The sequence below is a fragment of the Procambarus clarkii genome, chromosome 49, assembly GCF_040958095.1.
Source record: "Procambarus clarkii isolate CNS0578487 chromosome 49, FALCON_Pclarkii_2.0, whole genome shotgun sequence".
Classification (NCBI taxonomy): Eukaryota; Metazoa; Arthropoda; class Malacostraca; order Decapoda; family Cambaridae; genus Procambarus; species Procambarus clarkii.
In genome coordinates, this window is record NC_091198.1 from 35,759,995 (window position 1) to 35,832,083 (window position 72,089).

Consider the following 72,089-nt stretch of genomic DNA (forward strand, 5'->3'; position numbering starts at 1 on the left):
CACTGTCACACACCACTCTCCACCACTGTCACACACCACTCTCCACCACTGCCACACACCACTCTCCACCACTGTCACACACCACTCTCCACCACTGCCACACACCACACTCCACCACTGTCACACACCACTCTCCACCACTGTCACCCACCACTCTCCACCACTGTCACCCACCACTCTCCACCACTGTCACCCACCACTCTCCACCACTATCACTCACCACTCTCCACGACTGTCACACACCACTCTCCACCACTATCACTCACCACTCTCCACCACTGTCACACACCACTCTCCACCACTGTCACACACCACTCTCCTCCACTGTCACACACCACTCTCCACCACTATCACTCACCACTCTCCACCACTGTCACACACCACTCTCCACCACTGTCACACACCACTCTCCACCACTGCTCCTCACCACTCTCCACCACTGTAACACACCACTCTCCACCACTGTCACACACCACTCTCCACCACTGTTCCTCACCACTCTCCACCACTGTCACACACCACTCTCCACCACTGCTCCTCACCACTCTCCACCACTGTCACACACCACTCTCCACCACTGTCACACACCACTCTCCACCACTGTCACACACCACTCTCCACCACTGTCACACACCACTCTCCACCACTGTCACACACCACTCTCCACCACTGTCACACACCACTCTCCACCACTGCTCCTCACCACTCTCCACCACGGTCACACACCACTCTTCACTACTGCCACACACCACTCTCCACCACTGTCACACACCACTCTCCACCATTATCACACACCACTCTCCACCACTGTCACACACCACTCTCCACCACTGCCGTTCACCACTCTCCACCACTGTCACACACCACTCTTCACCACTGCCACTCACCACTCTCCACTACTGTCACACACCACTCTCCACCACGGTCACACACCACTCACCACTTCTGTCACACACCACTCTCCACCACTGTCACACACCACTCTCCACCACTGTCACACACCACTCACCACCACTGTCACACACCACTCTTCACCACTGCCACTCACCACTCTCCACCACTGTCACACACCACTCTCCACCACTATCACTCACCACTGGTTGATACCTGGTTGATACCTGGTTGAAGGGGTTCTGGGAGTTCTTCTACTCCCCAAGCCCGGCCCGAGGCCAGGCTCGACTTGTGAGAGTTTGGTCCACCAGGCTGTTGCTTGGAGCGGCCCGCAGGCCCACATACCCACCACAGCCCGGTTGGTCCGGCACTCCTTGGAGGAATAAATCTAGTTTCCTCTTGAAAATGTCCACGGTTGTTCCGGCAATATTTCTTATGCTTGCTGGGAGGACGTTGAACAACCGCGGACCTCTGATGTTTATACTCTCTCCACCACTGTCACACACCACTCTCCACCACTGTCACACACCACTCTCCACCACTGTCATACACCACTCTCCACCACTGTCACCCACCACTCTGCACCAGTGTCACACACCACTCTCCACCACTATCACTCACCACTCTCCACCACTGTCACACACCACTCTCCACCACTATCACTCACCACTCTCCACCACTGTCACACACCACTCTCCACCACTGTCACACACCACTCTCCACCACTGCCACACACCACTCTCCACCACTGTCACGCACCACTCTCCACCACTGTCACACACCACTCTCCACCACTGTCACACACCACTCTCCACCACTGTCACGCACCACTCTCCACCACTGTCACACACCTCTCTCCACCACTGTCACACACCACTCTCCACCACTGCCACACACCACTCTCCACCACTGCCACACACCACTCTCCACCACTGCCACACACCACTCTCCACCACTGCCACACACCACTCTCCATCACTGCCACACACCACTCTCCACCACCGTCACACACCACTCTCCACCACTGCCACACACCACTTTCCACCACTGTCACACACCACTCTCCACCACTGTCACACACCACTCTCCACCACTGTCACACACCACTCTCCACCACTGCCACACACAACTCTCCACCACTGCCACACACCACTCTCCACAACTGTCACTCACCACTCTCCACCACTGCCACACACCACTCTCCACCACTGTCACACACCACTCTCCACCACTGCCACACACCACTCTCCACCACTGTCACTCACCACTCTCCGCCACTGTCACTCACCACTCTCCACCATTGCCACACACCACTCTCCACCACTGTCACCCACCACTCTCCATCACTGTCACACACCACTCTCCACCACTATCACTCACCACTCTCCACCACTGTCACACACCACTTTCCACCACTGTCACACACCACTCTCCACCACTGTCACCCACCACTCTCCACCACTGTCACACACCACTCTCCACCACTATCACTCACCACTCTCCACCACTGTCACACACCACTCTCCACCACTATCACTCACCACTCTCCACCACTGTCACACACCACTCTCCACCACTGTCACACACCACTCTCCTCCACTGTCACACACCACTCTCCACCACTATCACTCACCACTCTCCACCACTGTCACACACCACTCTCCACCACTGTCACACACCACTCTCCACCAATTTCACACACCACTCTACACCACTGTCACACACCACTCTCCACCACTGCCACACACCACTCTCCACCACTGCCACACACCACTCTCCATCACTGTCACACACCACTCTCCACCAATGTCACACACCACTCTCCACTACTGTCACACACCACTCTCCACCACTGCCACACACCACTCTCCACCACTGTCACGCACCACTCTCCACCACTGTCACACACCACTCTCCACCACTGTCACACACCACTCTCCACCACTGTCACGCACCGCTCTCCACCACTGTCACACACCACTCTCCATCACTGCCACACACCACTCTCCACCACCGTCACACACAACTCTCCACCACTGCCACACACCACTTTCCATCACTGCCACACACCACTCTCCACAACTGTCACTCTCCAATCTCCACCACTGTCACACACCACTCTCCACCACTGTAACACACCACTCTCCACCACTGTCACACACCACTCTCCACCACTGTCACACACCACTCTCCACTACTGCCACACACCACTCTCCACCACTGTCACACACCACTCTCCACCACTGTCACTCACCACTCTCCGCCACTGTCACTCACCACTCTCCACTACTGCCACACACCACTCTCCACCGTTGTCACCCACCATTCTCCACCACTGTCACACACCACTCTCCACCACTATCACTCACCACTTTCCACCACTGTCACACACCACTTTCCACCACTGTCACACACCACTCTCCACCACTGTCACCCACCACTCTCCACCACTATCACTCACCACTCTCCACGACTGTCACACACCACTCTCCACCACTATCACTCACCACTCTCTACCACTGTCACACACCACTCTCCACCACTGTCACACACCACTCTCCTCCACTGTCACACACCACTCTCCACCACTATCACTCACCACTCTCCACCATTGTCACACACCACTCTCCACCACTGTCACACACCACTCTCCACCACTGTCACACACCACTCTCCACCACTGCTCCTCACCAGTCTCCACCACTGTAACACACCACTCTCCACCACTGTCACACACCACTCTCCACCACTGTTCCTCACCACTCTCCACCACTGTCACACACCACTCTTCACCACTGCTCCTCACCACTCTCCACCACTGTCACACACCACTCTCCACCACTGTCACACACCACTCTCCACCACTGTCACACACCACTCTCCACCACTGTCACACACCACTCTCCACCACTGTCACACACCACTCTCCACCACTGTCACACACCACTCTCCACCACTGCTCCTCACCACTCTCCACCACGGTCACACACCACTCTTCACTACTGCCACTCCCCACTCTCCACCACTGTCACACACCACTCTCCACCATTATCACACACCACTCTCCACCACTGTCACACACCACTCTCCTCCACTGCCGTTCACCACTCTCCACCACTGTCACACACCACTCTTCACCACTGCCACTCACCACTCTCCACTACTGTCACACACCACTCTCCACCACGGTCACACACCACTCACCACTTCTGTCACACACCACTCTCCACCACTGTCACACACCACTCTCCACCACTGTCACACACCACTCACCACCACTGTCACACACCACTCTTCACCACTGCCACTCACCACTCTCCACCACTGTCACACACCACTCTCCACCACTATCACTCACCACTGGTTGATACCTGGTTGATACCTGGTTGATGGGGTTCTGGGAGTTCTTCTACTCCCCAAGCCCGGCCCGAGGCCAGGCTCGACTTGTGAGAGTTTGGTCCACCAGGCTGTTGCTTGGAGCGGCCCGCAGGCCCACATACCCACCACAGCCCGGTTGGTCCGGCACTCCTTGGAGGAATAAATCTAGTTTCCTCTTGAAAATGTCCACGGTTGTTCCGGCAATATTTCTTATGCTTGCTGGGAGGACGTTGAACAACCGCGGACCTCTGATGTTTATACTCTCTCCACCACTGTCACACACCACTCTCCACCACTGTCACACACCACTCTCCACCACTGTAATACACCACTCTCCACCACTGTCACCCACCAATCTGCACCAGTGTCACACACCACTCTCCACCACTATCACTCACCACTCTCCACCACTGTCACACACCACTCTCCACCAATATCACTCACCACTCTCCACCACTGTCACACACCACTCTCCACCACTGTCACACACCACTCTCCACCACTGCCACACACCACTCTCCACTACTGTCACACACCACTCTCCACCACTGCTCCTCACCACTCTCCACCACTGTAAAACACCACTCTCCACCACTGTCACACACCACTCTCCACCACTGTTCCTCACCACTCTCCACCACTGTCACACACCACTCTCCACCACTGCTCCTCACCACTCTCCACCACTGTAAAACACCACTCTCCACTACTGTCACACACCACTCTCCACCACTGTCACACACCACTTACCACCACTGTCACACACCACTCTCCACCACTGTCACACACCACTCTCCACCACTGTCACACACCACTCTCCACCACTGTCACACACCACTCTACACCACTGTCACACACCACTCTCCACCACTGCCACACACCACTCTCCACCACTGCCACACACCACTCTCCATCACTGTCACACACCACTCTCCACCACTGTCACACACCACTCTCCACCACTGTCACACACCACTCTACACCACTGTCACACACCACTCTCCACCACTGCCACACACCACTCTCCACCACTCTCACATACCACTCTCAACCACTGTCACACACCACTCTCCACCACTCTCACATACCACTCTCCACCACTGTCACACACCACTCTCCACCACTGTCACACACCACTCTCCACCACTGCCACACACCACTCTCCACCACTGTCACACACCACTCTCCACCACCGTCACACACCACTCTCCACCACTGTCACACACCACTCTCAACCACTGTCACACACCACTCTCCACCACTGTCACACACCACTCTCCACCACTGTCACACACCACTCTCCACCACTGCCACACACAACTCTCCACCACTGCCACACACCACTCTCCACCACTGCCACACACCACTCTCCACCACCGTCACACACCACTCTCCACCACTGTCACACACCACTCTCCACCACTGTCACACACCACTCTCCACCACTGCCATACACCACTTTCCACCACTGCCACACACCACTCTCCACTCTCCACCACTGCCACACACCATTCTCCACCACTGTCACACACCACTCTCCTCCACTGTCACACACCACTCTCCACCACTATCACTCACCACTGTCACACACCACTCTCCACCACTGTCACACACCACTCTCCACCACTGCCACACACCACTCTCCACTATTGTCACACACCACTTCCACCACTGCTCCTCACCACTCTCCACCACTGTAACACACCACTCTCCACCACTGTCACACACCACTCTCCACCACTGTTCCTCACCACTCTCCACCACTGTCACACACCACTCTCCACCACTGCTCCTCACCACTCTCCACCACTGTCACACACCACTCTCCACCACTGTCACACACCACTCTCCACCACTGTCACACACCACTCTTCACCACTGTCACACACCACTCTCCACCACTGTCACACACCACTCTCCACCACTGTCACACACCACTCTCCACCACTGTCACACACCACTCTCCACCACTGTCACACACCACTCTCCACCACTGTCACACACCACTCTCCACCACTGTCACACACCACTCTCCACCACTGTCACACACCACTCTCCACCACTGTCACACACCACTCTCCACCACTGCTCCTCACCACTCTCCACCACTGTCACACACCACTCTCCACCACTGTCACACACCACTCTCCACCACTGTCACACACCACTCTCCACCACTGTCACACACCACTCTCCACCACTGCTCCTCACCACTCTCCACCACGGTCACACACCACTCTTCACTACTGCCACTCCCCACTCTCCACCACTGTCACACACCACTCTCCACCATTATCACACACCACTCTCCACCACTGTCACACACCACTCTCCTCCACTGCCGTTCACCACTCTCCACCACTGTCACACACCACTCTTCACCACTGCCACTCACCACTCTCCACTACTGTCACACACCACTCTCCACCACGGTCACACACCACTCACCACTTCTGTCACACACCACTCTCCACCACTGTCACACACCACTCTCCACCACTGTCACACACCACTCACCACCACTGTCACACACCACTCTTCACCACTGCCACTCACCACTCTCCACCACTGTCACACACCACTCTCCACCACTATCACTCACCACTGGTTGATACCTGGTTGATACCTGGTTGATGGGGTTCTGGGAGTTCTTCTACTCCCCAAGCCCGGCCCGAGGCCAGGCTCGACTTGTGAGAGTTTGGTCCACCAGGCTGTTGCTTGGAGCGGCCCGCAGGCCCACATACCCACCACAGCCCGGTTGGTCCGGCACTCCTTGGAGGAATAAATCTAGTTTCCTCTTGAAAATGTCCACGGTTGTTCCGGCAATATTTCTTATGCTTGCTGGGAGGACGTTGAACAACCGCGGACCTCTGATGTTTATACTCTCTCCACCACTGTCACACACCACTCTCCACCACTGTCACACACCACTCTCCACCACTGTCATACACCACTCTCCACCACTGTCACCCACCAATCTGCACCAGTGTCACACACCACTCTCCACCACTATCACTCACCACTCTCCACCACTGTCACACACCACTCTCCACCAATATCACTCACCACTCTCCACCACTGTCACACACCACTCTCCACCACTGTCACACACCACTCTCCACCACTGCCACACACCACTCTCCACTACTGTCACACACCACTCTCCACCACTGCTCCTCACCACTCTCCACCACTGTAAAACACCACTCTCCACCACTGTCACACACCACTCTCCACCACTGTTCCTCACCACTCTCCACCACTGTCACACACCACTCTCCACCACTGCTCCTCACCACTCTCCACCACTGTAAAACACCACTCTCCACTACTGTCACACACCACTCTCCACCACTGTCACACACCACTTACCACCACTGTCACACACCACTCTCCACCACTGTCACACACCACTCTCCACCACTGTCACACACCACTCTCCACCACTGTCACACACCACTCTACACCACTGTCACACACCACTCTCCACCACTGCCACACACCACTCTCCACCACTGCCACACACCACTCTCCATCACTGTCACACACCACTCTCCACCACTGTCACACACCACTCTCCACCACTGTCACACACCACTCTACACCACTGTCACACACCACTCTCCACCACTGCCACACACCACTCTCCACCACTCTCACATACCACTCTCAACCACTGTCACACACCACTCTCCACCACTCTCACATACCACTCTCCACCACTGTCACACACCACTCTCCACCACTGTCACACACCACTCTCCACCACTGCCACACACCACTCTCCACCACTGTCACACACCACTCTCCACCACCGTCACACACCACTCTCCACCACTGTCACACACCACTCTCCACCACTGTCACACACCACTCTCCACCACTGTCACACACCACTCTCCACCACTGTCACACACCACTCTCCACCACTGCCACACACAACTCTCCACCACTGCCACACACCACTCTCCACCACTGCCACACACCACTCTCCACCACCGTCACACACCACTCTCCACCACTGTCACACACCACTCTCCACCACTGCCACACACCACTCTCCACCACCGTCACACACCACTCTCCACCACTGTCACACACCGCTCTCCACCACTGTCACACACCACTCTCCACCACTGCCATACACCACTTTCCACCACTGCCACACACCACTCTCCACTCTCCACCACTGCCACACACCATTCTCCACCACCGTCACACACCACTCTCCACCACTGTCACACACCACTCTCCACCACTGTCACACACCACTCTCCACCACTGCCACACACCACTCTCCACTATTGTCACACACCACTTCCACCACTGCTCCTCACCACTCTCCACCACTGTAACACACCACTCTCCACCACTGTCACACACCACTCTCCACCACTGTTCCTCACCACTCTCCACCACTGTCACACACCACTCTCCACCACTGCTCCTCACCACTCTCCACCACTGTCACACACCACTCTCCACCACTGTCACACACCACTCTCCACCACTGTCACACACCACTCTTCACCACTGTCACACACCACTCTCCACCACTGTCACACACCACTCTCCACCACTGTCACACACCACTCTCCACCACTGTCACACACCACTCTCCACCACTGTCACACACCACTCTCCACCACTGTCACACACCACTCTCCACCACTGTCACACACCACTCTCCACCACTGTCACACACCACTCTCCACCACTGTCACACACCACTCTCCACCACTGCTCCTCACCACTCTCCACCACTGTCACACACCACTCTCCACCACTGTCACACACCACTCTCCACCACTGTCACACACCACTCTCCACCACTGTCACACACCACTCTCCACCACTGTCACACACCACTCTCCACCACTGTCACACACCACTCTCCGCCACTGCCGTTCACCACTCTCCATCACTGTCACACACCACTCTTCACCACTGCCACTCACCACTCTCCACCACTGTCACACACCACTCTCCACCACTGTCACACACCACTCACCACTACTGTCACACACCACTCTCCACCACTGTCACACACCACTCTCCACCAATATCACTCACCACTCTCCACCACTGTCACACACCACTCTCCACCACTGTCACACACCACTCTCCACCACTGCCACACACCACTCTCCACTACTGTCACACACCACTCTCCACCACTGCTCCTCACCACTCTCCACCACTGTAAAACACCACTCTCCACCACTGTCACACACCACACTCCACCACTGTTCCTCACCACTCTCCACCACTGTCACACACCACTCTCCACCACTGCTCCTCACCACTCTCCACCACTGTCACACACCACTCTCCACCACTGTCACACACCACTCTCCACCACTGTCACACACCACTCTCCACCACTGTCACACACCACTCTCCACCACTGTCACACACCACTCTCCACCACTGTCACACACCACTCTCCACCACTGCCAAACACCACTCTCCACCACTGCCACACACCACTCTACACCACTGCCACACACCACTCTCCACCACTGTCACACACCACTCTCCACCGCTGTCACACACCACTCTCCACCACTGCCACACACCACTCTCCACCACTGTCACACACCACTCTCCACCACTGCCACACACCACTCTCCACCACTGCCACACACCACTCTCCACCACTGCCACACACCACTCTCCACTACTGCCGTTCACCACTCTCCACCACTGTTACACACCACTCTCCACCACTGTCACACACCACTCTCCACCACTGTCACACACCACTCTCCACCAATTTCACACACCACTCTACACCACTGTCACACACCACTCTCCACCACTGTCACACCCCACTCTCCACCACTGTCACACACCACTCTACACCACTGTCACACACCACTCTCCACCACTGCCACACACCACTCTCCACCACTGCCACACACCACTCTCCATCACTGTCACACAACACTCTCCACCACTGTCACACACCACTCTCCACCACTGTCACACACCACTCTACACCACTGTCACACACCACTCTCCACCACTGCCACACACCACTCTCCACCACTCTCACATACCACTCTCAACCACTGTCACACACCACTCTCCACCACTCTCACATACCACTCTCCACCACTGTCACACACCACTCTCCACCACTGTCACACACCACTCTCCACCACTGCCACACACCACTCTCCACCACTGTCACACACCACTCTCCACCACCGTCACACACCACTCTCCACCACTGTCACACACCACTCTCCACCACTGTCACACACCACTCTCCACCACTGTCACACACCACTCTCCACCACTGTCACACACCACTCTCCACCACTGCCACACACAACTCTCCACCACTGCCACACACCACTCTCCACCACTGCCACACACCACTCTCCACCACCGTCACACACCACTCTCCACCACTGTCACACACCACTCTCCACCACTGTCACACACCACTCTCCACCACTGCCACACACCACTTTCCACCACTGCCACACACCACTCTCCACAACTGTCACTCTCCACTCTCCACCACTGCCACACACCATTCTCCACCACTGTCACACACAACTCTCCTCCACTGTCACACACCACTCTCCACCACTATCACTCACCACTGTCACACACCACTCTCCACCACTGTCACACACCACTCTCCACCACTGCCACACACCACTCTCCACTACTGTCACACACCACTCTCCACTACTGTCACACACCACTCTCCACCACTGCTCCTCACCACTCTCCACCACTGTAACACACCACTCTCCACCACTGTCACACACCACTCTCCACCACTGTTCCTCACCACTCTCCACCACTGTCACACACCACTCTCCACCACTGCTCCTCACCACTCTCCACCACTGTCACACACCACTCTCCACCACTGTCACACACCACTCTCCACCACTGTCACACACCACTCTTCACCACTGTCACACACCACTCTCCACCACTGTCACACACCACTCTCCACCACTGTCACACACCACTCTCCACCACTGTCACACACCACTCTCCACCACTGTCACACACCACTCTCCACCACTGCCACACACCACTCTCCACCACTCTCACACACCACTCTCCACCACTGCCACACACCACTCTCCACCACTCTCACATACCACTCTCCACCACTGTCATACACCACTCTCCACCACTGTCACATACCACTCTCCACCACTGTCACACACCACTATCCACCACTGTCACACACCACTCTCCACCACTGTCACACACCACTCTCCACCACTGTCACACACCACTCTCCACCACTGTCACACACCACTCTCCACCACTGTCACACACCACTCTCCACCACTGCCACACACCACTCTCCACCACTCTCACACACCACTCTCCACCACTGCCACACACCACTCTCCACCACTGTCACACACCACTCTCCACCACTGTCACATACCACTCTCCACCACTGTCACACACCACTCTTTACCACTGTCACACACCACTATCCACCACTGTCACACACCACTCTCCACCACTGTCACACACCACTCTCCACCACTGTCACACACCACTCTCCACCACTGTCACACACCACTCTCCACCACTCTCACACACCACTCTCCACCACTGCCACACACCACTCTCCACCACTCTCACATACCACTCTCCACCACTGTCATACACCACTCTCCACCACTGTCACATACCACTCTCCACCACTGTCACACACCACTATCCACCACTGTCACACACCACTCTCCACCACTGTCACACACCACTCTCCACCACTGTCACACACCACTCTCCACCACTGTCACACACCACTCTCCACCACTGTCACACACCACTCTCCACCACTGCCACACACCACTCTCCACCACTCTCACACACCACTCTCCACCACTGCCACACACCACTCTCCACCACTGTCACACACCACTCTCCACCACTGTCACATACCACTCTCCACCACTGTCACACACCACTCTTTACCACTGTCACACACCACTATCCACCACTGTCACACACCACTCTCCACCACTGTCACACACCACTCTCCACCACTGTCACACACCACTCTCCACCACTGTCACACACCACTCTCCACCACTGTCACACACCACTCTCCACCACTGCCACACACCACTCTCCACCACTCTCACACACCACTCTCCACCACTGCCACACACCACTCTCCACCACTCTCACATACCACTCTCCACCACTGTCATACACCACTCTCCACCACTCTCACATACCACTCTCCACCACTGTCACACACCACTCTCCACCACTGTCACACACCACTCTCCACCACTGTCACATACCACTCTCCACCACTGTCACACACCACTCTTTACCACTGTCACACACCACTATCCACCACTGTCACACACCACTCTCCACCACTGTCACACACCACTCTCCACCACTGTCACACACCACTCTTCACCACTGTCACACACCACTCTCCACCACTGTCACACACCACTCTCCACCACTGTCACACACCACTCTCCACCACTGTCACACACCACTCTCCACCACTGTCACATACCACTCTCCACCACTGTCACACACCACTCTCCACCACTGCCACACACCACTCTCCACCACTGCCACACACCACTCTCCACCACTGCCACACATCACTCTCCACCACTGTCACACACCACTCTCCACCACTGTCACACACCACTCTCCACCACTGTCACATACCACTCTCCACCACTGTCACACACCACTCCACCACTGCTACACACCACTCTCCACCACTGTCACATACCACTCTCCACCACTGTCACACACCACTCTCCAACACTGTCACATACCACTCTCCATCACTGCCACACACCACTCTCCACCACTGTCACACACCACTCTCCACCACTGTCACATACCACTCTCCACCACTGTCACACACCACTCTCCACCACTGTCACACACCACTCTCCACCACTCCACCTTCCGTAATCTTCCTACTCCTACCTTAAACTTCCTTCTCGTTCCTGCCTTCCTTATTTTTCCTAATCCTTCTATGTTCTTCAACCATCAATATCCACTAACAACAACCAACAGCCACCACCAACACCTTCTCCTCCTCGACCTTCTCATTCTTCCTCCTCGACCTTCACCTCTTTCTTCCTTGACCTTCTCCTTCCTCCTCGACCTTCTCCTTCCTCCTCGACCTTCTCCTTCCTCCTCGATCTTCTCCTTCCACCTCGACCTTCTCCTTCCTCCTCGACCTTCTCCTTCCTCCTCGATCTTCTCCTTCCTCCTCGACCTTCTCCTTCCTCCTCGACCTTCTCCTTCCTCCTCGACCTTCTCCTTCCTCCTCGACCTTCTCCTTCCTCCTCGACCTTCTCCTTCCTCCTCGACCTTCTCCTTCCTCCTCGACCTTCTCCTTCCACCTCGATCTTCTCCTTCCTCCTCGACCTTCTCCTTCCTCCTCGACCTTCTCCTTCGTCCTCGACCTTCTCCCTCCTCCTCAACCTTCTCCTTCCTCCTCGACCTTCTCCTTCCTCCTCGACCTCCTCCTACCTCCTCTTTCTCCTCCTTACTCCTCTTCCTTCCACCTCGACCTCCTCCTCTAACTACAACAACCAACCACCATTACTATCAGTGCTCAACTGCAGGCCATTCTGGCGTGTTTGGAGGAAGTACGTCATGACGACCTTAAACAGTCGAAATCCAGTCTTCATGTCCATAGTTGAGGATTGTAAGAAAAGGATAACTGAGATACAGCTGAAAGGTCACAGTGTGATATTCGTGTGGATTCCATCTCATGTTGGAATAGTGCTCAACGAGGTGGCGGATGACTTGGCCAAACGTGCCACATTAAAACCACAAGTTGACATCGAATGTGAATTCAAAATGAGACAAATAAGAAGCAATATCAGAAATATACAGGCACAGGCAGAAGTGGCGAGGAGAGGTATAATGTATGAGGGAAGCCAAACCATGCAACACTACATGTGTGTGAGTCAAAACACCCATTTCACTTACGGTAAAAGGAGAAATGCTTGGAGTGACTGTGTACATGCGGCTCAGGCTTGGGTACAAATATTACTGGGAATATGGGATAGGTGTTCATGATAATGACACGAAGTGTCCACTCATCCCTTTGTGTGTATTTTACCTCAATAAATTTATTTCAATTTCAATTTCAACTACTATCAATAACCATAACCATCAACCTAAACAATCATCAACCACCTCAATCATCAACAACCACAACAATCAACCACCACTACTATCAACAACAACCATAAACAGACACCAACCACAACAATCAACCACCCCTACCACCAACAACAATCAAACACCACTACTGCCAAATATAATCAACTACCAATGCCACAAAATACAACAAAACAACCACCAATATCACGAACCTCAACAACTACCAGTACAGTCAACTACAAACGATCAACCATCAACCACCAAAACCATCAACCAACACTACCATCAACCACCACAACTATAGACAAACACTACCATCAACCACAACTTCCATCAACAAACACTACCATCAACCACCACTACCATCAACAAACACTACCATCAACCACCACTACCATCAACCACCACAACCATCAACAAACACTACCATCAACCACAACAACAATCAACAAACACTACCATCAACCACCACAACCATCAACCACCACAACCATCAACAAACACTACCATCAACCACCACAACCATCAACAAACACTACCATCAACCACCACAACCATCAACCACCACAACCATCAACCACCACAACCATCAACCACCACAACCATCAACAAACACTACCATCAACCACCACAACCATCAACCACCACAACCATCAACCACCACAACCATCAACCACCACAACCATCAACAAACACTACCATCAACCACCACAACCATCAACCACCACAACCATCAACAAACACTACCATCAACCACCACTACCATCAACAAACACTACCATCAACCACCACAACCATCAACAAACACTACCGTCAACCACCACAACCATCAACAAACACTACCATCAACCACCACAATCATCAACCACCACAACCATCAACCACCACAACCATCAACCACCACAACCATCAACCACCACAACCATCAACCACCACAACCATCAACAAACACTACCATCAACCACCACAACCATCAACAAACACTACCATCAACCAACACAACCATCAACAAACACTACCGTCAACCACCACAACCATCAACAAACACTACCATCAACCACCACAACCATTAACTACCACCACCATTAACTACCACAACCTCAACCATCATTAACATTAACCACCACTACCACTAATCACAACCATCAGCCACCACAATTACCAACCACAGCAATCAACCACCACCACCACCAACCACAACTATTAACCACCACTAGAACCAACCACTACCACCAACAATAAACATCACCCACCACTGCCACCAATCACAACCTACCACCACAGCCACCAACCACAACCCAGCAACAATTCCACCACCACTACCATGGATTCTCCATTAAGTGAAAGTAATGAATAAAATAATTTTAACCTACCTTTTATTATGCTTCAGTTTTATTTCTAGTATATGTAAAAATATATTTTTAAAATATTTCTACATTTTTTATATATATTCCATCAATCAGGAACACGATTTTTATGCAACATTTAAGGTTGCGACATGGTCTCAAAATTGTTTAGCCAAAGTTGTGCAGTAAGTTGTGACAACTTATTTACAACCACACAATAACGTAGCTAATACATGAAAACAAACATTGTCACACCTGGCTACTCTCCCTCCCCACACCTGTAGATGAGAGGGAACACTAAAGCCCACACCTGGCTACTCTCCCTCCCCACACCTGCACATGAGAGGGAACACTAAAGCCCACACCTGGCTACTCTCCCTCCCCACACCTGTACATGAGAGGGAACACTAAAGCCCACACCTGGCTACTCTCCCCACCCACACCTGCAGATGGGAAGGAACACGGAAGCCCACACCTGGCTACTCTCCCCACCCACACCTGCACATGAGAGGGAACACTAAAGCCCACACCTGGCTACTCTCCCCACCCACACCTGCAGATGGGAAGGAACACGGAAGCCCACACCTGGCTACTCTCCCACCCCACACCTGCACATGAGAGGGAACACTAAAGCCCACACCTGGCTACTCTCCCGACCCACACCTGTACATGAGAGGGAACACTAAAGCCCACACCTGGCTACTCTCCCCACCCACACCTGTCTATGTCACACACTCATGCCAAAGAAAACTTATATCAAGTAAATCTAGCTTGTATTAAGCAAGACAATGTTGGGCTAAATATTGATCAGTGTTATCTTATAAGCAGTGAAGCTTGCTTAATGAATATTATTGGTCGCTAAACGGTGCTCAAAGTTACTCAAGAAGCCTTATAAGTTCTCTAATTCATGACTTTTAATGTAAAAATATTTTTGAAACCACTGTAAGCACTGTGAATTAAACAACTGAGTCACAAATATTCGCGTGTTAAAATGTAGTCAATACGTACTGGTGAGAAGCGTGTTAGAGAAGAGCAGGTCACTATACCCTCCTCTTGAGGGAGGACACAGCTGAGCCGCCAGGTGGCAGCACCAGTCTATGGCGGGGTCGTCATCAGTGAGGTGCCGTAAGATGGTCAGGTCGAGCCTCCTTCCCTGGTACAGCAGAGTGTCCAGGGTGTCCGGGTCCACGTAGCCCGTGGCGTCCAGGGTGTCCGGGTCCACGTAGCCCGTGGCGTCCAGGGTGTCCGGGTCCACGTAGCCCGTGGCGTCCAGGGTGTCCGGGTCCACGTAGCCCGTGGCGTCCAGGGTGTCCGGGTCCACGTAGCCCGTGGCGTCCAGGGTGTCCGGGTCCACGTAGCCCGTGGCGTCCAGGGTGTCCGGGACCACGTAGCCCCTGGCGTCCAGGTCAATGCCTGAAGACATACACTGAGATACAGTCACGGTCGTTACTGTTATGTTCTAAGATATAACAAGAAGACATACTGAGCCATCCACTCACCTTACTGCTGGGTTTATTACCTGATGACAAGTCCGTATTTTGGACAGTATTAATAGCATCTAAACTATGTATTAATAGCTTTTAAAAGCCACGGTCAAGGTCATCTGTGGCAATGGTCAAGGTCATCTGTATCAATTGTCAAGGTCACAGTCAAGGTCATCTGTATCAATTGTCAAGGTCATCTGTATCAATGGTCAAGGTTATCTGTATCAATTGTCAAGGTCACAGTCAAAGTTACTTTTATCAATTGTCAAGGTTATCTGTATCAATGGTCAAGGTCATCTGTATCAATGCTCAAGGTCATCTGTATCAATGGTCAAGGTCACCTTTATGAATGGTCAAGATCTCATTAGAGGTCATTTAAACTAAGTCACGGTCACAGTGAAAGGTCATCTGGACCAAGTATCAATGTCACAGTGAAAGGTCATCTGGACCAAGTATCAAGGTCACAGTGAAAGGTCATTTGGACCAAGTATCAAGGTCACAGGGATAGATGGGTCACCTGAATTAAGGATCAAAGTTACAGAAGGTCTAATTAACCAAGGGATCAAGGTCACAGTGAAAGGTCATCTTAAACAGGAATTAGGTCACAGTGAAAGGTCATCTTGAACAGGAATTAGGTCACAGTGAAAGGTCATCCTGAACAGGAATTAGGTCACAGTAAAAGGTCATCTTGAACAGGAATTAGGTCACAGTGAAAGGTCATCCTGAACAGGAATTAGGTCACAGTGAAAGGTCGTCCTGAACAGGAATTAGGTCACAGTGAAAGGTCATCCTGAACAGGAATTAGGTCACAGTGAAAGGTCGTCCTGAACAGGAATTAGGTCACAGTGAAAGGTCATCCTGAACAGGAATTAGGTCACAGTGAAAGGAGATCTGTACCACGAGTCAAAGTCAAAGTGGTAAGTCATCTGAACCAAAAGTATGGCGTCGCTAAATACTTCATGAAATTATTTATGCACAAGAATATATACAGCAGCGGAATGTTTCGAAAATTTATTATTCATGGAGTAGTCGCCCTTAATAAGTCTATATTTGTAATCAAAGTAGAAGGTTTGTCACCCATAGGGTGACTATAATTGTAAACAATGTAAGGTGTTTGTCTCCTTTAAGGTGACTATATTTGTAAACGATGTTGGGAGCTTCTCGCCCTAAGGTAACTATATTTGTAAATAATATCAGGTGTTTGTCGTCCATAAGATGAATATATTTGTCAACAAAATAAGGTGTGGGTCTCCCATAAGGTGATTATATTTGTAAACAATATCAGGCGTTTGTCGTCCATAAGATGAATATATTTGTAAACAATATAAGGTATTTGTCGCTCTTAAGGTGACTATATTTGTAAACAATATAAGGTGTTTGTCGCTCTTAAGGTGACTATATTTGTAAACAATATCAGGTGTTTGTCGTCCATAAGATGAATATATTTCTAAACAATATAAGGTGTTTGTCTCCCTTACGGTGATTATGTTTGTAAACAATATAAGGTGTTTGTCTCCCTTACGGTGATTATGTTTGTAAACAATATAAGGAATCTTTCGTCCATAAGGTTGTAAACATATATGTAAACAATGTAAATCTGAATTACTATATTCAACATGACGAATGAAGCCCTTTGCGTAATTTTGGTATTAATAAATAACCCTAAAAATTATGGTAGAAAATATGAATATTTACCAAGAGTCTGCAGGTGAGGAAGGTGAGGCAGGTGACGGATGAGGACGGGCAGTTGGATGGGCAGTTGCTGTAGTGTGAGGCGCAGGCGGAGGCTCCCGAGGGTGTGAGGCAGGAGGGGTATGGCTGCCTCAGACAAGCCACCAACAAACTCCTCTAAGGTACACTTACTGCCGGGGGCTGTCAGCCTCTCCAAACATTGTTTTGATATAACACTTCTCTCTTTGCTGTCTAAACTATAGTCAAGATCTAAGGATATGGTTACCCTCATTTTTGCCAGCACTGACAGTGTAGACAGACACTGCTTTAGTTGGGGTGCATCGTTTATGTTTAGGTAAATGTTCTTAGGTATCACCTTCTTAAGAACAAGCGGCAGGACAACACACGAGTCAACACTCCATATTTCCCACTCTTGTTCTGTACGCAGCTTCTCACACACGGCTTGGATGACGTGCTCACTCCCGCGAGACTCTGCTACATGCTTCAACAGCTCGTCAGGCTCATGTGTAACCATCTTGCACAGGTCAATTATGTGAGTAATGAACCTGTGCTCTACTCCCCGGGTACACAGCACCCCGGTAGTGCTGAGTAAAATGTTCTGCCATCTGGGGCGCTCCCTAAACTCTTGTAGCACGTCGCTAATATTAAACTTTGACCCTTTCAGGTGATCTCCCAAGGAGCGCTTTTCCTTACGTACAACATCCACCAAGAGGTCAATGATTATAGACCTTTCCCCTGACACACGGTGTGATGCTGGATCACCTCGGTCTTGCTCAGCCCTCAACAAGAGATCGACCAGCCTCCTGCTGGCACAATACTCCTGGTACCTGGCGTGAAAATAGCCAAACACCCACACCACATTGAGGCCCCGACGGTAGCTGGTTCTTGTGAAATAGTTGGACAAGACCTCCTCCTGCGGCAGTCCCAGAGTGTCACACTTCTCCCTAATCTGCACTTCCGTCTCCGGCCAAAGGTCGTACTCCTTCCTCTGGATCCCTCTTAAACTAATCTCTTCTAAGAACCTCAAAAACTTTTTCACATTTTCGTCACATTTTCCTTTGGGTTCGGTCACGTATTTGTCTGTGAGTCTGGACACCAGTTTACTGGTTATGAAGTCATGAATCTTCTCGTAGACTTGAGTGTTTGTGGTGAGGTTGTTAAATTCTTCTGGAGCCTCGACACACAGCAGCGCCAACAAGGTCAAGGTGAGTGGAGTGTTGAGGTACTCACCCAGGAACTGACTCATCTGCTCCAGCCGCTGGGTAAACCTCCCTGTGATGACACTCCGTTGGCACTCTTCCTCCACCAGCACCTTGATGGTTCTCTCGGCGAATTTCACGCGACGTTTTGGAGTGATGCCCAAGACGAGGATGTTGCAGCGAGGTCTGGTGTGTGGGACGAGCTGTGACAGTTGTTGGTCCCACCCCGGCCGTGTGGTTATCACCAACCTCACATCCTTGCCAGGCAGGTGCAACAGCTCGTCCACCAGCCTTCCTGAATGGTCGTTGACCTCGTCGTAGCCGTCAATCAGGACTAATATATTTAAGCTCAAGATTATCTCCTTAAACAGCTGGAAGTCAGGGTCAGAATCACGAAGTGTTTGAGGCAGTAAATGGCGGAGTAGATCTTCGAAGGTATTAAGATGTGTGTCCCTGCACTGTACATAGAAAACGAGGTCCACAGTGCCCAGGTGACGTATGGCAGCAGGGTCCTCTACCCACTTCTCGAGGATGAGCTTGAGTAAAGTTGTCTTGCCCATACCACCTTCCCCCGTCAGGAGGACACACTCAGGGACTCTTCCGTTCTCTCGTCTCATACTCAAGATGTGTTTATAATCTATATGCTGACCCTTGGCAGCGTGGGAGGGTCTTGCCCCTATGATGGGATCTTCAAGGAGTCGTAGTCGTGTAAAAGCAAGACTTGGATTGTAGTTAATGTTAAAGAGGAGCCAGGGTGCGGGAACAATCTGGTACAGCAGTTTATACCCGTCAGTTAGCTCCTGCTTGCTCATCTGCTTAACCTCTTCTGTGATGTGGCTTTTGAACATCTTAATCTCCTGGCGGAGCTGAGGCAAGTGCGCCACATCTGAGGGATCCAGCGGCTCTCTGACCTTCGCTAGCAGACCACCAATATACTTGGTGGCATCTCTGGTCACGTGGTCCACATCCTGGCTGTTTGTCCTACACCGGACGCCGGCCTCAGCCAGCATCTTAGCCAATAAGTCACTGAGCTCCGTCAGTGTTGACGTAAGATCTTGCTCTGACATTCTCACATTATCATGGGCTAACGTGTTTCGGTGTTGCTTCAGGCTGTAAATGAGGTGTTCAAGTGATGGTCCCTGAGGCCCTGGAGTGGTCCACGTGGGGTCATTCATCTCAGCCAGACCACACACACGTTGCAGGAGTTTATACAACAGGGTGATGTCAAAAGTAGCCGCGTCAGGGGAAAGCTTCGAGTTTATCCCTCTGGTGAGCATCGAAGACACGCCTGTACTGAGCATTGGTGTACCCCAAGTCCTGAGTGAGGTAAGTCACTACTGGGAAGGTGCCCCGGTACGACCACATGAACACACTTGCTAGCGCGTCTCGTCCTGCCTTAGTCACAGCCAGTCCATACCGCAGTCTGTTCACATCTTCCGGTTGGATAACAGGACTCGAGGCCGCCATATTGGGTCGTATGATACTCACCTCACACAACTGTTGTCAAGTTTCACACAAGCAGTAAATGTCCCACGCTGGTTTTGTTATTATATTATGTTTAAAAACATAACATTGTTTCCCACTGTCGGAGACGGGCAGCTTGTTAGGCTTGTGTAGGCCTTCCTAAGCCAACGACAGACCTTCCTCAGGATGCATCCCTCAACAGTTGACTAATTTCCAGGTTAATGTTTACTGCTAGGTGAACAGAGGTATCAGGAGGCTGAGCATCTCACACTGCCAGGGAATCAAACTCGGATCTAATCGGTGATGATCCGACTGCATTAACCATAATACAGTCACTTAAATGACCAAAAATATAAGTGATTTCCAAATAAACCAAATTTTACAAAATGTGTTCACATGTTAATGCAATATTCGGTTCCAGCTTTATTTGTTATTTTCAATTTGTTCTTTAACTAGTTAATTTCTTCTGTCTTTATACTCTTCAGAATTCTGGCATCTGGAAGAACAATTTAACGTTATTAAAACAAGATGTTAGTGTTAAACATTGGGTCAGAAATACATTTTTGAGATCACTAAAACAAATAAAGTTCCAAAGTCTGCCTCCTGCAATTTGTTATATTTTATAATTTAAACTTGTCAATATTTTGACCTAACTCCTGTGATCATTGTGGTGTTGGCTTCTGGTTTAGGTAGAGTAATGGTGCTCATTTTCTCACACAGAAATATACGGTGTAGCATTTAGTAATATTATTCTCTGTCTTTATCTTGCTCTTGTAAGGACCTATTTAGATTATGAAGTTCAGTTTGGTCAACATACAATATACTGGACATAATTTGACTTGAACCCATAAAGAGAAGAATGACAAAGTTGATCTCAGGAATTAGAAATCTCCCTTATTAAGAGAGATTAAGGAAGCTATGTTTACACATTCTTCGGAAAGTATAGTTGATATGATTGATGTTGTCAAATGGATGAAAAGTTATATCGAAGGTAGTAATAATAAGTTGTTAACTATATCAACACAAAATAGAACAAGAAATGATAAATCTGTATCAATAAGAAATAATGTCTGCTTCTCTGTCTATGCGAGCTAGAAGACCCTACTCAGGGAGCTAGCCTTACCTAATTTCTAACAGTAATTCCTGCTGGGTATGTGCCCAACAGGGAATGGCATATATGTAGGGAGTACAACTTTAAAGAGTACCAAAGCTACCCCCCTACCAAGAAACTTTGCTATATCATATTAATTAGGCTTTGAATTATTTATTTTCTTGCAAGGGTTCCCATCTGAGCTTCTGTGTAGATCGCCCTCTCCCCCTCCGCTCTCTTGTGGACAATATTCACAGTATAATGTTAACAACTTACATGGAGTTTACTACAAGTAAACTTCCGTCCCCTGAGAGTCTCTTATAGGAGCAATGATGGAGGGCCGCGTAGAGGCTCATCATATAAAATGGCCGCCTAGAGGCACATAAAATGGCCACCTAGAGGCACATAAAATGGCCGACTAGAGGCACATAAAATGGCCGCCTAGAGGCACATAAAATGGCCGCCTAGAGGCACATAATATGGCCGCCTAGAGGCGCATAAAGGGCCGCCTAGAGGTACATAAACGGCCGCCTAGAGGTACATAAAGGAGCCGCCTAGAGGTACATAAAGGGCCGCCTAGAGGCACATAAAGGGCCGCCTAGAGGCACATAGAGGGCCGCCTAGAGGCACATAAAGGGCCGCCTAGAGGCACATAAAGGGCCGCCTAGAGGTACATAAAGGGCCGCCTATAGGTACATAAAGGGCCGCCTAGAGGCACATAGAGGGCCGCCAAGAGGCACATAAAGGGCCGCCTAGAGGTACATATAGGGCCGCCTAGAGGCACATAAAGGGCCGCCTAGAGGCACATAAAGAGGTCACCTAGAGGTACATAAAGGCCCGCCTAGAGGCACATAAAGGAGCCGTCCAGAGGTACATAAAGGGACCGCCTAGAGGCACTTAAAGGGCCGCCTAGAGGCACATAAAGGGCCGCCTAGAGGCACATAAAGGGCCGCCTAGAGGCACATTAAGGGGCCGCCTATAGGCACATAAAGGGGCCGCCTAGAGGTACATAAATGGGCCGCCTATAGGCACATAAAGGGCCGCCTAGAGGCACATAAAGAGGCCGCCTAGAGGCGCATAAAGGTCCGCCTAGATGCACATAAAGGGGCCGCCTAGAGGCACATAAAGGGCCGCCTAGAGATGCATAAAGGGGCCACCTAGAGGCACATAAATGGGCCGCCTAGAGACACATAAAGGGCCGCCTAGAGGCACATAAAGAGCCGCCTAGAGGCACATAAAGGGCCGCCTAGAGGTACATAAAGGGCCGCCTAGAGGTACATAAAGGGCCGCCTAGAGGCACATAAAGCGCCGCCTAGAGGTACATAAAGGGCCGCCTAGAGGTACATAAAGGGCCGCCTAGAGGCACATAAAGCGCCGCCTAGAGGTACATAAAGGGCCGCCTAGAGGTACATAAAGGGCCGCCTAGAGGCACATAAAGGGCCGCCTAGAAATACATAAAGGGCCGCCTAGAGGCACATAAAGGGCCGCCTAGAAATACATAAAGGGCCGCCTAGAGATACATAAATGGCTGCCTAGAGGCGCATAAAGGGCTGCCTAGAGGCGCATAAAGGGCTGCCTAGAGGCACATAAAGGGCTGCCTAGAGGCACATAAAGGGCCGCCTAGAGGTACATAAAGGGCTGCCTAGAGGCACATAAATGAGCCGCCTAGAGGTACATAAAGGGCTGCCTAGAGGCACATAAAGGGCCGCCTAGAGGCACATAAATGAGCCGCCTAGAGGTACATAAAGGGCCGCCTAGAGGTACATAAAGGGCCGCCTAGAGGCACATAAAGGGCCGCCTAGAGGTACATAAAGGGCTGCCTAGAGGTACATAAAGGGCTGCCTAGAGGCGCATAAAGGGCCGCCTAGAGGCACATTAAGAGCCGCCTAGAGGCTCATAAAGGGCCGCCTAGAGGTACATAAAGGGACGCCTAGAGGTACATAAAGGGCTGCCTAGAGGCGCATAAAGGGCCGCCTAGAGGCACATTAAGAGCCGCCTAGAGGCACATAAAGAGCCGCCTAGAGGCACATAAATGAGCCGTCTAGAGGTACATAAAGGGCCGCTTAGAGGTACATAAAGGGCCGCCTAGAGGCACATAAAGGGCCGCCTAGAGGTACATAGAGGGCTGCCTAGAGGCGCATAAAGGGCTGCCTAGAGGCGCATAAAAGGCTGCTTAGAGGCACATAAAGGGCTGCCTAGAGGCACATAAAGGGCCGCCTAGAGGTACATAAAGGGCTGCCTAGAGGCGCATAAAGGGCTGCCTAGAGGCGCATAAAGGGCTGCCTAGAGGCACATAAAGGGCCGCCTAGAGGCACATAAAGAGCCGCCTAGAGGCACATAAATGAGCCGCTTAGAGGTACATAAAGGGCCGCCTATAGGTGCATAAAGAGGCCACCTAGAGGTACATAAAGGGACGCCTATAGGTACATAAAGGGCCGCCTAGAGGCACATAAAGGGCCGCCTAGAAGCACATAAAGGGCCGCCTAGAGGTACATAAAGGGCAGCCTAGAGGCACATAAAGGGCCGCCTAGAGGCACATAAAGAGGTCACCTAGAGGTACATAAAGGCCCGCCTAGAGGCACATAAAGGAGCCGTCCAGAGGTATATAAAGGGACCGCCTAGAGGCACTTAAAGGGCCGCCTAGAGGCACATAAAGGGCCGCCTAGAGGCACATAAAGGGCCGCCTAGAGGCACATTAAGGAGCCGCCTATAGGCACATAAAGGGGCCGCCGAGAGGTACATAAATGGGCCGCCTAGAGGCACATAAAGGGCCGCCTAGAGGCACATAAAGGGCCGCCTAGAGGCGCATAAAGGTCGGCCTAGATGCACATAAAGGGGCCGCCTAGAGGCACATAAAGGGCCGCCTAGAGATGCATAAAGGGGCCACCTAGAGGCACATAAATGGGCCGCCTAGAGGCACATAAAGGGCCGCCTAGAGGAACATTAAGGGGCCGCCTATAGGAACATAAAGGGGCCGCCTAGAGGCACATAAAGGGCCGCCTAGAGGCACATAAAGGGCCGCCTAGAGGCACATAAAGGGCCCCCTAGAGGCACATAAAGGGGCCGCCTTGAGGCACATAAAGGGCCGCCTAGAGGCACATAAAGGGCCGCCTAGAGGCACATAAAGGGCTGCCTAGAGGCTCATAAAGGGCCGCCTAGAGGCGCATAAAGGGCCGCCTAGAGGCACATAAAGGGCCGCCTAGAGGCACAAAAAGGCCCGGCTAGAGGCACATAAAGGGCCGCCTAGAGGCACATGAAGGGCCGCCTAGAGGCACATAAAGGGCCGCCTAGAGGCACATAAAGGGCCGCCTAGAGGCTCATAAAGAGCCGCCTAGAGGCACATAAAGGAGCCGCCTAGAGGCACATAAAGGGCCGCCTAGAGCCACATAAAGGGCCGCCTAGAGGCACATAAAGGGCCGCCTAGAGGCGCATAAAGGGCTGCCTAGAGACACATAAAGGAGCCGCCTAGAGGCACATAAAGGGCCGACTAGAGGCTCATAAAGGGCCGCCTAGAGGCACATAAAGGGCCGCCTAGAGGCACATAAAGAGCCGCCTAGAGGCACATAAAGGGACCGCCCAGAGGCACATAAAGGGCCGCCTAGAGGAACATAAAGGGCCGCCTACAGGCACATTAAGGGGGTGCCTTGAGGCACATAAAGGGCCGCCTAGAGGAACATAAAGGGCCACCTAGATGCACATAAAGGGGCCGCCTAGAGGTGCATAAAGGGCCGCCTAGAGGCATATAGAGGGCCACCTAGAGGCACATAAAGGGGCTGCCCTGAGGCACATAAAGGGCCGCCTAGAGGCACATAAAGGGCCGCCTAGATGCGCTTAAAGGGGCCGCCTAGAGGCACATAAAGGGCCGCCTAGAGGCACATAAAGGGCCGCCTAGAGGCACACAAAGGGCCGCCTAGAGGCACATAGAGGGTCACCTAGAGGCACATAAAGGGCTGCCTTGAGGCACATAAAAAGCCGTTTAGAGGCACATAAAGGGGCCGCCTAGAGGCACATAAAGGGGCCGCCTAGAGGCACATAAAGGGGCCGCCTAGAGGCACATAAAGTGGCCGCCTAGAGGCACATAAAAGGCCGCCTAGAGGTACACAAAGGGGCCGCCTAGAAGCACATAAAAGGCCGCCTAGAGGCACATAAAGTCCCGCCTAGAGGCACATAAAATGGCCGCCTAGAGGCACATAAAAGGCCGCCTAGATGCACATAAAGGGCCGCCTAGAGGCACATAAATGGCCGCCTAGAGGTACATAAAGGGGCCGTCTAGAGGCACATAAAAGGCCGCCTAGAGGCACGTAAAGGGCCGCCTAGAAGTGCATAAAGGGGCCGCCTAGAGGCACATAAAGGGGCCGCCTAGAGGTACATAAAGGGGCCGCCTAGAGGCACATAAAGGGGTCGCCTAGAGGTACATAAAGGGCCGCCTAGAGGCACATAAAAGGCCGCCTAGAGGTGCATTAAGGGGCCGCCTAGAGGTACAAAAAAGGCCGCCTAGATGTACATAAAAGGCCGCCTAGAAGCACATAAAGGGGCCGCCTAGAGGTACATAAAGGGCCGCCTAGAGGTACATAAAGGGCCGCCTAGAGGCACATAAAGGGGCCGCCTAGAGGTACATAAAGGGCCGCCTAGAGGCACATAAAGGGGCCGCCTAGAGGTACATAAAGGGGCCGCCTAGAAGCACATAAAGGGGCCGCCTTGAGGCACATAAGGTGGCCGCCTAGAAGCACATAAAAGGCCACCTAGAGGCACATAAAGGGGGCCGCCTAGAGGTACAAAAAGGGGCCGCCTAGAGGCACATAAAGGGCCGCCTAGAGGTACATAAAGGGGCCGCCTAGAAGCATATAAAGGGGCCACCTAGAGGCACATAAAGGGCCGCCTAGAGGCACATAAAGGCGGCCGCCTAGAGGTACATAAAGGGGCCGCCTGGAACACATAAAGGGGCCGCCTAGACGCACATAAAGAGGCCGCCTAGAGGCACATTAAAGGGCCGCCTAGAGGTACATAAATGGCCGCCTAGAGGCACGTAAAGAGCCACCTGGAGGCACATAAAGGGCCGACAAGAGGCACATAGAGAGCCGCCAAGAGTCACATAAAGGGCCGCCAAGAGGCACATAAAGGGTCGCCTACAGGCATATAAAGGGCCGCGTAGAGGCACATAAAGGGCCGCGTAGAGGCACATACAGGGTCGACTAGAGGTACATAAAGGGCCGCCTAGAGGTACATAAAGGGCCACCTAGAGGTACATAAAGGGCCGCCTAGAGGCACATAAAGGGCCGCCTAGAGGTACATAAAGAGCCGCCTAGAGGTACATAAAGGGCCGCCTAGAGGCATATACAGAGTTGCCTAGAGGTACATAAATTGCCGCCTAGAGGCACATAAAGAGCCTCCTAGAGGTACATAAAGAGCCGCCTAAAGGCACATAAAGAGCCGCCTAGAGGCGCATAAAGAGCCGCCTAGAGGTACATAAATGGCCGCCTAGAGACACATAAAGGGCCGCCTAGAGGTACATAAAGGGCCTCCTAGAGACACATAAAGGGCCGCCTAGAGGCTGATAAAGGGCCGCCAAGAGGCCCATAAAGGGCCGCCTAGAGGTACATAAAGTGCCGCCTAGAAGTACATAAAGGGCCGCGTAGAGGTGCATAAAGGACCTACCTTACCTTGAGGTTACCTTGAGGTGCTTCCGGGGCTGAGCGTCCCCGCGGCCCGGTCGTCGACCAGGCCTCATGGTTGCCTGACGTATGAGTCACAGCCTGGTTGATCAGGTATCCTTTGGAGGTGCTTATCCAGTTCTCTCTTGAACACTGTGAGGGGTCAGCCAGTTATGCCCCTTATGTGTAGTGGAAGCGTGTTGAACAGTCTCGGGCCTCTGATGTTGATAGAGTTCTCTCTCAGAGTACCTGTTGCACCTCTGCTTTTCAACGGGGGTATTCTGCACATCCTGCCATGTCTTCTGGTCTCATGTGATGTTATTTATGTGTGCAGGTTTGGGACCAGCCCCTCTAATATTTTCCACGTGTAAATTATTATGTATCTCTCCCGCCTGCGCTCAAGGGAGTTCAGTTTTAAGCTCTTTAGTCGGTCCCAGTAGTTTAGATGTTTTACTGAGTGAATTCTAGCAGTAAAGGATCTCTGCACGCTCTCCAGGTCAGCAATTTCTCCTGCTTTGAAAGGGGCTGTCATTGTGCAGCAGTACTCCACTCTAGAGAGCACAAGCGTTTTGAAAAGTATCATCATCGGTATAGCATCTCTAGTGTGAAAAGTTCTTGTTATCCAACCTGTCATTTTTCTTGCAGTTGTGACGGCTACTTTATTGTGTTCTTTAGAGGTAAGGTCTTCCGACATGAGTACACCCAGATCCTTTACATTGCCTTTCCGTTCTATGTTATGATTTGCCTGAGTTTTGTACGTGGTTTCCGTTTTTATATTTTCATTTTTTCCATAGCACATGAGCTGGAACTTATCTTCGTTAAACACCATACTATTTTCCGTAGCCCATAGAAAGACCTGATCTACATCTGACTGGAGGTTTGCCGTGTCCTCTATGTTGCCTACTCTCATGAAGATCCTAGTGTCATCTGCAAAGGATGATACATTGCTATAGGTTGTGTTCTTGTCTATGTCCGATATGAGGATGAGAAAAAGTACTGGAGCAAGCACAGTACCCTGGGGGACTGAGCTCTTCACGGTTGATGGGCTGGATTTCACGGTTGAAGGGCCGCGTAGAAGTACATAAAGGGTTCGCCTAGAGGAACATAAATGGCCGCCTAGAAGTGCATAAAGGGGCCGTATGGAGACACATAAAGGGCCGCCTAGAGATGCATGGAGGTACATAAAGGCCCGCCTAAAGGTACATAAAGGGCCACCTTGAGGTACTTAAAGGGTTCGCCTAGAGGTACATAAAGGGCCGCCTAAAGGTACATAAAGGGCCACCTTGAGGTACTTAAAGGATTCGCCTAGAGGTACATAAAGGGCCGCCTAAAGGTACATAAAGGGCCACCTTGAGGTACTTAAAGGGTTCGCCTAGAGGTACATAAAGGGCCGCCTAAAGGTACATAAAGGGCCACCTTGAGGTACTTAAAGGGTTCGCCTAGAGGTACATAAAGGGCCGCCTAAAGGTACATAAAGGGCCACCTTGAGGTACTTAAAGGGGCGCCTAGAGGTACATAAAGGGCCGCCTAAAGGTACATAAAGGGCCACCTTGAGGTACATAAAGGACCGCCTAGAGGTACATAAAGTGGCGCCTAGATTTACATAAAGGGCCGCCTAAAGGTACATAAAGGGCCGCCTAAAGGTACATAAAGGGCCACCTTGAGGTACAGAATGGGCAGCCTAGAAGCACATAAAGGGCCGCCTAGAAGCAAATAAAGGGCCGCCTAGAGGCACATAAAGGGCCGCCTAGAGGCACATAAAGGGGCCGCCTAGAAGCACATAAAGAGCCGCCTAGAGGCACATAAAGGGCCGCCTAGAAGCAAATAAAGGGCTGCCTAGAGTCACATAAAGGGGCCGCCTAGAGGCACATAAAGGGCCGCCTAGAATCACATAAAGGGCCGCCTAGAGGCACATAAAGGGCCGCCTAGAAGCACATAAAGGGTCGCCTAGAGGTGTATAAAGGGGCCGCCTAGAGGTACATAGAGGGCCGCCTAGAGGCACACATAGGGCCGCCTAAAGGCACACAAAGGGCCGCCTAGAGGCACATAAAGGGACCGCCTAGGGGCACACAAAGGGCCGCCTAGAGGCACATAAAGGACCGCCTAGAGGCACATAAAGGGCCGCCTAGAGGCACATAAAAGGCCGCCTATAGGCACATAAAGGGCCGCCTAGAGGCACATAAAGGACCGCCTAGAGGCACATAAAAGGCCGCCTATAGGCACATAAAGGGCCAACTAGAGGCACATAAAGGACCGCCTAGAGGCACACAAAGGGCCGCCTAGAGGCACATAAAGGACCGCCTAGAGGCACATAAAGGGCCGCCTAGAGGCACATAAAAGGCCGCCTATAGGCACATAAAGGGCCGCCTAGAGGCACATAAAGGACCGCCTAGAGGCACATAAAAGGCCGCCTAGAGGCACATAAAGGGCCACCTAGAGGCACATAAAGGACCGCCTAGAGGCACATAAAGGGCCGCCTAGAGGCACATAAAGGGCCGCCTAGAGGCACATAAAGGGGCGCCTAGAGGCACATAAAGGGCCGCCTAAGGCACATAAAGGACGAATAAGACAATGTGAATTTAGTTTTTCTTAATAAATTCTTTTCTTTTCTTAATTTCAGTCTTCCTTCTGAACTAGCAACAGTCTTCCTTCTGAACTAGCAACTGTCTTCCTTCTGAACTAGCAACAGTCTTCATCCTGAACTAGCAACAGTGTTCCTTCTGAACCAGCAACAGTCTTCCTTCTGAACTAGCAACAGTGTTCCATGTGAACCAGCAACAGTGTTCCTTGTGAACCAGCAACAGTGTTCCTTGTGAACCAGCAACAGTGTTCCTTGTGAACCAACAATAGTGTTCCTTGTGAACCAGCAACAGTGTTCCATGTGAACCAACAACAGTGTTCCTTGTGAACCAGCAACAGTGTTCCTTGTGAACCAACAATAGTGTTCCTTGTGAACCAGCAACAGTGTTCCTTGTGAACCAACAATAGTGTTCCTTGTGAACCAGCAACAGTGTTCCTTGTGAACCAACAACAGTGTTCCTTGTGAACCAGCAACAGTGTTCCTTGTGAACCAGCAACAGTGTTCCTTGTGAACCAGCAACAGTGTTCCTTGTGAACCAGCAACACAGTTCAGGAGAGAACAGCCCGCCACAGTCACACAGTCAGCCCCACAACATTAGGGTTCCGGCCTCCGGACAAATACTTGGTAAACAACAATTTGAAAGCAGTTATTACGGACTGATCACAGGAATATTAACATATATTTTCTTCCCATCATCCCGAGCCCGCAGCTGCGAGAACATGTGACTTTTACAGTTGTCAAAAGACAGAGGAAGATGGAGACAGAGGCAGGTAGGGAGAAATGTGAAGAGTGAGAGAGAGAGAGAGAGAGAGGGGGAGGGGGAGAGAGAGAGAGAGGGAAGAGAGAGAGAGAGAGAGGGAAGAGAGAGAGAGAGAGAGAGAGAGAGAGAGAGAGAGAGAGAGAGAGAGAGAGAGAGAGAGAGAGAGAGAGAGAGAGAGAGGGAAGAGAGAGAGAGAGAGAGAGAGAGAGAGAGAGAGAGAGAGAGAGAGAGAGAGAGAGAGAGAGAGAGAGAGAGAGAGAGAGAGAGGGGGGGGTAGAGAGGTGTAGGTAGAGGGAGAGAGGGGGAGAGAAAGAGAGAGGGGGGGGGGAAAGAGAAACGGGTAGAAGGGAGAGACAGTTAATTGTGAGAGAGATAGAGAGAGAGAGACCCGGGCTCCACCGGGTGTCCCTACTAGTAAATTATAAAACCATTTCGAATAAATTTACTGCCAGTAACTTAAACAATGACGATAAATATAAATATGTGAGTCACTTAACAATATTTTCCTCCATAACTTCACTACAACACTGTCCACACACCTGTCAGTCCACCATACAGCAGGGAAAGTTACACTTAACACTTTCTTCACTGATAACTTCACTACAACACTGTCCACACACCTGCCAGTCTACCATACAGCAGGGAAAGTTACACTTAACACTATCTTCACTGATAACTTCACTACAACACTGTCCACACACCTGCCAGTCCACCATACAGCAGGGAATCAACACATTCTACGTGTTTGTGTCTCTCCAAGAAAGTACCAATTGTACTTGGTACAATAGTACCAAGAAAGTACCAATTGTACTTGGTACAATAGTACCAAGAAAGTACCAAAAGAAAGTAAATAATCAATTAAAGTTCTACACTGACACAACCCATTGTACTTTCTCGTATATAAATAAATCTGCTGACCGTTCTCAACATTTTTCACTCGTAAAAATGTTCAATAGTTTTGTTGATACGTTTACGGCGACCAGCCAGGATATGACGGCTCAAGGCTCCACACACCAGTGATTGCATCATCACACGGCCTTGTATACTCTCACACTCGGCCTTGTATACTTATCACAAGGAGTTATTATTATTAATATTTCACCAGGGAATATTACCACTATTTACCATTACGTGTAATATCAAACGGAAGAGAATGTACACACAGGGCCAGAGTATATTAGTGTAAGTATGAGTACACACGCCCGCTGGCTGGGAGGTCCGGGGGAACACCACCTCTACTGACACACACTCCCTCTGTGGGGACCCTGCTTGGCCCCGCGCCTCCAGTGCGCATGCGTCACTTCCCGTCTCGTCTCCCCTAGTTGTGCTTGCGGGGGTTGAGCTTCGGCTCTTTGGTCCCGCCTCTCAACTGTCAATCTACTGGTGTACAGATTCTTGATTCTTCGGCTCTATCAAATCTACATATGAAACTGTGTATGGAGTCAGTCTCCACCACATCACTGTCTAATGCATTCCATCTGTTAACTACTCTGACACTGAAAAATTATTTTTAATGTCTCTGTGTCTCATTTGGGTATTAAGTTTCTACCTGTGTCCCCTTGTTCATGTTCCACACGTGCTAATTAGTTGGACATTGTCCCACCCTGTCAGTTCCTGAAAATTTTGTAAGTGGTGATCATGTCTCCCCTTACTCTTCCGTCATCCAGGGACGTGCGGTGTAGCTCCTGTAGCCTTTCCTCGTAGCTCATATCTCAGTTCTTGGACTAGTCTGGTAACATACCTTGAGGTTACCTTGAGGTGCTTCCGGGGCTTAGCGTCCCCGCGGCCCGGTCGTCGACCAGGCCTCCTGGTTGCTGGACTGATCAACCAGGCTGTTGGACACGGCTGCTCGCAGCCTGACGTATGAGTCACAGCCTGGTTGCCACTAATATGCACACCGTTTCATACAAGATGTGGGAAAAACACTTAAAAACTAAGACTTAAGACTAAATGAGATCAAAAGCAAGAAGTGAACTGAAGTAGATGAAAGAATTACCATAATTACATGTCGAATTAACAACAACAATTGCAGCTGACTAGCGATAGTCATTTTGAGTAAATATACTGACGGACTACAATTTTCTTAAGTTTATACATGTCAGTTATTAGCAGTTTTACAAGTTAGTCATTAATGATGTTTGATAATAGGAAGACAGTGGTTGACATTTAGGAGGTAAGGAATGTTACATGGAGTCGATTAGGTAGTACTTAGTGCTTCTCTTAAACTGGTTGAGAGATGGACAGTCTTTGACGTGATTGGAAAGGTCATTCCACATTCTGGGTCCCTTGATTTGCATAGCGTTTCTAGTTTGGTTAAGTCGCAATCTTGAATTATGAAATAGATATTTGTTTCTAGTGTGGTGCCCCCAAGAGTTCTGTTACAACCCTTTAGGAAGCGTTTAAGGTCAGGATTGGCATTACAGTTCAGAGTTTAATATATATAGAGTACACATGAGAGGATGTGCAGTGACATAATATCTAACAAATTAACAAATTTAAATAAATGTCCGAGTGCTGTCTACAGCCAGAGTTTGTTATTGTTCTAATAGCTAATTTATATGGAGTAATTAGAGGACGAAGATAATTTTGGGTAATAGAATCCCAAGCACATATACCATAGTTGAGATAAGGATAGATAAGAGAGTAATAGAGCGTTACAAGCAAGGCCGAGGTACATAATATCTGATTTTAGAAAGAATGCCAACTGTTTTAGAAACTTTTTTCGTTATATTTTGAATGTGGTCCTGGAAAAAAATCGACTTGTTATCAATGAGAACACCAACAAGTTGAATTTCCAGGGTGGTCGTCACCCGGTGATGTTTGGTGAGATGTGGAGCTGCTTGTCGGCCCACCCACTTTAAGGCCCACTATAAATATACAGAATAAGGCCATTGCTACCCTGCCGCCAACACTCGCATCCACATCTCACCAAACATCACCAAGAACAGAAAACGGGACATCACCTCAGTTTCGCGAGCCGCAACAATCTTCTTGTACATCAGTTTTTGTCCTTAGGTAAAGTATACGTCAGAATGTGACGTGCTATAACGAGAACGGGTTGGGTGAAGGGTAGGGAAGGTGGTGAAGGGTAGGGAAGGTGGTGAAGGGTAGGGAAGGTGGTGAAGGGGAGGGAAGGTGGTGAAGAGTAGGGAAGGTGGTGAAGGGTAGGGAAGGTGGTGAAGGGTAGGGAAGGTGGTGAAGGGGAGGGAAGGTGGTGAAGAGTAGGGAAGGTGGTGAAGGGTAGGGAAGGTGTTGAAGGGTAGGGAAGGTGGTGAAGGGGAGGGAAGGTGGTGAAGGATAGTGAAGGTGGTGATGGGTAGTGAAGGTGGTGATGGGTAGGGAAGGTGGTGAAGGGTAGGGAAGGTGGTGAAGGGTAGGGAAAGTTGTGAAGGGTAGGGAAAGCTGTGAAGGGTAGTGAAGGTGGTGAAGGGTAGGGAAGGTGGTGAAGGGTAGGGAGGGTGGTGAAGGATAGGGAAGGTGGTGAAGGGTAGGGAGGGTGGTGAAAGGTAGGGAAGGTGGTGAAGGGTAGGGAGGGTGGTGAAGGATAGGGAAGGTGGTGAAGGGTAGGGAAGGTGGTGAAGGGTAGGGAAGGTGGTGAAGGGTAGGGAGGGTGGTGAAGGATAGGGAAGGTGGTGAAGGGTAGGGAAGGTGGTGAAGGTTAGGGCAGGTGGTGAAGGGTAGGGAAGGTGTTGATGAGTAGGGAAGGTGGTGAAGGGTAGGGAAGGTGGTGAAGAGTAGGGAAGGTGGTGAAGGGTAGGGAAGGTGTTGATGAGTAGGGAAGGTGGTGAAGGGTAGGGAAGGTGGTGAAGGGTAGGGAAGGTGGTGGAGGGTAGGGAAGGTGTTGATGAGTAGGGAAGGTGGTGAAGGGTAGGGAAGGTGCAGAAGGGTAGGGAAGGTGTTGATGGGTAGGGAAGGTGTTGAAGGGTAGAGAAGGTGGTGAAGGGTAGGGAAGGTGGTGAAGGGTAGGGAAGGTGGTGAAGGTTAGGGTAGGGAAGGTGGTGAAGGGTAGGGAAGGTGGTGAAGGGTAGGGAAGGTGGTGAAGGGTAGGGAAGGTGGTGAAGGATAGGGAAGATAGTGAAGGGTAGGGCAGGTGGTGAATGGTAAGGAAGGTGATGAAGTGTAGGGAAGGTGGTGAAGAGAAGGGATGGTGGTGAAGGGAAGGGAAGGTGATGAAGGGTAGGGAAGGCGGTGAAGGGAAGGGAAGGGAAGGTGGTGAAGGGTAGGGTAGATAGTGTAGGGTCGGGACGGTGGTGAAGGGTAGGGTAGGTGGTGAAGGGTTGTGAAGGTGGTGAAGAGTAAGGAAGGTGGTGAAGGGTAGGGAAGGTGGTGAAGGGTAAGGAAGGGGATGAAGGAGAAGGGAACGCGATGAAAAGTTAGGAAAGGGGTAAAGGGTAGGGAGGATGGGCATCCTGGTGAAGCCTGCGGTGACGAGCAGCGTCTCTCTCACTATCAGCCACAACACCGCTGATGATACAAACACACCACTGTCACAGGGGCCACATTGTCTCCTCTGAGGAGACACCACTGTCACAGGGCCCACATTGTCTCCTCTGAGGAGACACCACTGTCACAGGGCCCACATTGTCTCCTCTGAGGAGACACCACTGTCACAGGGGCCCACATTGTCTCCTCTGAGGAGACACCACTGTCACAGGGCCCACATTGTCTCCTCTGAGGAGACACCACTGTCACAGTCCCCACATTGTCTCCTCTGAGGAGACACCACTGTCACAGGGGCACACATTGTCTCCTCTGAGGAGACACCACTGTCACAGGGCCCACATTGTCTCCTCTGAGGAGACACCACTGTCACAGGGCCCACATAGTCTCCTCTGAGGAGACACCACTGTCACAGGGCCCACATTGTCTCCTCTGAGGAGACACCACTGTCACAGGGCCCACATTGTCTCCTCTGAGGAGACACCACTGTCACAGGGGCCCACATTGTCTCCTCTGAGGAGACACCACTGTCACAGGGGCCCACATTGTCTCCTCTGAGGAGACACCACTGTCACAGGGGCCCACATTGTCTCCTCTGAGGAGACACCACTGTCACAGGGGCCCACATTGTCTCCTCTGAGGAGACACCACTGTCACAGGGGCCCACATTGTCTCCTCTGAGGAGATACCACTGTCACAGGGCCCACATTGTCTCCTTTGAGGAGACACCACTGTTACAGGGGCCCACATTGTCTCCTCTGAGGAGACACCACTGTCACAGGGGCCCACATTGTCTCCTCTGAGGAGACACCACTGTCACAGGGCCCACATTGTCTCCTCTGAGGAGACACCACTGTCACAGGGCCCACATTGTCTCCTCTGAGGAGACACCACTGTCACAGGGGCCCACATTGTCTCCTCTGAGGAGACACCACTGTCACAGGGGCCACATTGTCTCCTCTGGGGAGACACCACTGTCACAGAGGCCACCATGCCCCCTCTGAGGAGACACCACTGTCACAGGGCCTACATTGTCTCCTCTGAGGAGACACCACTGTCACAGGGCCCACATTGTCTCCTCAGAGGAGACACCACTGTCACTGGGGCCACATTGTCTCCTCTGAGGAGACACCACTGTCACAGGGGCCACATTGTCTCCTCTGAGGAGACACCACTGTCACAGGGGCCCACGTTGTCTCCTCTGAGGAGACACCACTGTCACAGGGGCCACATTGTCTCCTCTGAGGAGACACCACTGTCAGAGGGGCCACATTGTCTCCTCTGAGGAGACACCACTGTCACAGGGGCCACATTGTCTCCTCTGAGGAGACACCACTCTCACAGGGCCTACATTGTCTCCTCTGAGGAGACACCACTGTCACAGGGCCCACATTGTCTCCTCTGAGGAGACACCACTGTCACAGGGGCCACATTGTCTCCTCTGAGGAGACACCACTGTCACAGGGCCTACATTGTCTCCTCTGAGGAGACACCACTGTCACAGGGCCCACATTGTCTCCTCTGAGGAGACACCACTGTCACAGGGGCCACATTGTCTCCTCTGAGGAGACACCACTGTCACAGGGCCTACATTGTCTCCTCTGAGGAGACACCACTGTCACAGGGCCCACATTGTGTCCTCAGAGGAGACACCACTGTCACAGGGGCCCACATTGTCTCCTCTGAGGAGACACCACTGTCACAGGGCACACATTGTCTCCTCTGAGGAGACACCACTGTCACAGGGCCCACATTGTCTCCTCTGAGGAGACACCACTGTCACAGGGGCCACATTGTCTCCTCTGAGGAGACACCACTGTCACAGGGGCCCACATTGTCTCCTCTGAGGAGACACCACTGTCACAGGGGCCACATTGTCCCCTCTGAGGAAACACCACTGTCACAGGGGCCCCCATTGTCTCCTCTGAGGAGACACCACTGTCACAGGGGCCCCCATTGTCTCCTCTGAGGAGACACCACTGTCACAGGGGCCCCCCATTGTCTCCTCTGAGGAGACACCACTGTCACAGGGGCCCACATTGCCTCCTCTGAGGAGACACCACTGTCACAGGGGCCCCCATTGTCTCCTCTGAGGAGACACCACTGTCACAGGGGCCCCCATTGTCTCCTCTGAGGAGACACCAGTGTCACACGGGCCCGCATTGCCCCCTCTGAGGCCATAGCATTGATGCATTGGGTGACATATTGGTATGAGCTTTTCTTGAGGTTATAGTGTGGGATGGAGATGTGGTCTAATATAAAGCCCTTAGTGAGGAGGGATTCAGCTTCAGTGGGGAAGGAACAGCGGATTCTGAGGATCTTGGTGTTGGGTGGGTGGAAGAGGTCTTCTATGATGATATTGTTGGCTTTACCGACGTCGGTAATGCGTTGTCTGTCTAAGGTTGTTACCGTGGAGAGGAGGGTGGTGTCTACGTTGCAGGCAACAGCAGTACAGTTGTGCTTGTGCTCTAAGGTCAGTGCGGTGATAAGTCCTAGTGTCAGTAGTCCTGCTCGGGCTTTGGGGATGAGGCAAGCATAGAGGTCAGATTCAGAGGGTAAAAGAGCTTTATTCCGTTGACGATGGGAGTGATGGTGGTGTAAGGAGTCTGGGTGATCAGGTAGATATGATGTCCTATAACGTCAGGGTCAGGGGGAGGATCAGGGGCGTTAAGGAGGCGAAGGCAGTGCATCTTAGGTGAAGTAGTGGTCTGTTGGAGGAGGTGGTGGTGGGTTGTCTCAGCTTGGGTGGCTGTGATCTCCGTGGAACTGTGAATCTTTGGCTCATGAGCTGTTGGTTGGAGCACGGTTGTCAGTGACGTAAATTGGGTTCCTATCAAGCTAATTTAACCCGGTTCAGCACGAATACGAAGTCTCCGTGTGTCCTGAAGGTATTATTTGAGGGCATCCTCCAACTGCCAGTTGACTCGCAGTACCACGAGGTTCTAGCAGTGGATCGGCATAGCAGAACTACCAGGCAGGGTGTCACAGGGCGCAAGCACGTGCTGTGGCCCCACCTGGGAGGACAGGACGAATACCCCACTGCACTTTCACCACACAGGGGGAAGGTCCCGACCTGGAGAGGAAGAAAGGTTTAGCAGAGGAGAGAAAGAGTGCTATACACGACAATACACATTACTATACATGCTATGCACATTACGTAAGGTAGACCCTCCAGCTGTCCCTGGTTGTATTCAGGGCGGCAGTTCGGGTTGGCTAACTTGGGTAATATATCTTTGCACGCGATCTCACTGATAAAGCTGTGAATCTACATCGTGAACACGTCGAGAGGAAGCGCTGTTGTTGCCTGGGAGGAAGTGTGTGCTAGTTTGGCTGGGAGCTGCATGGATGGTGGAGGCTCTGGGCCCAGATAGTTACCACACTAAGAATGTGGCCCCCGATAGTTACCACACTAAGAATGTGGCCCCCGATAGTTACCACACTAAGAATGTGGCCCCAGATAGTTACCACGCTAAGAATGGGGCCCCAGATAGTTACCACGCTAAGAATGTGGCCCAGATAGTTACCACGCTAAGAATTTGGCCCCAGATAGTGTTACCACACTAAGAATGTGGCCCCAGATAGTTACCACGCTAAGAATGTGGCCCCAGATAGTTACCACGCTAAGAATGTGGCCCCAGATAGTTACCATGCTAAGAATGTGACCCCAGATAGATACCACACTAAGAATGTGGCCCCAGATAGTTACCACGCTAAGAATGTGGACCCAGATAGTTACCACACTAAGAATGTGGCCCCAGATAGTTACCACGCTAAGAATGTGGCCCCAGATAGTTACCACGCTAAGAATGTGGCCCCAGATAGTTACCATGCTAAGAATGTGACCCCAGATAGATACCACACTAAGAATGTGGCCCCAGATAGTTACCACGCTAAGAATGTGGACCCAGATAGTTACCACACTAAGAATGTGGCCCCAGATAGTTACCACGCTAAGAATGGGGCCCCAGATAGTTACCACGCTAAGAATGGGGCCCCAGATAGTTACCACGCTAAGAATGTGGCCCCCAAATAGTTACCACACTAAGAATGTGGCCCCAGATAGTATTACCACGCTAAGAATGTGGCCCCCAGATAGTTACCACACTAAGAATGTGGCCCCAGACAGTTACCACGCTAAGAATGTGGCCCCAGATAGTTACCAAGCAAAGAATGTGGCCCCAGATAGTTACCAAGCAAAGAATGTGGCCCCAGATAGTTACCATGCAAAGAATGTGGCCCCAGATAGTTACCATGCTAAGAATGTGGCCCCAGATAGTTACCATGCAAAGAATGTGGCCCCAGATAGTTACCAAGCAAAGAATGTGGCCCCAGATAGTTACCACACTAAGAATGTGGCCCCCGATAGTTACCACACTAAGAATGTAGCCCCAGATAGTTACCACGCTAAGAATGTGGTCCCAGATAGTTACCAAGCAAAGAATGTGGCCCCAGATAATTACCACACTAAGAATGTAGCCCCAGATAGTTACCACACTAAGAATGTGGCCCCAGATAGTTACCACGCTAAGAATGTGGCCCCAGATAGTTACCAAGCAAAGAATGTGGCCCCAGATAATTACCACGCTAAGAATGTGGCCCAAGATAGTTACCACACTAAGAATGTGGCCCCAGATAGTTACCACACTAAGAATGTCGCCCCAGATAGTTACCACGCTAAGAATGTGGACCCAGATATTGTTACCAAGCTAAGAATGTCGCCCCAGATAGTTACCACACTAAGAATGTGGCCCCAGATAGTGTTACCACACTAAGAATGTGACCTCAGATAGGGTTACCACGCTAAGAATGTGGCCCCAGATAGTTACCACGCTAAGAATGTGGCCCCAGATGGAATTACCACGCTAAGAATGTGGCCCCAGATAGTTGTCACGCTAAGAATGTTGCCCCAGATAGCTACCACGCTAAGAATGTGGCCCCAGATAGAGTTACCACGCTAAGAATGTGGCCCCAGATACTGTTACCATGCTAAGAATGTCGCCCCACATAGTTACTATGCTAAGAATGTCGCCCGAGATAGTTACCACACTAAGAATGTGGCCCCAGATAGTTACCACGCTAAGAATGTGGCCCCAGATTGAGTTACCACGCTTAGAATGTCGTCCCAGATAGTTACCACGCTAAGAATGTGGCCCCAGAAAGCATTACCACGCTAAGAATGTGGCCCCAGATAGTTATCACGCTAAGAATGTTGCCCCAGATAGCTACCACGCTAAGAATGTGGCCCCAGATAGAGTTACCACGCTAAGAATGTGGCCCCAGATACTGTTACCACGCTAAGAATGTCGCCCCACATAGTTACTATGCTAAGAATGTCGCCCCAGATAGTTACCACGCTAAGAATGTGGCCCCAGATTGTGTTACCACGCTAAGAATGTCGTCCCAGATAGTTACCACACTAAGAATGTGGCCCCAGATAGTTACCACGCTATGAATGTGGCCCCAGATTGTTACCACGCTAAGAATGTGGCCCCAGTTAGTTACCATGCTAAGAATGTGGCCCCAGATTGTGTTACCACGCTAAGAATGTGGCCCCAGATTGTGTTACCACGCTAAGAATGTCGTCCCAGATAGTTACCACACAAAGAATGTGGCCCCAGATAGTTACCACGCTAAGAATGTGGCCCCAGGTTGGGTTACCACACTAAGAATATGGCCCCAGATAGTTACCATGCTAAGAATGTGGCCCCAGATAGTGTTACCACACTAAGAATGTCGTCCCAGATAGTTACCACGCTAAGAATGTGGCCCCAGATAGTTACCAAGCTAAGTATGTGGCCCCAGATAGTTACCACACTAAGAATGTGGCCCCATATAGTTACCATGCTAAGAATGTGGCCCCAGATAGTTACCATGCTAAGAATGTGGCCCCCGGATAGTTACCATGCTAAGAATGTGGCCCCAGATTGGGTTACCACGCTAAGAATATGTTATACTCAAATTGAATGTCCGTTGAGACATAACCAATCACAGGCAAGTAGGCCTCTGACGTCATGCCAGACAGACAGTCACCAGCCATGCTCCCAGCAGCAGCCCAGTTCTCCCGACAGAATCAGAGTAGGTGGACCTCGGCTGGCCAGATATACGTCTTTTTGTCTCAGTCAATAAATACACAGAAGTGTCTACTGTGTCTACATTCAACTCCGCAAGGCAACAAATACTGGTAGCAGCAGTGGGATCCAGAATTGTTTTTCTGGAAGCGAAAATTAAAGTACCCAACATCGCCTTGTGTTCCAGCCGCCACCGCCACCGCCATCAGCCGCCTCCATCCTGCCACCCATGCATCAATTACTGTACCAGTCCGGGGTCCTGCCATCAACCACTACTCCAGGCCAACGTCTCAGAAGTAAGGGTCATTATTTTCCTGTGAGAACGCTCATTCATCAGTGAGGAGGAAGGAAGTTTCCCGCGCCAGCCATTTTTGAATCGCGCGCCACGTGGGAACCTGCGCCCACCACCACCACCCAAGCTGACAGTATCAAAGCTTTGTGAGTGCTCTACCTACTGAAATCGTCGTCAGTCATCGTATCAAGTATCAACTGATCATTGTGTGTGGTGTACTGTTATTCAAGAGGAATTGGTGGAAAAAAAAGACTTCTACCGTCTGACTAGCGTCGCCCCCCAAGGCTCACACACCTCGCCACGATGCCACATCGACACATTGCCTCCTCTCACCATCGCCACAGCCTACTGCTACATCACTCTGCTGTGAACTCCGGCCTCGAACATCGTGTTTCCTTCGCCATCATCGTTGTCGTCAGAATTTATCTTCGCGCTTCCAACATCGTTCCTAGTGTGGGGTCTCCCGAGCTTTCCGCCATCGCACCAGTTTGTAAACAAACCCTCACATGTGCCTCTTCAAAACGCCCTGTCGCTGTTTTTCGTGATTGGCCACTGTTATATTGCAAATCCTGCAGCCCTGAGTTAAGTAATTATGAGCTAAGATATCGTGTGCTATGGTTTCATGAGGTTTAACGTAAATATATCCACAATATCTTATGAATTAACCTCTCTGTGACTTCTTAAATATTGGAGCTGGTTCAGTACTCCACTCCCACAGTTTCCTTGTGTGATTTCAACATTCCTGCTTCTCTCAGTAATTTCATTAAATATTAATTGTGCTACTAGTGTTATTGGTAAATTCAAATTCCAGTGAAGTAAGAAATTCTTGTTTTAGTAGCAGTTAAGGATTTGTACAATATAATTTTTTTTTAATTCCTCCTGGCCTAAAATTGAAATTTATTCCTTCAACATTTCATATTATAATTTTTACCATAGCAGTTATATACATTCCTGTGTCCAGTTTATGTGCTACATCCATATTTCTTGCAGTGCCACTTGTTGTGTTGAATCATTTTTAATGAAATTTTGCAATTGCACTTTCCAGTTTTTATTCTAAATTGCTGTGCTTAGCCTGGTTTAATTAATTTACATGCTTCTAATTCCAGACATTTTCATGAAAGATTGCTAATTTAATTCACAATTTTGCTTGTTCTTAATTATTTGTTGCCTAGCCCAATTTAATAATTTTATTTCTGCCATTTTTTTACTTTAGCAAAGTTGATATATTTTTGAGTGTTTATTTTTGTGTATACCATTTCTGATGCCAGGTGCACTTAATTATAATCTGCGTTCAAACATTACTTCCACGGCTGTGACAATGCCTACCACTGTTGAAACCCCTTCAGACTCAACGGGAACAGTTGCTCATCCCAATGGCCAGAGATCAGCTCAGGAAATGGATATTCCTCTTTTTGCTGGTGAATCCCGCTTATTAGAGTCATGGTTTAGTAAGGTTGAAGCGAAAACTGTTGCACGTTTTTCTAAGCCTACTGATGCCGAATACTTGGCAATTGCACGGTCAGCTGTGGACACAACCAAAGGTGATGCACATTTTGTTGTTGATGAGAAAACAATTGTTAGCCTCCAGTCTTGGTCTCAATATAAAGATTTCTTTCGCCGTTGCTTTGTTAACAAAGGAGACCTTGACCCGTATAGGTTAGTCAAGAAAATTGTCAATGCCACCATGAAGCCTGGTGAATCGTTTAATGCGTTTACTAGCCGTCTCGATCAGTATCTGTATGCCTTAGTTTCTGCTATGAATAGTTCGTCTTTGTTAGAAAAAGACAATAATCTGTCCCCTGAGGCTATGGCCAAAATGATAGCATTTGGTACTTTAATGCATTTTGCCCCAGAGCATACTAAGCTAATCATTGAGCAACAAAATTTTGGAGTTAAACATGAAATTGGTGAAGTGTTTGAGGCTATTAACAATGCTGCCGATAAACTAGCTCCCCGAAGTGCTCAACTGTTGCCACCCTCTGATACTGTAAATGTAGTAACAAGCTCTCAGCATCCTCCCACAAACTCTCAAAACTCTTGGTCACAGAACCGTACCCATGCTCGTAGCCCTCAGTCAAATTCGCCGCCTCATAAATTGCCGAGACGCCATAGTCCACAACCATCCACTCCTTCATGTTGGCATTGTGGTAAGAGTAACCACCTCATAAGGGACTGTTGGTCCGCCACTAGATCATCACCCCTAGACAATTCTCTCGGTCCCCTCATCAATCTAATCATTCTAGGCTCCCATATTGCAAGTACCATAAACAAGTTGGTCACCACACTGCGGATTGTAGAGCTAGGCAAAGGACATCTCCACCTCGTAACTCCCACGGTCATTCTTGGCGAGGCGCACAGTGTCCACGACATTATCAGAACTCACGTAATTACAACTCCCAGCCCAGCTATAATGCAACTTCGAATTATAATACTCGGCCACAGAATGCTGGAGTTCAGAATGTTCACTCCATGTCGTCGGGAAACCCCCAAGGCCATCCGCTAACCAATTCAAGCTAGCCAATCCTAGTGCCCTCCCTGTGTATTCAGTAGCTGCCCAAAATAGATTTGGACACTTGACAGAGGAGGACACTGACTCTAGACCAGTTGTAGATGTTGACGGAACCACAGTGAATTTAACCCAGACAAGATGCAGATATCCAAGACAACATAAGTCACAAGTAGTAACTTGTCCAGTCTCAAGTGATGGTCCCCTTGTCTCAGCCATTGTACATGGTAGAGTTTTAAAAGTTTTTTTTGACTCAGGTGCAAAAGTTAATATTGTCAAGCCCTCAGCTCTTAGAGACATTGAAAGTAGGCACCCTACTACAGTAAGGAAGTGCCCCATATCTTTTCTAAGTGGTGTTTCAGGAAATAAAGTAAAAGTTCAGGGTGAAATTGACTTCCCACTCAAGTTAAATGATGTCTCATTGTCTATAACATGTTTAGTTGTTGACGTTATTCATTTTCCTGGAGACATTCTCTTAGGTCTGTACACCATGATTGATGAAAATATTGCATTGTTTCCCCATCGTTGGAACATCAGTATCAAAGACCACGTCATACCCTTGTGCAGCATGTATCGACAGGGCCATGAGTTCAACCTTCAATCAGACTACGTTAATTTTGTTGAGACCCGCCTTGCTAGCGTAGGTTTGTCAGATCATTGACGTGGTAGCATACCCGAGAAAACAGGCACTCAAATGAAGCATTGTAGTTGTGCAGTTGTTAAGGAGAGTGAGTATCGGGACTTTCTGGAAGGGGACGCCCTAACGGATTCTCGTTGTCTCGCTCGCCTGGCACATTCCATCTCTGAAGTCAGTGGTTCCACGGCCACTGACACTGTGCTGCACCCTCATTCTCTCACCAGAATAAGAGTTAAGGTTCAGGGAGTGCCTGAGTTGTCGGATGTGATTGCGGAAAGTGAAACATGTAAAGTGAATGGTACGTTTGTTGAACCCTCCTGGCACACAGTGCAGGATGGTACTGTTACATTATTTATTGCAAACACTAGTAATGCCGACATCCATCTCCAGTCTGGTACCCATGTTGTAGATTTTGCCCATTACTCGTTACCGGTGCGAGTTGTGAAATTGAAATTGAAATAAGTTTATTGAGGTAAAATACACACAAAGGGATGAGGTAGCTCAAGCTATTCTCACCCCGTTCAGTACACCGTGTTAGTACATACATAGACACACATCACAAACAATAAACCTGTTACCAAACATTCTGAGAGATAAACATGTACATTTCCTCCTTCACAAGTGGTATGGTATCAGACGTACACAAATACTTTTATGACCTAGTTATATGGATAATTCAACAAAATATTACAGTCTTGGTGCAAAATTCTTATATCTCTCAAGAATATCATCAACCTTTCCTTTGTGACACATCCAGGCTATTTGCTCAGGAACAGTCCTTATCTCAGTGTTTCTATATACATTAATCAATGGACAATCAAGAACATAATGGGCAAGGGTGTGAGACCTTAACATACCACATAGTTTACACTTCGTGTCATTATCATGAACGCCTATCCCATATTCCCAGTAATATTTGTACCCAAGCCTGAGCCGCATGTACACAGAGTCACTCCAAGCATTTCTCCTTTTACCATAAGTGAAAAGGGTGTTTTGACTCACATACATGTAGTGTTGCATGGTTAGACTTCTCTCATACATTATCCCTCTCCTCTCCACTCCTGCCTGTGCCTGAATATTTCTGATTTTGCTTCTTATTTGTCTCATTGTGAATTCACATTCAATGTCAATTTGTGGTTTTGATGTGGCACGTTTGGCCAAGTCATCCGCCACCTCGTTGAGCACTATTCCAACATGAGATGGAATCCACATGAATTTCACACTATGACCTTTCAGCTGTATCTCAGCTATTCTTCTCTTACAATCCTCAACTATAGACATGAAGACTGGGTTTCGACTGTTTAAGGACTCCAGTGCTCCTCGGCTATCGACAAATACAAAAACATTTTTGTCGTCATGACGTACTTCCTCCAAACACGCCAGAATGGCCTGCAGTTCAGCTTGTGTGGATGATATATAATTACTAAGCCGGAGTTCAATTTTCCTGTCCACAGTCCCAAACTCCGTATATTCCCTTATTAGGACACCACACCCTGCCCTGCCATCCTCCGCCACCGACCCATCGCAATATACATGTAAACTGTTGCCTCTTGGTAACCGGGATATCATGCTTCCATACATACACCGTAATTGTCCCGGTTCATGATGAATCTTTTTCACATTGAGGGGTACAATTTCGACGTCTATTTTCTGTACTTTCCAGGGAGCAGACATATTACCCTGTCGAGAGGGTTTACAGCAGTCAAGTACATCGTATTCCCTGAGGTCATGAGCTAATCCCCTCGTGTAGCGTGTCTCCCTCAGTTTCCTGGAAGTGTGTACGTCACTCAAGCAGGTCTGAACGCTCTCAAACAGCTTATTCCCTCCTTTTCTCCGCATGAAACGAATAGCTACTCTAGTGTTAATGTCACGGACTCTATCACACACACTCTGTAAATTTAATTCCATTCTCATTATTTCAATCATTGCATTTCTTTGACATCCAAGAATAATCCTCATAGCCTCGTTCTGTATCAGCTCTATTTTTTGAATTCTGCCTTGGCCTGTGTAAGACAAAACGGGTGCTGCGTAGTCTATCAGGGACCGAACAGTGCTTATGTATAACATCCGTAAGATAGGTGGATGATGTCTCCATGGATCATACTGTTTGTACTCTCACACCAGGAGAACAGGAATCTCAGCCAGAGGTGCAAGCGCTACACCTCAGTCCTACTAATTTTCCTGACTCTGCGGCTCAGCTTTTGGAAATTTTGAACAGGAATAGAGCCGTTGTTGCTCTACCAGGAGAAAAGTTAGGTCTCACTCTTCTTATTACACATAAAATTCCCCTTGAACAAGGAACTATGCCTATTTATGTACCAGCTTACCGTCTTCCCCATTCTCAGAGAGCAGAAGCCGATAGACTTGTAGAGGAAATGTTACAGAGTGATGTAATTGAATCGAGTAATTCGCCATGGAACTCTCCATTGATTCTTGTACCAAAGCGAGATAGGACTTGGAGACCTGTAATCGATATATCGGAAGTTTAACAGAGTAACAATACCTGATCGTTTCCCACTTCCAGTTCTAAATGATTTGTTGCAAAGTATTGGTCGAAATAAAGTATTCTCAACGTTAGATTTGTTGCAGGGATTCTGGCAAATCCCCCTTGATGAGGAAAGTAAACAATTGACAGCCTTTAGTACTCCCAATGGTCATTTTCATTTCAAAAGAATGCCATTTGGTTTGCGGAGTAGTCCAATAACCTTTCCACGGCTCATGACAAATCTATTTCGTAGATTGATAGGAAGTACGCTTCTAGTTTACCTTGATGATCTTATAATCATGTCGCAAGATGTTCAGACTCATTTCCAGAACCTTGAGAAAGTACTTGCAAAGCTCGCAGAAGCTAATTTTAAAATAAAGCTTGCAAAATGTTCATTTTTAAAGGAGAAGATTAATTTTCTAGGTCATACAGTTACACCTTCAGGTATTACATTGAATGAATCAAAGATTATTGCTGCCCGTGATTTTCCAACGCCTCGTACCGCAGAAGCCGTAAGACAGTTCACAGGTCTCGTAGGATTTTATCATTCATTTATTGCTGGATTCTCTATTATAGCCGCTCCACTTTATAAGTTGCAAAGAAAAGATGAACCCTTTGTTTGGGGAGAGGCCCAGGATCAGTCATTCAAAAAACTCAAGTCAGCCTTGATTTCGTCACCTGTCCTTAGGTACCCAGATTTTTCAAAACCTGTTACGTTGGTTACAAATGCTAGTGACATAGGTTTAGGTGCTGCATTACTTCAAACAGGTCACAGAGATCACGCAATAGCTTATGCTAGCCGTACATTATCTAAAGAAGAAAAAAATTATAGTGCAACAGAATGAGAAGCTTTGGCAGTTGTCTGGGCACTTAAACATTTCAAGGATACAATTTATAATTACCCAGTTCATGTTCTTACTGATCACCAACCATTAATTCCCTTGTTCAAAAATAAGAATCCAGTTGGAAAGTTTGCTAGATATTTGCTCACAATTCAAGAATTCAATCGCACATTTGGTTATATTCCAGGAAAGCAAAATGTTGTTGCCGATGCGTTTTCTCGACACGTAGCTGCAATTCAGTTAAATTACCCAGCATTAGATGCTACAGTAGTCGAGACCGAACAAAGACAAGACCCCATATGGGCACCCGTCATTAAATTTTTGACTAAGCAAGACACTCGCCCGATTCATAAACCGCCAGTACCACTGAAAGAATTAGTGATGTTAGACAATTTGCTGTGTAGAGTAGTAAAGCTAGGGACAGCCCCGAGGAAATGTTGTCAGTTAGTTGTTCCAGCTGTCTTGGTACCAACTGGTACCAACTGTGTTAAAAGTTATCCATGATGCTCCCGCAAGTGCACATCCAGGAAAGGATCGTACACTCCAACAAGGTCGATTGAAGTATTTTTGGCCAAAAATGGCTAAGGATTGGAGTGGTATCTGGTCGTGTTTGGGGGCACGGTTCTTGGCGCCTCAGCAGCGTGAATTGCTGTTTCGGGTTCTGCATTTGTCGCTGGCGACAAATGAGCGGTTGTGTATGCTTGGCTTGCGTGATTCTGGGGTGTGTGTTCATTGTGGTTTAAGTGAATCGCAGGTGCATGTATTTTATTTTTGTGTCCGGTTACAGGGGTTGGTGGACTGGTTTCGGGATGTCCTGGAGGTGTTTTGTGGTCCGGGTTGTCGGGGTGATGTTTTGCAGTTTTTGTTTTTGTATTTTCCGGCTTATTCGCAGCGGGTGCGTAATACGTTATGTGTTTTGGTTGCTGATTATGTGTTTTGTGTGTGGGTTGGGAGGCGGGAGGTTTTGGGGTTGCCCGAATTTTAGGATTTTTGCGGGGGCGCATGCGGTTTACCTGGTGGTGGTTGCAGCGCGCTTTTCCGGAGGAGTTTGGTCGGTGGTTCACAGATGCCTATGTTCGTGGGGTTGCCTTTGGGTCGGTAGTTGCCTTAGTGGGAAGGTGATGTTCTCGTCTTGGGTGGGGTTGGGGTGTCGATGGGGGTTTAGAGGGGTTTGGGGGGTTTCGGGGTTTGCTTTGCTATGTGCTCCCTTTCCGCTTCTTTGGGTGTCCTTGGCGGGGGTTGCGTGTGATTGTGTCTCCCCCCTTGAGATGCTGCTGCTCCTGTGTGTGTGTGGTGTGTTTCCGTACCTCCGGGTGCCGGTTGTGTCCGTATGCGTGTGGCTGTGTGGTTTTGTGGGGGTTTTGGCTCCTGTGTGGGCCTGGGTTTTCTGCTGTAAAGTTTTCTACTGTTCTTTTTGTGGCCGTGTTTCGCTTTGGCCTGTGACCCATTATTTTGCGTGCTTGGGTGCTGTGTGGTGTGCCGTGGTGGTGTGGGTGGTATGAGTGTGTTTGTCTTGTTGTTTAGGGTGTGTTTAGTGTGTGTGTACATAATTTCTTCTCATTTAGTGTATGTCATTTTCCTGGGTAGCGCGTGTACGGTCCTATGCTCCTTTGTTCTTCTGTGTGTGTGGTAGGCGTGGTTTTGTGCACGTGAAACCCGTCTATGTCCACGTCTGTGTGTGTTTTATATTAGTGGTTCCAGGTGTGTTTAAACGTTATTTATGTACTTTATTGTTTTCTTTATTTTTCATGTAATTTTCTTTGCCATGTTCTGTGTTGCTATGTAGATATGAACTGTTTAGCCTATTGTTTCCATGTACTGTTTTAGCACTTATTTCCCTGTACTGTTTAGCCCATTGCTTCAATGCGTGTTTATTTTATTCAGCGCTTGTGTTTGTTTTGTGGTTACTGTTATTGTTTAGTGTACAGACTGTTTATTCCTGTGTACTGTTCCTTCATTGGTATACTTGATGTGTACAGGTTTTCGTTGTTTTGTGTGTTCTTGTATTTGTGTAATTTATAAAAATAAAAAAATAAAAAAACAGGAAAGTGTTAGATGCCTTGAGAGTCACGTTGAATTTTGATAACAACAATTGGGATGATTTTATACCCTTTATTCAGTGTGCTATAAATTCTTCAATTAATGTTTCTACGGGTGACACACCTCACGCTATTCTTTATGGTACAGATAATATCCTCCCTAATGAATTGATTAACGTACCTCCTACTCCCATATATAACGTAGATGATTTTGTCCAAGTGAAGCGTAGACAAATGCAACTAGTATTCAAGAAAATACGAGAACAACTGTCCAAAGCAACAGCCGAGTTCACTCTAGCAAGGAATGCACGAACTAAACCCAGTAAAATAACTATCGGATCTGTAGTAATGATACTTAACCAACACAGGTCTGGTCCAATGTACAAGTTAACTAAGAAATTTTTGGGTCCATATAAGGTAACAGAGCTTATCAAAGGTAACAAATACAGACTTAAGAACTTAGTAACAGGAGAGTATATAAATGAACAATTAGACCATATGAAATTAGCTAAAATGACTGTTGACGAGACTGATGAGGAAGATGACAATGAACTTACCCAGACAGATACTCCTACTCTGACACCACCTTCTGTGGTTGACAGACCACTTGATGTTCAGCAACCCCCATACTAGCAACTATAATCTTAGATCTAGACCTCTCGTTTCAACCGTGCACTCACCACATGTCCATTGGCTAGATGTTAACGAGGATATCTCTCAAGATGATAGTTTGCCACATGAAGTGTCAACTGTTCCGGACCTTCAGTCAGAGCCAGAGTTGTATAGTGCTCTGGATGAGCTAGGTGTAGATATCCGCAGAATTTATAATTGAGTGCACTCTGCAGTTATTCTGTTTGTTTTGAAAAAAAAAATCATTTGCAGTATTTCTACCATATGTGTCTTATTATTGCCATTAGATATAATGTATAGTTTTTCTCAACTTTATTTTGTTATAAATTAGATGCCATTGTTAAGTCTACTACCATTTGTATTTTTACAGTGCTTGTCATAAGAGTTATTAATGTTCTAGCAACCACATTGAGGCCAGTGAATCCTGACTGCTATCACGCAGATGTTAGTCTTCTTGTTCCAGGTCTTGTATATAGCTTGTAAATATATTGAACATTAAATATATTGTACATTGGTTTTGTAAATATATTGTACATTAGCAAAAAACAAAAAAAAATCCACATTATCTAATCTTAAAATTCATTTGTGGTTGTTAGGTCAGAACTTTGTTCCATTAATGTAATAATTGTTTAATTTTATATGGTTTTCAAGCACATGCCATTGACACATGTTACTAATTTTGTTTAGGCAATACCTTGAGTTGTATTGTTCATATCTGATCAGTAGACATACACTTGTTCTTAATGCTCTAGTTTAATTAAAGCATTATTACCAGGATTTTTCACACCTGATCTTCTTTCAATGTTTATTATGCAAATTTCACATGTAAGTCATTATTGAATGCCACCGAGGTCCTTTCAGTATCATAGTAACTATATAGCTAGCCAGAGCTTGTCGACAAGGGACGTCGACTTGGTAGCGTGTCCGAGCGGTGTTATACTCAAATTGAATGTCCATTGAGACATAACCAATCACAGGGAAGTAGGCCTCTGACGTCATGCCAGACAGACAGTCACCAGCCATGCTCCCAGCAGCAGCCCAGTTCTCCCGACAGACTCAGAGTAGGTGGACCTCGGCTGGCCAGATATACGTCTTTTTGTCTCAGTCAATAAATATACAGAAGAGCCTACTGTGTCTACATTCAACCCCGCAAGGCAACGAATAAATGTGGCCCCAGATAGTTACCATGCTAAGAATGTGGCCCCAGATAGTTACCATGCTAAGAATGTGGCCCCAGATAGTTACCATGCTAAGAATGTGGCCCCAGATAGTTACCATGCTAAGAATGTGGCCTATAAATAGGGTTACCACACTAAGAATGTGGCCCCAGATAGTTACCACGCTAAGAATGTGGCCCCAGATAGTTACCATGCTAAGAATGTGGCCTCCAAATAGGGTTACCACACTAAGAATGTGGCCCCAGATAGTTACCACGCTAAGAATGTGGCCCCAGATAGTGTTACAACGCTAAGAATGTGGCTCCAGATAGGGTTACCACACTAAGAATGTGGCCCCAGATAGTTACCACACTAAGAATGTAGCCCCAGATAGTGTTACCATGCTAAGAATGTGGCCCCAGATAGTTACCACGCTAAGAATGTGGCCCCAGATAGTTACCACACTAATAATGTGGCCCCAGATAGTGTTACCACGCTAAGAATGTGGCCCCAGATAGAGTTGCCACGCTAAGAATGTGGCCTCATATAGTTACCACGTTAAGAATGTGGCCCTAGATAGTTACCATGCTAAGAATGTGGCCCCAGATAGTTACCACACTAAGAATGTGGCCCCAAATAGTTACCACGCTAAGAATGTGGCCCCAAATAGTTACCAAACTAAGAATGTGGCCCTAAATAGTTACCACGCTAAGAATGTGGTCCCAGATAGTTACCACGCTAAGAATGTGGCCCCAGATAGTTACCATGCTAAGAATGTGGCCTCCAAATAGGGTTACCACACTAAGAATGTGGCCCCAGATAGTTACCATGCTAAGAATGTGGCCCCAGATAGTGTTACAACGCTAAGAATGTGGCTCCAGATATGGTTACCACACTAAGAATGTGGCCCCAGATAGTTACCACACTAAGAATGTAGCCCCAGATAGTGTTACCATGCTAAGAATGTGGCCCCAGATAGTTACCACGCTAAGAATGTGGCCCCAGATAGTTACCACACTAATAATGTGGCCCCAGATAGTGTTACCACGCTAAGAATGTGGCCCCAGATAGAGTTGCCACGCTAAGAATGTGGCCTCATATAGTTACCACGTTAAGAATGTGGCCCTAGATAGTTACCATGCTAAGAATGTGGCCCCAGATAGTTACCACACTAAGAATGTGGCCCCAAATAGTTACCACGCTAAGAATGTGGCCCCAAATAGTTACCAAACTAAGAATGTGGCCCTAAATAGTTACCACGCTAAGAATGTGATCCCAGATAGTTACCACGCTAAGAATGTGGCCCCAGAGAGTTACCATGCTAAGAATGTGGCATCCAAATAGGGTTACCACACTAAGAATGTGGCCCCAGATAGTTACCACGCTAAGAATGTGGCCCCAGATAGTGTTACAACGCTAAGAATGTGGCTCCAGATATGGTTACCACACTAAGAATGTGGCCCCAGATAGTTACCACACTAAGAATGTAGCCCCAGATAGTGTTACCATGCTAAGAATGTGGCCCCAGATAGTTACCACGCTAAGAATGTGGCCCCAGATAGTTACCACACTAATAATGTGGCCCCAGATAGTGTTACCACGCTAAGAATATGGCCCCAGATAGAGTTGCCACGCTAAGAATGTGGCCTCATATAGTTACCACGTTAAGAATGTGGCCCTAGATAGTTACCATGCTAAGAATGTGGCCCCAGATAGTTACCACACTAAGAATGTGGCCCCAAATAGTTACCACGCTAAGAATGTGGCCCCAAATAGTTACCAAACTAAGAATGTGGCCCTAAATAGTTACCACGCTAAGAATGTGGCCCCAGATAGTTACCACGCTAAGAATGTGGCCCCAGATAGTTACCATGCTAAGAATGTGGCCTCCAAATAGGGTTACCACACTAAGAATGTGGCCCCAGATAGTTACCACGCTAAGAATGTGGCCCCAGATAGTGTTACAACGCTAAGAATGTGGCTCCAGATATGGTTACCACACTAAGAATGTGGCCCCAGATAGTTACCACACTAAGAATGTAGCCCCAGATAGTGTTACCATGCTAAGAATGTGGCCCCAGATAGTTACCACGCTAAGAATGTGGCCCCAGATAGTTACCACACTAATAATGTGGCCCCAGATAGTGTTACCACGCTAAGAATGTGGCCCCAGATAGAGTTGCCACGCTAAGAATGTGGCCTCATATAGTTACCACGTTTAGAATGTGGCCCTAGATAGTTACCATGCTAAGAATGTGGCCCCAGATAGTTACCACACTAAGAATGTGGCCCCAAATAGTTACCACGCTAAGAATGTGGCCCCAAATAGTTACCAAACTAAGAATGTGGCCCTAAATAGTTACCACGCTAAGAATGTGGCCCCAGATAGTTACCACGTTAAGAATGTGGCCCCAGATAGTTACCACGCTGCGAATGTAGCCCCAGATAGTTACCATGCTAAGAATATGGCCCTAGATAGGGTTGCCACACTAAGAATGTTGCCCCAGATAGTTACCACACTAAGAATGTGGCCCCAGATAGTTACCACACTAACAATGTGGCCCCAGATAGTTACCACACTAAGAATGTGGCCCCAGATAGTTACCACACTAAGAATGTGGCCCCAGATAGTTACCACACTACGAATGTGGCCCCAGATAGTTACCACGCTAAGAATGTGGCCCCAGATAGTTACCACACTAAGAATGTGGCCCCAGATAGTTACCATGCTAAGAATGTGGGCCCAGATAGTTACCACGCTAAGAATGTGGTCCCAGATAGGGTTACCTCACTAAGAATGTGGCCCCAGATAGGGTTACCTCACTAAGAATGTGGCCCCAGATAGGGTTACCTCACTAAGAATGTGGCCCCAGATAGGGTTACCTCACTAAGAATGTGGCCCCAGATTGAGTTACCTCACTAAGAATGTGGCCCCAGATTGAGTTGCCTCACTAAGAATGCGGCGGCTGATCGCTGCGTCGCAAGTTAGCAACAGGTGCTACTTGTGCTGAAGCCATGTTGCTGATCACAGTGATGGTTGTGATGTCAGACAGTTCTAAACGGTGGTCCCATGAAACAGCAATATGCAGGGGCAGGTGGTTGCAGGTGCGGGGCGCTCAAACAGCGTACCGCCTAGATCTCTCTGTGAGCGCCACGTGCTGCTGCTACCGGTGCCATGAGAGGAATGATGTGAAGGTCTACCCAAGGTGTCACACCACCACCCGACCCCCGAACCCCTACCAATGAACTAGACCTCTCCTCTGTCTCCCAACCGTCTCCCCCTCCAGGCACACCAGCCACCCACACTGCCACTGCCCCACCTACTGACCTCCATCCTGACCCCTATCCTGACCCCCAGGAGGTCGTCACTCTGGCTTGTGTCAAAGCAATATTAAACCATATGATACAAGCTCGTCCAGTCGTCCGCCAAATATTACAAAAGCAAACGGAACTTGAGAAAGCCCTCTGCCAGATTAAGACGACTTAGGACCAAATGCTCAAAATCCTGCAACAGCAGAGTTCGTCAAGTGGAGGTCTGGAAGCCAGAACCTGGTGCAAGATGATGCAACACATGCTGCCGAGGTACGTCAGCAGACACAACAAGGACACCAGCACAACAGTGTACGCAGCAACACCAGTGCAGACAGCAACACCAGACACCATGGAATACACGATAACACACGTGAACATAATAATTACACGCATAGCGCATCTGATGACAAACAACCTCAAAATGGATAATCACATCGAAGAACATCTCACTATACTACAATGAACTGCAATGGAGTTCGGAATAGATTTAATGACATCATACAGTACGTCCGTGAACACCAAACTGACGTCATAGTGCTACAGGAGACGCTGGTGGGTGATGACTTCAACCAAAGATTCAGCGGTTATCGCAAGTTCTCCCTGCCCTCTGGGAAAGAAAACGGGGTCTCATCACTTTTGTAAACAACAACATTCCCGCACAGATTATTGATGACCTCCACATGTGGGATGAGTATGAATCATTGGGGATAACCCTTCACTTAAACAATAATTCCCTTCATATGATCAACCTATATGTGCCACAGACTAAACTTGACATTGACACACTGCCTAAATTTGTTCATGAAGAACCTACCTTGCTGGTCGGTGACCTTAATGCCAGACACCCACACTTTGGTGCCAATTGCCATCAGCCCAATGTCAATGGACGGAAACTGTCACTCTGTTTCACTGGGCACTGATTACCACCAACGACATGAGTAGAGAAGGATAGAGACAAATAAAAGAAAAAGGTTATCACTAGGACCGGATATGAGGCCTCACTTCATAAACAAGATGAGTGACTGGTTCACGGAATGCCAAATCCCAGAAGACATTGATACACTTGTTGATGACCTTAATAAACAAATTGAGAGCTGTCTCAGAGTTCCGAGCAGTACGACTGGGCGAAGTAACCCTCAAAGTAAGAAAATACAATGATATGAGGACGATTACATAAAGATGCTCAATGCAAATGTAAGAGACATGAGTAGAGAGTATTGGAGATATCTCACTGAAAGCAACCAAGAGCTCTTTAAAACTGTGTGTTAAGTTGCCAGAGAAGAGAAGATTAAAGAGCAGGAATGACAATGGCTTAACTTTACTATCTCCAGTGGAAGAAAAACATCTGCAAGACAAGTGTCGGCAAAAATTCAGATAGCTAATGGGGGCAGAACCCGGCCTGCGGCTCACAAAGATCCCCAGGGTAAGGCTGAAGAACTAATTCACAAGTGGAGTGATGCAGCATCTCCTCCCTCCCTGCGGAAATCAGCAGGGAACAGCTCCTGCGACATGATGACAGAAGAATTAGGATAACTAGAGCACAATCTAGTGATGACAAATAAGGGGAACCAACCACAGCCCAGGAGGTAAGGGGGGCTATGAAAAAGGGTAAAAGTACAGCACCTGGTGAAGATGGCGTCACCTGCGACATAATGCACTGTGTGAGGTGTCTGGGAATCCACTATTCCACCTGTTTAACAAGTCATTCCTAAGTGGAGTGTTGCCCACATAATGGAAATACGCAATAATTCTTCCCATACGGAAGCCCAATGACCCTGAGTATTGTCAGGCAACATCACCGTGCCAAGGTAACTGAGGAAAGGAGGATAGAAGCACAAATCAGCGAATCTGTATGATGGTACAACATAGTTGCAGCTGGCAATCCCAATCATTATAGACGAACGAAGAGGATGTGGCCGCGGAAGAGAATCGGTAATAGCGAGAATCTGTCTTTGATACAAATATCAATAGAGATTTGGAATGGAAACAACAGCTGAGCCGCGGAGTTGCAGAATCTGTGATGAGAGTGATGGACACCGCCTTGACCACTACCTGAGAGAATGTGAACATATAAGAGACATTAGAAATCAGTGTAGAATAATAAACCCCACATTGTTTAAGTTAAGAAAACACTATTTGTGAAATATTGATACTGCTCTTAAAATGATTTGCCCATTTTGCACCCGCAAGATAACGTAAGATTTTAAGGGTTGACAGATGTTAATCTTCTTGCTTGATAAGCTGTTAACTTGGGACAGTTAAGCAAGTCCCAGCTGTGCCTGTGTGCAAGTGACAAGATGAACAACCCAGCAGGTTTGTCCACTCACAGGATGAGTGGCGCTGCCCAATACTGTCACTATGGCGGTGTGTCCACTCACAGGATAAGTGGCGCTGCCCAATACTGTCACTATGGCGGTGTGTCCACTCACAGGATGAGTGGCGCTGCCCAATACTGTCACTATGGCGGTGTGTCCACTCACAGGATGAGTGGCGCTGCCCAATACTGTCACTATGGTGGTGTGTCCACTCACAGGATGAGTGGCGCTGCCCAATACTGTCACTATGGCGTTGTGTCTACTCACAGGATGAGTGGCGCTGCCCAATACTGTCACAATGGTGGTGTGTCCACTCACAGGATGACTGGCGCTGCCCAATACTGTCACTATGGCGTTGTGTCTACTCACAGGATGAGTGGCGCTGCCCAATACTGTCACTATGGCGGTGTGTCCACTCAGAGGATGAGTGGCGCTGCCCAATACTGTCACTATGGACGGTGTGTCCACTCACAGGATGAGTGACGCTGCCCAATACTGTCACTATGGCGGTGTGTCCACTCACAGGATGAATGGCGCTGCCCAATACTGTCACTATGGCGGTGTGTCCACTCTCAGGATGAGTGGTGCTGCCCAGTACTGTCACTATGGCGGTGTGTCCACTCTCAGAATGAGTGGTGCTGCCCAATACTGTCACTATGGCGGTGTGTCCACTCACAGGATGAGTGGCGCTGCCCAATACTGTCACTATGGCGGTGTGTCCACTCACAGGATGAGTGGCGCTGCCCAATACTGTCACTATGGCGGTGTGTCCACTCTCAGGATGAGTGGTGCTGCCCAATACTGTCACTATGGCGGTGTGTCCACTCACAGGATGAGTGGCGCTGCCCAATACTGTCACTATGGCGGTGTGTCCACTCACAGGATGAGTGGCGCTGCCCAATACTGTCACTATGGCGGTGTGTCCACTCACAGGATGAGTGGCGCTGCCCAATACTGTCACTATGGCGGTGTGTCCACTCACAGGATGAGTGGCGCTGCCCAATACTGTCACTATGGCGGTGTGTCCACTCACAGGATGAGGGGCGCTGCCCAATACTGTCACTATGGCAGTGTGTCCACTCACAGGATGAGTGGCGCTGCCCAATACTGTCACCATGGCGGTGTGACCACTCACAGGATGAGTGGCGCTGCCCAATACTGTCACTATGGCGGTGTGTCCACTCACAGGATGAGTGGCGCTGCCCAGTACTGTCACTATGGTGGTGTGTCCATTCACAGGATGAGTGGCGCTGCCCAATACTGTCACTATGGCGGTGTGTCCACTCAAAGGATGAGTGGCGCTGCCCAATACTGTCACTATGGCGGTGTGTCCACTCACAGGATGAGTGGCGCTGCCCAATACTGTCACTATGGCAGTGTGTCCACTCACAGGATGAGTGGCGCTGCCCAATACTGTCACTATGGCGGTGTGTCCACTCACAGGATGAGTGGCGCTGCCCAATACTGTCACTATGGCGGAGTGTCCACTCACAGGATGAGTGGCGCTGCCCAATACTGTCACTATGGCAGTGTGTCCACTCACAGGATGAGTGGCGCTGCCCAATACTGTCACTATGGCGGTGTGTCCACTCACAGGATGAGTGGCGCTGCCCAATACTGTCACTATGGCGGTGTGTCCACTCACAGGATGAGTGGCGCTGCCCAATACTGTCACTATGGCGGTGTGTCCACTCACAGGATGAGTGGCGCTGCCCAATACTGTCACTATGGCAGTGTGTCCACTCACAGGATGAGTGGCGCTGCCCAATACTGTCACTATGGCGGTGTGTCCACTCACAGGATGAGTGGCGCTGCCCAATACTGTCACTATGGCGGTGTGTCCACTCACAGGATGAGTGGCGCTGACCAATAAACTCGCCCCACATGACAAAATTAATAATTAACTTATGAAGATGACAAGGGTAAGGCGGGCAGTGTGGGAAGAAGTTAACAATATACTTGAGTGAGTGAGGCTGTGTTGTCAAGTTGTGTGGCAGAGACTGTGGTGTGTGAGGTGACGTGTGGGAGGAGGTTAGTCACGTCCGCCGGCTGCTGACTACCTGCATGGTGTAACTTCCTGTCCTTGGCACCTCCTGCTCCCTCGCCCTGCCTAAGTACGTGGTGCACGTACGAGCATCGTGCGCGGCGTACCTCGCAACTCCCCAGACAATAATGGGGATGTGAGATCTGCTGCTCTAGCTGGGGATGTGAGGTCTGCTGCTCTAGCTGGGGATGTGAGGTCTGCCGCTCTAGCTGGGGATGTGAGGTCTGCTGCTCTAGCTGGGGATGTGAGGTCTGCCGCTCTAGCTGGGGATGTGAGGTCTGCTGCTCTAGCTGGGGATGTGACGTCTGCTGCTCTAGCTGGGGATGTGAGGTCTGCTGCTCTAGCTGGGGATGTGAGGTCTGCTGCTCTAGCTGGGGATGTGAGGTCTGCTGCTCTAGCTGGGGATGTGAGGTCTGCTGCTCTAGCTGGGGATGTGAGGTCTGCCGCTCTAGCTGGGGATGTGAGGTCTGCTGCTCTAGCTGGGGATGTGAGGTCTGCTGCTCTAGCTGGGGATGTGAGGTCTGCTGCTCTAGCTCGGGATGTGACGTCTGCTGCTCTAGCTGGGGATGTGAGGTCTGCTGCTCTAGCTGGGGATGTGAGGTCTGCTGCTCTAGCTGGGGATGTGAGGTCTGCTGCTCTAGCTGGGGATGTGAGGTCTGCTGCTCTAGCTGGGGATGTGAGGTCTGCCACTCTAGCTGGGGATGTGAGGTCTGCTGCTCTAGCTGGGGATGTGAGGTCTGCTGCTCTAGCTGGGGATGTGAGGTCTGCTGCTCTAGCTGGGGATGTGAGGTCTGCTGCTCTAGCTGGGGATGTGAGGTCTGCCGCTCTAGCTGGGGATGTGAGGTCTGCTGCTCTAGCTGGGGATGTGAGGTCTGCTGCTCTAGCTGGGGATGTGAGGTCTGCTGCTCTAGCTGGGGATGTGAGGTCTGCTGCTCTAGCTGGGGATGTGAGGTCTGCCGCTCTAGCTGGGGATGTGAGGTCTGCTGCTCTAGCTGGGGATGTGAGGTCTGCTGCTCTAGCTGGGGATGTGAGGTCTGCTGCTCTAGCTGGGGATGTGAGGTCTGCTGCTCTAGCTGGGGATGTGGGGTCTGCTGCTGTAGCTGGGGATGTGAGGTCTGCTGCTCTAGCTGGGGATGTGAGGTCTGCTGCTCTAGGCAACTGGTGCACACCTGACAGTTCTGGCTCCTGCAAGGGCGGCTCACATGTGTGCAACAAGTGACTGTTGCAAGCACAGGTGTGTGGGAGGCACCCCTCCCCCCTAGCTGGTGATGTGTGGGAGCTGAGCGTGGGGGAGGCACCCCCCCCCCCCTAGCAGGTGATGTGTGGGAGCTGAGCGTGGGGGAGGCACCACCCCCCCCCCTAGCTGGTGATGTGTGGGAGCTGAGCGTGGGGGAGGCACCACCCCCCCCCCCTAGCTGGTCCTGTGTGGGAGCTGAGCGTGGGGGAGGCACCACCCCCCCCTAGCTGGTCCTGTGTGGGAGCTGAGCGTGGGGGAGGCACCACCCCCCCCCTAGCTGGTCCTGTGTGGGAGCTGAGCGTGGGGGAGGCACCACCCCCCCCCCTAGCTGGTCCTGTGTGGGAGCTGAGCATGGGGGAGGCACCACCCCCCCCCCTAGCTGGTCCTGTGTAGGAGCTGAGCGTGGGGGAGGCACCACCCCCCCCCCTAGCTGGTCCTGTGTGGGAGCTGAGCGTGGGGGAGGCACCACCCCCCCCTAGCTGGTCCTGTGTGGGAGCTGAGCGTGGGGGAGGCACCCCCCCCTAGCTGGTGATGTGTGGGAGCTGAGCGTGGGGGACGCACCCCCCCCCTAGCTGGTCCTGTGTGGGAGCTGAGCGTGGGGGAGGCACCCCCCCTAGATGGTCTTGTGTGGGAGCTGAGCGTGGGGGAGGCACCACCCCCCTAGCTGGTCCTGTGTGGGAGCTGAGCGTGGGGGAGGCACCCCCCCTAGATGGTCCTGTGTGGGAGCTGAGCGTGGGGGAGGCACCCCCCCCCTAGCTGGTCCTGTGTGGGAGCTGAGCGTGGGGGAGGCACCCCCCCCTAGCTGGTCCTGGGTGGGAGCTGAGCGTGGGGGAGGCACCCCCCCCCTAGATGGTCCTGTGTGGGAGCTGAGCGTGGGGGAGGCACCCCCCCCCTAGCTGGTCCTGTGTGGGAGCTGAGCGTGGGGGAGGCACCCCCCCTAGATGGTCTTGTGTGGGAGCTGAGCGTGGGGGAGGCACCACCCCCCCTAGCTGGTCCTGTGTGGGAGCTGAGCGTGGGGGAGGCACCCCCCCTAGATGGTCCTGTGTGGGAGCTGAGCGTGGGGGAGACACCCCCCCCCCCCTAGCTGGTCCTGTGTGGGAGCTGAGCGTGGGGGAGGCACCCCCCCACCCCCTTGCTGGTGATGTGCGGGAGCTGAGCGTGGGGGAGGCACCCCCCCCCCTAGCTGGTCCTGTGTGGGAGCTGAGCGTGGGGGAGGCACCCCCCCCTAGATGGTCCTGTGTGGGAGCTGAGCGTGGGGGAGGCACCACCCCCCTAGCTGGTCCTGGGTGGGAGCTGAGCGTGGGGGAGGCACCCACCCCCCTAGCTGGTCCTGTGTGGAAGCTGAGCGTGGGGGAGGCACCCCCCCTAGATGGTCCTGTGTGGGAGCTGAGCGTGGGGGAGGCACCACCCCCTAGCTGGTCCTGTGTGGGAGCTGAGCGTGGGGGAGGCACCCCCCCCCCTAGCTGGTCCTGTGTGGGAGCTGAGCGTGGGGGAGGCACCCCCTCCTAGATGGTCCTGTGTGGGAGCTGAGCGTGGGGGAGGCACCACCCCCCTAGCTGTTCCTGTGTGGGAGCTGAGCGTGGGGGAGGCACCACCCCCTAGATGGTCCTGTGTGGGAGCTGAGCGTGGGGGAGGCACCCCCCCCTCCTAGCTGGTCCTGTGTGGGAGCTGAGCGTGGGGGAGGCACCAACCCCCCCCCTAGATGGTCCTGTGTGGGAGCTGAGCGTGGGGGAGGCACCACCCCCCTAGCTGGTCCTGTGTGGCAGCTGAGCGTGGGGGAGGCACCACCCCCCTAGCTGGTCCTGGGTGGGAGCTGAGCGTGGGGGAGGCACCCCCCCCCCTAGATGGTCCTGTGTGGGAGCTGAGCGTGGGGGAGGCACCCCCCCCCCCTAGCTGGTCCTGGGTGGGAGCTGAGCGTGGGGGAGGCACCCCCCCCCCCTAGCTGGTCCTGTGTGGCAGCTGAGCGTGGGGGAGGCACCCCCCCCCTAGCTGGTCCTGGGTGGGAGCTGAGCGTGGGGGAGGCACCCCCCCCTAGATGGTCCTGTGTGGGAGCTGAGCGTGGGGGAGGCACCACCCCCCTAGCTGGTCCTGTGTGGGAGCTGAGCGTGGGGGAGGCACCCCCCCCCCCTAGCTGGTCCTGGGTGGGAGCTGAGCGTGGGGGAGGCACCCCCCCCCCTAGCTGGTCCTGTGTGGGAGCTGAGCGTGGGGGAGGCACCACCCCCCTAGCTGGTCCTGTGTGGGAGCTGAGCGTGGGGGAGGAACCAACCCCCCCCCTAGATGGTCCTGTGTGGGAGCTGAGCGTGGGGGAGGCACCACCCCCCTAGCTGGTCCTGTGTGCGAGCAGAGCGTGGGGGAGGCACCACCCCCCCCCCCTAGCTGGTCCTGTGTGGGAGCTGAGCGTGGGGGAGGCACCACCCCCCTAGCTGGTCCTGTGTGGGAGCTGAGCGTGGCGGAGGCACCCCCCCCCCTAGATGGTCCTGTGTGGGAGCTGAGCGTGGGGGAGGCACCACCCCCCTAGCTGGTCCTGTGTGGGAGCTGAGCGTGGCGGAGGCACCCCCCCCCCCTAGATGGTCCTGGGTGGGAGCTGAGCGTGGGGGAGGCACCAACCCCCCTAGCTGTTCTTGTGTGGGAGCTGAGCGTGGGGGAGGCACCCCCCCCCCCTAGCTGGTCCTGTGTGGGAGCTGAGCGTGGGGGGAGGCACCCCCCCCCTAGCTGGTCCTGTGTGGGAGCTGAGCGTGGGGGAGGCACCCTCCCCCTTGCTGGTGATGTGTGGGAGCTGAGCGTGGGGGGAGGCACCAACCCCCCTAGCTGTTCTTGTGTGGGAGCTGAGCGTGGGGGAGGCACCCCCCCCCTAGCTGGTCCTGTGTGGGAGCTGAGCGTGGGGGAGGCACCCCCCCCCTAGCTGGTCCTGTGTGGGAGCTGAGCGTGGGGGAGGCACCCCCCCCCCAGCTGGTCCTGTGTGGGAGCTGAGCGTGGGGGAGGCATCCCCCCCCCTAGCTGGTCCTGTGTGGGAGCTGAGCGTGGGGGAGGCACCCCCCCCCCCCCTAGCTGGTCCTGTGTGGGAGCTGAGCGTGGTGGAGGCACCACCCCCCTAGCTGGTGATGTGTGGGAGCTGAGCGTGGGGGAGGCACCCCCCCCCCCTAGCTGGTCTTGTGTGGGAGCTGAGCGTGGTGGAGGCACCCCCCCCCCCCTAGCTGGTCCTGAGTGGAAGCTGGACGTGGGGGAGGCACCACCCCCCCCCCTAGCTGTTCCTGTGTGGGAGCTGAGCGTGGGGGAGGCACCCCTCTCCTAGCTGGTCCTGTGTGGGAGCTGAGCGTGGGGGAGGCACCCCCCCCCCTAGCTGATCCTGTGTGGGAGCTGAGCGTGGGGGAGGCACCCCTCTCCTAGCTGGTCCTGTGTGGGAGCTGAGCGTGGGGGAGGCACCACCCCCCCCCTAGCTGGTCCTGTGTGGGTGTTGAGCGTGGGGGAGGCACCCCCCCCCTAGCTGATCCTGTGTGGGAGCTGAGCGTGGGGGAGGCACCACCCCCCTAGCTGGTCCTTTTGTGGGAGCTGAGCGTGGGGGAGGCACCCCCCCTAGCTGGTCCTTTTGTGGGAGCTGAGCGTGGGGGAGGCACCCCCCCCCCTAGCTGGTCCTGTGTGGGAGCTGAGCGTGGGGAAGGCACCCCCCCCTAGCTGGTCCTGTGTGGGAGCTGAGCGTGGGGGAGGCACCACCCCCCTAGCTGGTCCTTTTGTGGTAGCTGAGCGTGGGGGAGGCACCCCCCCTAGCTGGTCCTGTGTGGGAGCTGAGCGTGGGGGAGGCACCCCCCCCTAGCTGGTCCTGTGTGGGACCTGAGCGTGGGGGAGGCACCCCCCCCTAGCTGGTCATGTGTGGGAGCTGAGCGTGGGGGAGGCACCCCCCCCACTAGCTGGTCCTGTGTGGGAGCTGAGCGTGGGGGAGCCACCCCCCCTAGCTGTTCCTGTGTGGGAGCTGAGCGTGGGGGAGGCACCCCCCCCCCTAGCTGGTCCTGTGTGGGAGCTGAGCGTGGGGAAGGCACCCCCCCCTAGCTGGTCCTGTGTGGGAGCTGAGCGTGGGGGAGGCACCACCCCCCCTAGCTGGTCCTGTGTGGGAGCTGAGCGTGGGGGAGGCACCACCCCCCTAGCTGGTCCTGTGTGGGAGCTGAGCGTGGGGGAGGCACCACCCCCCCCCATAGCTGGTGATGTGTGGGAGCTGAGCGGGGGGGAAGGCACCCCCCCCTAGCTGGTCCTGTGTGGGAACTGAGCGTGGGGGAGGCACCACCCCCCCCCTAGCTGGTCCTGTGTGGGAGCTGAGCGTGGGGGAGGCACCCCTCTCCTAGCTGGTCCTGTGTGGGAGCTGAGCGTGGGGGAGGCACCCCCCCCTAGCTGGTCCTGTGTGGGAGCTGAGCGTGGGGGAGGCACCCCCCCCCCTAGTTGGTCCTGTGTGGGAGCTGAGCGTGGGGGAGGCACCCCCCCCTAGATGGTCCTGTGTGGGAGCTGAGCGTGGGGGAGGCACCCCCCCCCTAGCTGGTCCTGTGTGGGAGCTGAGCGTAGGGGAGGCACCACCCCCCCCCCCTAGCTGGTCCTGTGTGGGAGCTGAGCGTGGGGGAGGCACCCCCCCACCCCCTTGCTGGTGATGTGTGGGAGCTGAGCGTGGGGGAGGCACCCCCCCCCCTAGCTGGTCCTGTGTGGGAGCTGAGCGTGGGGGAGGCACCCCCCCCCCTAGATGGTCCTGTGTGGGAGCTGAGCGTGGGGGAGGCACCATCCCCCTAGCTGGTCCTGGGTGGGAGCTGAGCGTGGGGGAGGCACCCCCCCCCCTAGCTGGTCCTGTGTGGGAGCTGAGCGTGGGGGAGGCACCCCCCCCCCTAGATGGTCCTGTGTGGGAGCTGAGCGTGGGGGAGGAACCCCCCCCCCCTAGCTGGTCCTGGGTAGGAGCTGAGCGTGGGGAAGGCACCCCCCCCCCCTAGCTGGTCCTGTGTGGGAGCTGAGCGTGGGGGAGGCACCCCCCCCCTAGATGGTCCTGTGTGGGAGCTGAGCGTGGGGGAGGCACCCCCCCCCTAGCTGGTCCTGGGTGGGAGCTGAGCGTGGGGGAGGCACCCCCCCTAGATGGTCCTATGTGGGAGCTGAGCGTGGGGGAAGCACCACCCCCCTAGCTGGTCCTGTGTGGGAGCTGAGCGTGGGGGAGGCACCAACCCCCCCCCTAGATGGTCCTGTGTGGGAGCTGAGCGTGGGGGAGGCACCACCCCCCTAGCTGGTCCTGTGTGGCAGCTGAGCGTGGGGGAGGCACCCCCCCCCCTAGCTGGTCCTGGGTGGGAGCTGAGCGTGGGGGAGGCACCCCCCCCCTAGATGGTCCTGTGTGGGAGCTGAGCGTGGGGGAGGCACCACCCCCCTAGCTGGTCCTGTGTGGGAGCTGAGCGTGGGGGAGGCACCCCCCCCCTAGCTGGTCCTGGGTGGGAGCTGAGCGTGGGGGAGGCACCCCCCCCCTAGCTGGTCCTGTGTGGGAGCTGAGCGTGGGGGAGGCACCACCCCCCTATCTGGTCCTGTGTGGGAGCTGAGCGTGGGGGAGGAACCAACCCCCCCCTAGATGGTCCTGTGTGGGAGCTGAGCGTGGGGGAGGCACCACCCCCCTAGCTGGTCCTGTGTGCGAGCTGAGCGTGGGGGAGGCACCACCCCCTAGCTGGTCCTGTGTGGGAGCTGAGCGTGGCGGAGGCACCCCCCCCCCCTAGATGGTCCTGTGTGGGAGCTGAGCGTGGGGGAGGCACCACCCCCCTAGCTGGTCCTGTGTGGGAGCTGAGCGTGGCGGAGGCACCCCCCCCCTAGATGGTCCTGGGTGGGAGCTGAGCGTGGGGGAGGCACCAACCCCCCTAGCTGTTCTTGTGTGGGAGCTGAGCGTGGGGGAGGCTATTCGTTTGCCTTGTTCGGGTTGAATGTAGACACAGTAGTCGCTTCTGTATATATTTATTGAGTGAGGCAAACAGGTGTATAACTGGCCAGCCGAGGTCCACCTACTCTGGGTCTGTGAGGATAACTGAGGCTGCTGGGAGCATGCTTGATGCTCCTCTGTCTGGCATGACGTCAGAGGCCTACTTGCCTGTGATTGGTTACATTTCAACTGACAGAATTTGAGTATAACACCGCTCGGACACGCTACCAAGTCGACGTCCCTTGTCGACAAGCTCTGGCTAGCTATATAGTTACAATGATACTGAAAGGACCTCGGTGGCATACAATAATGGCTTACATGTGAAATTTGCATAATAAAACATTGAAAGAAGATCAGGTGTGCGTAATACAAACAACTCGGCATATATGCACCAAAAAAAAAATTCATCATAATAGGTGAAAATCATGGTAACAATGCTTTGATTAAACCAGAGTATTAAGAACATGTGTATGTCTACTGATCAGATATGAACAATACAACTCAAGGTATTGCCTAAACAAAATTAACATGTGTCAATGGCAAGTGCTTGAAAACCATACAAAATTAAACAATTATTACATTAATACAACAAAGTTCTGACCTAACAACCACAATTGAATTTCAAGATAGATAATTATTTTTTTTTTTTCTCATTTTTTTTTTTTTTTTTTTCTCTGAAATATACAATATATTTACAAGACCAATGTACAATATATATAATGTGCAATATATTTACAAGCATAAACAAGACCTGGATCAAGAAGACTAACATATGCGTGATAGCAGTCAGGATTCACTGGCCTCAATGTGGTTGCTAGAACAATAATAACTCTTATGACAAGCACTGTAAAAATACAAATGGTAGTAGACTTGACAATGGCATCTAATTCATAACAAAATAAAGTTGAGAAAAACTATACATTATATATAATGGTAATAATAAGACACATGTGGTAGAAATACTGCAATTGAGTTTTTTTTTTTTTTTTTCAAAACAAACAGAATAACTACAGAGTGCATTCAATTATAAATTCTGCGGATATCTACACCTAGCTCATCCAGAGCACTATACAACTCTGGCTCTGACTGAAGGTCCGGAACAGGTGAAACTTCATGCGACAAACTATCATCTTGAGAGATATCCTCGTTAACATCTAGCCAATGGACATGTGGTGAGTGCACGGTTGAAACGAGAGGTCTAGATCTAAGATTATAATTGCTAGTATGGGGTTGCTGAACATCCAGTGGTCTGTCAACCACAGGAGGTGGTGTCCGAGTAGGAGTATCTGTCTGGGTAAGTTCATTGTCATCTTCCTCATCAGTCTCGTCAACAGTCATTTTAGCTAACTTCATGTGGTCTAAATGTTCATTTATATACTCTCCTGTTAACAAGTTCTTAAGTCTGTATTTGTTACCTTTAATAAGCTCGATTACCTTATATGGACCCAAAAATTTCTTAGTTAACTTGTACATAGGACCAGACCTGTGTTGGTTAAGTATCATTACTACAGATCCAATAGTTATTTTATTGGGTTTAGCTCGTGCATTCCTTGCTAGAGTGAACTCGGCTGTTGCTTTGGACAGTTGTTCTCGTATTTTCTTGAATACTAATTGCATTTGTCTACGCTTCACTTGAACAAAATCATCTACGTTATATAAGGGAGTAGGAGGTACGTTAATCAATTCATTAGGGAGGATCTTATCTGTACCATAAAGAATAGCGTGAGGTGTGTCACCAGTAGAAACATTAATTGAAGAATTTATAGCACACTGAATTAAGGGTATAAAATCATCCCAATTGTTGTTATCAAAATTCAACGTGACTCTCAAGGCATCTAACACTTTCCTGTTAGTACGTTCAGCTAGTCCATTACTTGCCGGATGATAAGGCATGATGCTACATTTTTTGATGTTATATAAATCACACAAGCTAGTTAGAATACTATTACTGAATTCTGGACCATTATCTGAAAGGATTACTTTAGGCATACTATATCTACAAATTATTTGGTCATGGAATGCGCTGGCTATGGTTTCTGCTGTTTTGTTCGGGATAGGAACTAGTTCGCAAAACCGTGAAAAATTATCGACCATTACAAGCAAATGTTTGTTCCCTTTCTCTGTTTCCGCAAAATTTGTCAATAAGTCCATCGATATTCGTTCCCAAGGAGCTTTAGTTGCTGGGTACACCTGAATTGGATTAGGTCCTGAAACATGTCCCTTGTGCTGTAAACAAGTTAAACATCTGTCAACATAATGAGCAATCTCCTTAGCCATTTTTGGCCAAAAATATTTCAATCGACCTTGTTGGAGTGTACGATCCTTTCCTGGATGTGCACTTGCAGGAGCATCATGGATAATTTTTAACACAGTTGGTACCAAGACAGCTGGAACAACTAACTGACAACATTTCCTCGGGGCTGTCCCTAGCTTTACTACTCTACACAGTAAATTGTCCAACATAACTAGTTCTTTTAATGGTACTGGCGGTTTATGAATCGGGCGAGTGTCTTGCTTAGTCAAAAATTTAATGACGGGTGCCCATATGGGGTCTTGTCTTTGTTCCGTTTCTACTACTGTAGCATCTAATGCTGGGTAATTTAACTGAATCGCAGCTACGTGTCGAGAAAACGCATCCGCTACAACATTTTGCTTTCCTGGAATATATCCAAATGTGGGATTGAATTCTTGAATTGTGAGCAAATATCTAGCAAACTTTCCAACTGGATTCTTATTTTTGAACAAGGGAATTAATGGTTGGTGATCTGTAAGAACATGAACTGGGTAATTATAAATTGTATCCTTGAAATGTTTAAGTGCCCAAACAACTGCCAAGGCTTCTCGTTCTGTTGCACTATAATTTTTCTCTTCTTTGGATAATGTGCGGCTAGCATAAGCTATTGCGTGATCTCTGTGACCTTCTGTTTGAAGTAATGCAGCACCTAGACCTATGTCACTAGCATCTGTAACCAACGTAAAAGGTTTAGAAAAATCTGGATACCTAAGGACAGGTGACGAAATCAAGGCTGCTTTGAGTTTTTTGAATGATTGATCCTGGGCCTCTCCCCAAACAAAGGGTTCATCTTTTCTTTGCAACTTGTAAAGCGGAGCGGCTATAATAGAGAATCCAGCAATAAATGAACGATAAAATCCTACAAGACCTGTGAACTGTCTTACGGCTTCTGCGGTACGAGGTGTTGGAAAATCACGGGCAGCAATAATTTTTGATTCATTCAATGTAATACCTGAAGGTGTAACTGTATGACCTAGGAAATTAATCTTTTGCTTTAAAAATGAACATTTTGCAAGCTTTATTTTTAAATTAGCTTCAGCGAGCTTTGCAAGTACCTTTTGAAGGTTCTGGAAATGAGTCTGAACATCTTGCGACATGATTATGAGATCATCAAGGTAAACTAGAAGCGTACTTCCTATCAATCTACGAAATAGATTTGTCATGAGCCGTGAAAAGGTTATTGGACTACTACGCAAACCAAACGGCATTCTTTTGAAATGAAAATGACCATTGGGAGTACTAAAGGCTGTCAATTGTTTACTTTCCTCATCAAGGGGGATTTGCCAGAATCCCTGCAACAAATCTAACGTTGAGAATACTTTGTTTCGACCAATACTTTGCAACAAATCATTTAGAACTGGAAGTGGGAAACGATCAGGTATTGTTACTCTGTTAAGCTTGCGATAATCGATTACAGGTCTCCAAGTCCCATCTCGCTTTGGTACAAGAATCAATGGAGCGTTCCATGGCGAATTACTCGATTCAATTACATCACTCTGTAACATTTCTTCTACAAGTCTATCTGCTTCTGCTCTCTGAGAATGGGGAAGACGGTAAGCTGGTACATAAATAGGCGTAGTTCCTTGTTCAAGGGGAATTTTATGTGTAATAAGAGGAGTGAGACCTAATTTTTCTCCTGGTAGAGCAACAACAGCTCTATTCCTGTTCAAAATTTCCAAAAGCTGAGCCACAGAGTCAGGAAAATCAGTAGGACTGAGGTGTTGCGCTTGCACCTCTGGCTGAGATCCCTGTTCTCCTGGTGTGAGTGTACAAACAGTATGATCCATGGAGACATCATCCACAACTCGCACCGGTAACGAGTAATGGGCAAAATCTACAACATGGGTACCAGACTGGAGATGGATATCGGCATTACTAGTGTTTGCAATAAATAGTGTGACAGTACCATCCTGCACTGTGTGCCAGGAGGGTTCAACAAATGTACCATTCACTTTACATGTTTCACTTTCCGCAATCACATCCGACAACTCAGGCACTCCCTGAACCTTAACTCTTATTCTGGTGAGAGAATGAGGGTGTAGCACAGTGTCAGTAGCCGTGGAACCACTGACTTCAGAGATGGAAGCTGCCAGGCGAGCGAGACAACGAGAATCCGTTAGGGCGTCCCCTTCCAGAAAGTCCCGATACTCATTCTCCTTAACAACTGCACAACTACTA

General features: G+C 50.6%; 1 protein-coding gene across 1 annotated transcript; it reads right to left on the reverse strand.

Annotated features, from left to right (window-relative positions):
• Positions 1 to 16,770: 16,770 nt before the first annotated feature.
• Positions 16,771 to 32,940, reverse strand: LOC138351373 (uncharacterized). The gene is made up of 3 exons (XM_069303182.1): positions 32,823 to 32,940; positions 18,956 to 22,111; positions 16,771 to 17,189 (listed from the first exon to the last, which is right to left on the reverse strand). The coding sequence occupies exons 2-3, from the start codon at positions 21,450 to 21,452 to the stop codon at positions 16,774 to 16,776; spliced, it is 2,913 nt and encodes a 970-aa protein (XP_069159283.1). The 5' UTR covers positions 21,453 to 22,111; positions 32,823 to 32,940; the 3' UTR covers positions 16,771 to 16,773.
• Between the last annotated feature and the right edge of the window lie 39,149 nt (positions 32,941 to 72,089).

Coding starts and splice junctions, on each gene's coding strand:
- LOC138351373 (XM_069303182.1), bottom strand. CDS start 21,452: ATGCTCAGTACAGGCGTGTCTTCGATGCTCACCAGAGGGATAAACTCG. Junction 17,190..18,955: donor TCCTCACCTGCAGACTCTTG/GTAAATATTCAT, acceptor GTATGTCTTCAG/GCATTGACCTGGACGCCAGG.